The following is a 72,089-nucleotide window of genomic DNA, read 5'->3' on the forward strand; positions in this document are numbered from 1 at the left end:
GTGCAAGAGATGCAAGAGATTCGGGTTTGATCCCTGGTTTAGGAACATCCCTGGAGTAGGAAATGGTAACCCACTTCAGTATTCTTGCCTGGAAAAAATTCCACAGGCAAAGGAGTCTGGCGAGCTACATGCAGTCCATGGGTTCACAAGAGTCTGAAGCAATGGAGTGACTGAACACAAACAAGTGCCTGGAATGGAGAGTTAGAAGAGCTCTGAGAATCTGTGGAAGGTGCATTATCTGGTTTCTACAAACTTTTGAAGGAGTAGTCAAAGTGAAATAAAGACAAATATTTAATAAAAAAAATAAGCAGAGATTAAACAAATGCTAGTGAAAGAAAAGAAAAAGGCACTATTTTTAATTAGGTATGTAAACCAGCCTTGAGAGCAAAAATTAAACAAAATAGAGAAGAAAGATATAGGAAAGATATTAGCTGTCATATTTCCTAAATCCAATGAAACTCACCAGCAATTTAAAAATAACATTTGGGTCACAAAATCCATTGGATGAAATAAAACATTAGTTTAATATTAATTTTCAAGTGGCTTAGACAAATCAGCTATATTTAGAATGTCTAGCTTTGTGATAGATTGTCTTTTGAGGTTGTCTTTTTTAAAATTTATACTCAAATTTATGAGTATAGGAAGATATAGGGATCTTGAGTGTCTCAGTTTTGCCTATGATCTGACATCACTGCTGAGCCATATAAAATCTATTTCTTGAGTTATGGGACTAGAGACAACCTTATCGGAAATGATAGAGAAAAGTCCTGGTATGGTAGGGTCTAAGAGGTGTAGGTCACCAATTGTGCATGCATGTGTGTTGAGTCGCTCAGTTGTGTCCTATTCTTTGTGACTTCATGGACTATATAGCCAACCCGACTCTGTCCACATAATTTTCCACTCAAGGATACTGGAGTGGGTTGCCATTTCCTCCACCAGAGGATCTTCCCAACCCAGGGATTGAACCTGCATCTCTTGCATCTCCTACATTGGCAGGTGGATTCTTTACCACTATCCCTTGAGAAGTAATTGGTCACCAATTAGAGAAATACAATTCTTTTCTATTAGCATTTTCTCATGAAATATAATCACACTGAAATACTACCTTAAATATTACCTATATTACAGGTAATATAGGGACAGAATAAATGTCTTTATTTATGGACATTTCTATGTTAGAATCTTTAGTAGTGTTAGTTACATTTTTCTCAACTTCCTTTCTCATCTCACCTGCTGCTGCCTTCTAGTATAGCTCTCTGATATGTACATTTTCATTGGACAATTTCCCATAGGTTTAAGATCACTAGTTTGTCACAAATTGGAACATGATTATGAATAAATGGAGTATCTTAGTACTAAGACGTTGAACATAGATTCTCTTTTAGACAAATGGAAAATTTCCGGGAGTCTGGATCAAGATTCCAGTCACAGACATGTAAGTCAAGGATCTCTGTCTTCTGCTTTGGCATGTCTTTGATAAAGACATAGACTGTATTATCCTTATTATTTGTTCAGTGTTATTATTCCACAAGCAATGAGGTGGGATTGATAATTAGGGCTCCCTGGGTTGAGAAGAACACTATCTGAAAAAAATTAACTAAGGTTTATTTTGACAATAGATTTACTGAGTCAGAAACAAAAGTAAATATTAAAGTATCATGTGGAATTAACAATAAAGGCACAGATGTAAACTGTTAGAGGGGTCATTCTTAGTGTCACATTGTGAACATGTGATGCAAAGTGTAATTTAAAATTTTCTCACTTCTGCTGCTAGTTTTAGGACTGAAATAATCAGTTATGGTACTAGGCTAGGTTAATCTTTTATGAATTTATAATGTTCAAGAGGACCTAAAAGTGTTATAGAAGGATTTCACTTAAAATAACTCCCAAATCTTTTGATTTCATATTATCTCTAAATGTTGAAATTATAATTCAAACTAAAAAGTTTAATAATGCTACTGTGCTATTTAAATAAAAGTTTAAATGGTTATCTTTTAAAAATTTTAGACATGTAGCAATCGTGAGTAAGAAAGAAACACAGAGAAAGGTTCTAAAAGAGACCCTTTGCTTCCTCTTCCAGCTTTGGAAAGGAATAGTTAACCAAGTGTCTTACATCCTTATTTCCCTTAATATTTTTCTTTCTAGGACTGATTCAGATTCTGACAAACAGAAGCCATGTTTCTAGAGAGAGAAATAAAAGTGGGGCCGTGTTCACTCTCCTGGGCTTCTCCAATTACCCAGAGTTGCAAGTCCCCCTATTCTTGACATCCTTCACCATCTACAGTGTCACTGTGGCAGGAAATCTTGGGGTGATTCTAACCATCAAAATTAACCCCAAACTGCACAGCCCCATGTACTTTTTCCTCAGCCACCTCCCCTTTGTGGATTTCTGTTATTCTTCCATCGTTGTTCCCAAGACCATGGTGAACCTCATGGTAGAAGACAGAACCATTTCAGTTGTAGGCTGTGTAATACAATTCTTTTTCTTTTGTACCATTGTGGTGACTGAGTCCTTTTTATTAGCTGTGATGGCCTAAGACTGCTTCATGGCCATCTGCAACCCTCTGCTCTACATGGTGGCCATGTCCCCAAGACTCTGTGTGATGTTAGTAGTTGGATCTTATGCCTGGGGTGTAGCTTGCTCCTTGACATTCACATGATCTGTTACCAAATTATCATTTTGAGGTTTCAACACAATCATCACTTCTTCTGTGAGTTCTCCTCTCTGCTTTTCCTCTCTTGCTCTGATACTTATTTCAACCAGTTGCTGCTTTTCATTTTTTCCACCTTTAATGAGGTCAGCACACTCTTCATCATTCTCCTGTCTTAGGTGTTTATTGTTGTCACCATCCTCAAGATGCCTTCAGCCTGTGGTCGCTGCAAAGCCTTCTCCACCTGTGCTTCCCACCTTACCACCATCAGCATCTTCCCTGGCACCATCCTATTCCTGTACTCTGTGACCAACTCCACACCCTCCAGGCACACAGTCAAAGTGGCATCTGTGTTTACACGGTGGTCATCCCCATGTTGAATCCCCTGATCTACAGTCTGAGAAATAAGGGTGTCAAGGACACAGTCTCCAAGATCATGAACTGTAAAGTGCTTCTTATTGAGCATTGTATAATAGTAGAGTTATATAGTGTGTCTGCAGAGGTTGGTTTGTAAAGATACATTTAGATTAATGAAGAGTGAATGCTGTAAAATTTGTGAATGCTGGGCTTGGGGAAGGATGGGGAAAAGGGATAGTTAGGGTGTTTGGGATGGATATGAGCACTCTTATACTTAAAATGGATAACCAACAAGGATTTACTGTATAGCACATGGAACTCTTCTCACTGTTATGTGGCAGCCTGGATTGGAGGAGGGTCTGTGGGTGAAAGGATACATGTATATATATGTCTGAGTCCCTTCACTTTCCACCTGAAAGTATCACAACATTGTTAAAAGGCTATATCTGAATATAAAATAAAAAGTTTTTTAAATAGTGTTAAATGCTGTAAATTTGAAGAACATGAATTTTGAGTCAAAGACACTAAACTTGACTCTGTCTCTTACTGGGAAAAAAATAATAGTCTCTCAATTTTTAAATTTTTCATCTAAAATTTTAGGCAAAATAATTGTATTACATAGATGAAAATACAATATATGTGTCATGTGGCATACCTTGTGTAATCTTAATAAATTTAATTTCATCTTCCTTTTTTATACCAAGAAAAGCTAAGCTCTCAATTATCACACGCATTTGTCTTCCAAAAATACAAATAGCAGTTAAAATAAGACATGGTGTTCATCCTTTAAGGAATGAAAATCCAGTGTTGACAGGAGGGTACTTAAGAAAGTGACAACTGTATAAGTTAGATAAATAGTATCACAATGGATTTGAGAGAAAAAAAAAGCTCAAGTCCTTCATAAAACAGGTGTTGTATTGACTTCTCTTGGATAACTGAAGAGACAGGGTTTTAGGAGACATATTTCAATGCAGGAGTCTCATCCAGGAGACTAAATCATGACAAACAGGGAGATCAGAATGTAACAATGTGCTAATGATACAACAAAATTTTTATTGAGTGAATGCTGTATAACTCATGTGTATATCTGCCTGTGTGTTGGAGTATTTGGGTTGTATTGTATATACAGGTTACTTGGCATGAATGAAAGTCGATAAGACACTATCTATATTCTGAATATGTTTTCAAAAGAACTCCAATATGGCAGCATGAACAGCTATGATAAACTCCACCAGAGGCTTAAAAATGGAGAACTCATTCTCAGAACATCTTACATGCAAAAGGGAAGCATGACAAGTGACTACCCAATTGGCATTTCATTCTGTTATCCTGGGCTTCTCTTGTGGCTCAGCTGGTAAAAAAATCTGCCTGGAATGCAGAAGACCTAGGTTTGATCCTTGGGTTGGGAAGATCCCCTGGAGAAGGGAAAGGCTACCCACTCCAGCATTCTGGCCTGGAGAATTTCATGGACTATATAGTCAATGAGGTCACAAAGAGTCAAACACGATGGAGCCACTTTCACTTTCTATTATTTTGCCTATGAAGACATCAAAAATATTATCAATTCTTCATGTTTTTTCCCCCTAAATATAACATCTGTATCCTTCTCAACTGAACTCACATCTTTTAAAAAAAAAAAAAGTGCTTGCAGTTGCCCAGAGATTGGAAAAGTAATTACCTGTGTAACCATATTCAAAATAAAATGTAAACCAGATAGCCATCAGTTTTGTTATGGTTGTTGTGATTTACTGACTAAGTCATCTCAGACTTTTTGCACCCCCCACCCCCACCCCCAGACTGTAGCTCACCAGGCTCCTCTCTCCATAGGATCTCCCAGATAAGAATACTGGAGTGGATAGCCATTTCCTTCTCTAGGAGATCTTCCAGACCCAAGGGTTGAACCCATGTCTCCTGCAATGGCAGGCAGATTCTTCACTGCTGAGCCCCCAGGGAAGCCTGGACATTGGTATTAGGGTTTATTTAAAAAGGCAAATTAGAAATATCAGATTTCTCTAACATCAATAGCTCACTTTTGCTTGAATAACTTAAACACCCTTCTCCTTCTCTAATCAATATGTCTAAACAAATTTCTCAATGCTCACTTTTTAATAGATGAAAATACTGAGAATATTTGGGAGTATTAACGGTAAATGGGAATAGAAACTCTGTCAGAAATTCTGCTGGAATAGTACTGACATGCCGATCTTTCATTCAATTTTTTAAAATGATCTTTCACCAAACTCTTCAAAGTAATACTTTAAACAAAATTAGATCGTCTTCCAGTTTGCTTAAGGCTAAATTTTTGGAGATTCTCTCTTTCAAAAGGATTTTTTTTTTTTTTTACCCTGTGTGATATATTGCAAGCATGATCCCAATTCTCCACTTAATTAGGCATGCCCACATATTTCTTTTCTTCTGATCAAATGGTCAAATCAATTCCTCAATTTTTTTTTAAATTTAGGCTACTTTTGTGAGTGATTTTGGCTAATATAATGTCCTTGAAGTGAAATATTGTGTCAGTTACAAGAAAGGCCCTGTAGCAATATCAAAATCCCTTGGAATTTGCACAAACTCTTAGAATAACTGTCATGTGAACAAGCACAAATTAGCATATTGGTAAATGGGCAATATAGGTCACAACACTATCCCATGAAACAGCATCTAGCCAACCTCTAGACTGAAGTATGAGCTCTCTTAGATCACCAAGCCTGACAAGCTAATAACACACATAAACATACCAGCTTCCCTGATAGCTCAGTTGGTAAACAATCTTCTTGCAATGCAGGAGACCCGGCTTTGATTCCTGGGTCATGAAGATTCGCTGGAGAAAGGACAGGCTACCCACTTCAGTATTCTTGGGTTTCCCTTGTGGCTAAGCTCGTAAAGAATCGCTGCAGTGCTGGAGACCTGTGTTCGATCCCTGGGTTGGGAAGATCCCCTGGAGGAGGGAAAGGCTACCCTTCTCCAGTATTCTGGCCTGGAGAATTCCATGAGATCGCAAACATGGAGAAGTCCATGGGATCGCAGAGTCAGACATGACTGAAAGACTTTCACAAACATACTAGCAAAGATCAGTCACCTCTCAATCAGATCATCAGAACTGCCTGAGTGACCTATGTAACTGTGATCCATACAATAAACAGCTGTTTTTAACTCATGTTTTGGAGTAGTTTGTTGTGCTGTCTTAAAATACAACTGATTTTCTTAATTTCTGATGCTGCCACAATCACCTTCCCAACCAAGTCTTATCATATAGGGATTCAGCATTTCTTCTTTCCTTCTGCTTGGAGGCAGCTCAGTTAAAATGTACAATTAAAAAGTTTAGAAAATTTAACATATTGTTGATGTCATTGAATCTTTTGATGAAATGATTCACTCAAACAATATGATCTTATATGATATAAATACAGGTTATCAAAAACTTAGATCTTAGTATTTGTGTACTAAAATTATGCATAATGCCTATAAAATAAATTTCAGTTAAATATTTATATTTAAATCAATTTTAAGAAAAGTTTCTGCTTTGTTTTTAAGATAGATATGCAAAGCAGTTTTCTATGAGTGGGTTGTGTAGATAATATAAACATCACTGCAAATAATGCTGTCTTTTTAGTCTTTCTGCCATGAGACACACTCCAGGGAGGTGCATTTTGTGGCAATGCTTTCAGAGTATACTAAGAACATCGACAAAAAAAAATGATGCTAATGAGATATCATCATGAATTTACTATGTATAATAGTAATGAGTTTTATATATAATACCAAAACATCACTGTTTTGGCTAAAATACATGTCCAATGCCCATATTTTCTGAGAAAAGAAAGTTATATAATCTAGAGGGAAACAAGAAGTCATACCATGGGCTTGAAATGTCTTAATTTAAACAAATTTCAGGCTTCATGGAACACAGCATTTCACAGCGTTCTTATGTTTTAGATTTTGGAAGTTTGCTATTACTTTTCTAACTTGGGTAATTCTCACAGTAATATGTGAATGGATAACGAATCTTTGCTTTTGAAAAATGAAACAAAAGGAATAGTGAAAGTACTGGGTGGAATGGAGAGGCAGAAACACTCCACCATCTAGGGAAATTGTCAGATGAATCAATCTTAGGGAAACACATGAAAGCTGTTGAGAATTTGGAAACCAATTTACTTGGTACTACTTAGAGTCATGGAGTTTGTGAATGTTTGGTATATCCAGGAGCACAAACCACATCTTATCGTTCGAACCCTGTCGGTTTAGGAAAAGATTACACAGGCAGAGAAGCAGCAGACCTGGGAGAGACCCTGCAGGCAGACACATAAACAGTCTCTGCAGTGAGTAGGGTCTGCATCCAGCACCGTCCATCAGCTCTGCTCTTCCTCACAGAGCCACATGGGTGCAGAAACCAAAATGCAACACATATGCTCAATCTATCAGTGATTCCATCTGTGACTTTGTGCAAGTGACAACTGCCTGTGCCTCAACGCACGTTAACAAAGCTGCATAACTGTACTTAAAATGAAATGTGTTAATAGTTGTATTCAGAACAGTACCTAACACATAGAAAGTGGTGAATAAGTGTGAGCCGTTGCTATCATTCTCAGCAAAGGAGGTTCATTGTTTCCACCCCTTTCTGGTATTTGGCAGGATGCTGTTGTGACTTTAGACCCTATGTCCTCCAGAAAGGAGCTTTGAGTATAAGACCAGCAGAGTTTATAAGACTCATTCACATATGTCATAATGGCAACATTATCTGGTTCATAGTGCAATGTCTGCATGCAGCATACAAAACTCTAATTTATCATAAACTCTGAAAGGAATCATGTTGTCTTACAATAACATTTACCAACTCAGGAGAGTTTCCCCCCTATTTTTACATCTTATGAAAGCCATTCATTGTTTGAGTCCCAAAACGACCTTGTTTTCTTGATATCTGGTTGAGATCCCACAGAGACCAACGGTTGGTTCTGGCATCTCAAGGGATGTGGGCTCCCTGGATACACACACATGAAAACATAAAGCCTGTGACATTTTCCCTCATTGCATCCTCAGAAACACAGGGAGCAATACTGATCAACAGGTTGGTCGGACTATATTTTGGGGAGGAATGGATTAAATGATATTTCCTGATGTCTGGAAACTTCTTTGTTTTCTAATGAGGGTGATTTATTATTAGCCACATGTCAGAGAAGGAGGAATTGTAAAAGAGGGAAATGACATTAGAAATAATTTTTAAAAGTCTATATTTGGAGAGTGTTTTAACAAATGCCAAGTTTGGAGAACTCTATGAAAGTGTTTTCCCTTTACCTACTGAAAAATGATCTCAACAGGAAATGGGAGCAATTAGATCTGTAGAATCAAATACCTTGTAATGGCTATTAGTGTAACAGGGGAAAAAGTGTGAGCCAATTGGGGAATATGCTTGATTCCTCTCCCCTTCCCTCTTCTTCTTCTCTCACATTAACTCCATCCACAGAACCTGGAAAAGAGAGCAGGGAAATTCTCCTGAGAGTCACCCTGATGGTGAGAGTGGTGGTGAGGGGTCCTCAGGACTGCAGACTGAGGAGCAGAGGCATGTGAACCACCTCTGAAGCAGACAGGAGAGCTAGTAGTTTGACCTTGTGCCAAGGCCATGTATCTCTACAACAGTTTTCTCAAATGTGATACTATTAACACTTGGGGCCAGATTATATTTTGTATTTTGCTTATGTTGTGGATGTGTGAGGAGGATGGGAATGGGGAAGGAGATGCCGTCCTGTGCCTGCGCACTGTTTAGCAGCATCTGTAGTCTGCCCTCTAGATGTCAGGAGCACCCCTTCCTGTTGTGACAGCCCACTATATCTCCAGACACTGACAAATGTCCAACAGGGATCAACATCACTCCTGCTCTATAAGCAATCAGCAGCCAACTTTTCATCTTTAGAACTTAAAAAACAGGAAAAGGTTTTCAAAATTATTTACTACTTCGAAATCAGAAAAGACAACTCACTTATTACTGGCCATTGAAGAAAGCAATGCATGTCATCAGAATTACTATTTGTATTCAACCAGGATTCCTTAATTCACATATCATTTACCTCTTTCAAGTTATTTGAAGAATAAGGAAAAATCTGGCTGTGTTGACTTTTAGTCCAGATTCCTTTCCTCCAGGAATAAGCAGTAGGTGCTACTAAGTCATTTTATTGTTACTTAGGATCAGGAGAGAGAATAAATAAGCATGGTCTTACCCTTTGTTGGCATTTTCTACATATCAAAGGCTTTTAATATATCTCTCCTTTATTAAAAAAAAAAAGTAGACAAATTTCTGAATGCACTTTTAAAGCAATTGGAGTAAAATATTGATAAAAATATTTATGTTTCTTGGATGGTTTGAGAATTAAATATGCACTATGACTTATGTATAGATATATTGTATCTATCTTTGTGATCTGGCTTTCTATTTTTAACTTGCCATTTCCTTCGTCATTTTTCAGGTCTTTGAAAGCTCTTCTGAAAGCTGTATAGTTTCCCATAATCTACATGTAGCTCAACTTTTACCCTGCTCTTTGACATTTTATTTCTAAGCTCCTATCATAAATAATAGTGCAATGTGGCAATAAGAACTTGTGTTAATTTAATATTCACAAATTTTATTTCTTGAATATATTAAAGTAGTGATTTCACTTGTCAAATAGGTATTAGAAGGCTTCAGTCACAGTTCAGAAAGTTTAGACCTAAATAACAATTCCCTGAACAATGACTAACATTGTATATCATAATTTAAAAATCACTAGGCTAATTGTATAGAAAAAACATGCTAAAATAGAGTATAAAATTCACTTTTCCATTTAAAGGTTAATAATAAAAACATGATGCTTGTGTGTTAATAATCTTAAATAAGCATACTTTTATTCATTTCATCAAAAGAAAGAAAGAAATTTCCTGTGTAGTATTAAAAAAAATCCCCAGGGATCCCAGTATTTCAATAACTGATTAAAAAGTCTACAAATAAAAAAATATTTAAATTTCAAATATGGCTAACTAAATAACATTTGATGTCTTTCTAATGATTTGGTTCCAAGCTGCAAATTGTGTATAACTAGTTTAAATAAACACACAGGTTTTCATGGATGTGAATTATTTCATGTGATCTGTGAATATAAATGTGAGCTCTATGCATTTGTGGGCTACAATATCTGAACTTTTCCTAATCTTCAAAATGTCAATGTTTTATTTCTTTGCTGAAAAAAGTTGACTATCTTATTTATTCTTATGTCCTTTTTAGTAGCTAATTGGGAGTGATCCAATGAAGAATAACTATTAATATTTTTCTGCAACCACAGTAAAGTGAGGACATGGACAAGGAAAACTGCACTGCTGTGACAGACTTCATCCTTGGATTCTCAGATGCTCCTGAGCTCAGAGTCTTCCTCTTCCTGCTGTTTCTTTCCATCTATGGAGTCACAGTTTGGGGAAACCTGGGCATGATTGCTCTCATTCAGGTCAGCTCTGGACTCCACACCCCCATGTACTTTTTCCTCAGCCACTTGTCCTTTGTGGATTCCTGTTACTCCACGATCAGCACACCAAAGATGATAGTTAACATCTTAAAAGAAGACAAAGTAATTTCCTTCCTGGAATGTGCTGTACAGTTCCACCAGTTTTGCACATTTGTGGTAACTGAGGTCATTCTGCTGGCAGTGATGGCCTATGACCACTTTGTGGCCATCTCTGACCCATTGCTCTACATGGTCGCTGTGTTTTGAAATCTCTGCGTGGAGTTGGTGTCTTGTTGCTATCTCAGTGTTACTGTATGTTCTGTGATTCACTTGTGTTTAGTTCTTCAGATCCCATCCTACAGATCAAATGTGATCAACCACTTCTTTTGTGATCTTCCCCCTCTGTTGTCTCTTGCTTGCTCTGATGTCACTGTGAATCAATTGGTGCTATACATTGTGGCCACTTTCAGTGAGATCATCAGAAGCATGATCATCCTTATCTCTTACCTGTTTATTCCCATCACCATCCTGAGGATGCACTCAGCAGAGGGAAGGTGGAAAGCCTTTTCCACCTGTGCCTCCCACCTCGCTGCCATTGCTGTCTTACAGGGAACAATCCTTTTCATTTATTGCCGGCCCCACTCTGGCACCAGCATGGGCATTGACAGAGTGGCCACAGTGTTCTACACCCAGTGATCCCCATGCTGAACCCCCTGATCTATAGTCTGAGGAACAAGGATGTGAAAGAAGCTCTCAGAAAAGTGGTGAGCTCCAAAATATTGTCCTAGTGGGACTCTAAGTCCCAAATCAGAGGCTGGCAGAAGGGTGAAATGGTGGACTCAGTGTTGGAAATGGAAGAACAGTCAAGAAGAGGGTACCTTGGAGTGAGTCTTTTTGACTCACTTATCCCTGACTCAATGGACATGAGTCTGAGCAAACTTCAGGAGATAGGGAAGGACAGGGAAGCCTGACGAGCTGCAACCCATGGGGTCACAAGTATCAAATGTGACTTAGTGACTGAACAACAATCTTTGTGCCTTGTCAACTTATAAGAATAGAATTGAACATATTTCAAAATTTGCAGCCTACTTCTTTGGTTTGATCCACCTAAAATGTTTTAAGTGGGTTTGGGCATTTAGTTTGCTGCAAAACTTTTATTATCAGACCCGCCTTAGATTGTCAGACATTAAATCCTGGAATTTGAGGACCCTTACTTTATCAGATACATGCATTGCAAATATTTCCTCCCACTCTGCTGCCTCTTCTTTCTGTTGATCATTTCCTTTGCTGTGCAGAGGCTTTGACAAACAAGTGGTGGCAATGGTGTGAGGTGTTAACAATGTGGCACATCTCAGATCACCTGGAGCTGTCCTTGCTTTAGAGCTGTGAGTCATGGATCCTCTATACATGGAATTTCCCAGGCAAGAATACTGGAGTGGGCTGCCATTTCCTTCTCCAGTGATAGAGTCCACCAGAGACTTAAAAATTGTAGACCAGATCTTAGAAAATTTTACATACAAAAAGGAAGCATGGTGAGTACCTGCCTAACATGCATTTCAAGCAATTATTCTGCCTATGAAGACATCAAAAACATTATCAGTTCTTTTTTTTTCCCCCTGAATAAAATGTCTGTATCCTTCTCAACTAAAGAAAGTGAAAGTGAAAGTTGCTCAGTCGTGTCCGATTCTTTGTGACCCCATGGACTTGTCCATAGAATTCTCCAGGCCAGAATACTGGAGTGGGTAGCCTTTCCCTTCTCCAGGGAATCATCCCAACCCAGGGATCAAACCCATGTATCCCGCATTGCATGCAGATTCTTTACCAGTTGAGCCACAAGGGAAACCCTCTCAACTAAACTCCTAGCTTTAAAATAACAGTAGTTGGAGTTGCCCTAAGAGCTTAAAACCAGTTGCCTATATGACCATATTCAACATACGAAAAGAAGGTAGTTACTAGCATCCAGACCTATTCAATTTTGCAAATTAGAAATACCAGATCATGGGACTTTCCTGGTGGTCCAGGGACTAAGAGTCTGCACTCCCAATTCAGGGATCCTGGCTTTGATCTCTGGTCAGGGAACTAGATTCCTCGTGCTGCAACTGAAAGGTTCTATGTGCTGCAACTAAGGTCTGGTGTAGTCAAATGAATAAATATTGAAAAACAGAAATAACAGGTCTTCCAATGTTCTGGTCTGGAGAATTCCATGGGGTCACAAAGAGTTGGACATGACTGAGTGACTTTTACTTCACCTAACATTAATAGCTCACTTTTGCTTGAATAATTTGTACACTATTCTCTCTATTCAATATGTCTAGATAAATTCTGCAATGTCTACTTTTCAAAAGATCTAAACACTCATAATATTTGAGAGCATTAAATGTAAATGGGAATAGAATATGTCAGGATTTGTGCTGGAATAGGAATGACACAAATATTTCAGCCAATTTCTCACAATGATCTTTCCTCAAATTTTTTAAAGTAATGCATTAAAGTTAGATTGCCTTCTAATTTTGCTGAAGACTAAAATTTTGGAAGTTTTATCTTTTAAGGTGATTTGCTAGCCAATATGGTAGTTTTCAACATGATCCCAGGTCTTCAGTTATCCAGGTATCCAAGCCCCTTTCTACTCTTCTGATTAATGGTAGAATCAATCTCTCCATGTTCTGAATGTAGACTACTTTGTGACTGGCTTTGGCTGATATAAAAGGTAGCTGAAGAGACATTGTGCCATCTTCAAGCATCTGATGGCCCTGTGGCTTTCTCAAAATCTCTTGGAATTTGCATAGTCTCTTAGAAAACTTCCATGTTGAATAAGCACAGGCTAGCCTATTGGATAATGAGCAATATGCCTTACACCCCTATTCCATGAAATAGCATTTAGCAACCTCCTGACTAGAGTGTGAGGCCTTCTTAAATCACCTAGACTGCAAAGCTGATAAAATACACATAAGTACACCAGCCAAGATCAGCCATGTCAAGATCAGATGAGGGTACTGACCTTACTGACTCATGTAATAGTGATCCATGCAATAAGCAGATGTTTTCTGTTTTTGTTTTTTAAGCTAGTGTTTTGGAGTAGCTTGTTATGCTGTCTTTAAAACCACTGACCTTCTTAATTTCTGATGTTACCACAAAGACCTTCTCAAGTCTTATCATATAGCAACTAAGCATATCAGCTTTTCTTAAATGCAACTTGATTAAAATGTGCAATTAAAAAGTTTAGACAATTTAACTTGTTGATACCATTGAATCTTTTGATATAATACTTTAATAAAACTATAGTATCTTATTTGCATAAATATAGTTCATCAAAAACTTACAACTTCGTAATTTTATTATACATTTTATTAAAATGATCATTAAATAGAATTCAATTATAAGTTTATATTTAAATTACTTAAAAAAATACCTGCCCTGCCTTTAAGATTTAGGTAAATAGATAAGCAGAGAGTTCATTTTGCCCAGATGATATAAAACATCACTGCCCATGCTGTTCTTTATAGATGTCTTATTATTCTTCCTGTAATGGAACTCTCTCCCTCAGGGAGATGCATTTTAAAACTGGCAATACTTTAAGGGTATACGAAGAACAACAACAAAAAAAAATAGATACTAAATAGATATAATCATCAATCCACTAATATCTAATTTCAAAACATCACTGTATAGTCTAAAATGCCTGTGTAAAGTCCTTATTTTTTGAGAAAAAAAAAAGATATATAAACCAGAGAGAAACAAGAAGTCATGTCAAGGGTTGGAAAAATCTTGATTAACTGATGCTTATGTCAGAAACTTTCTCTATCTCCTTTATATTTTAATAAAACTTTATTACACACACACACACACAAAGATAATGTCAGGATTTCTGGAAAGCAGTACTTCATAGCACTCTTATGTTTTAAGTTTTGGGAGTTTGTTTTTGCTTTTCTAATTGAGATAATTCACGGGGTAATACATGAATGAATAAGAGGAATCCTTGTTTCTGAAAAACGAAATTACATGGAATTCTTGAATGTTTGGTATATTCATGGGCACACACAACAGACTCTCCTTTGAGCACTGTTGGTTGAAGGAGAGGTTATGCAGTCAGATAAGAAGTGACTTGGGAGAGATCCTTCAGGCAGACTCATTAAACGGTCTCTGCGTTGAGCAGGGAGCACGGTTTCCAGCACCATCAGTAGCTTTGCTCTTCCTAACACAGGGCCAGATGGCAAAAACCAAAGAGCAACATATGAGCTCATTCTATCAGTGATTGCACTTATGACTTTGTGCAAGTTACAGCTGCCAGTGTCTAAGTCATCTTAGATGCTGCATAGCAGTAATCATCTCACTTATTTTTATAGCTATAATCATCTCACTTATTTTTATAAAGATGAAAGGTGTGGGTGGTTGCATTCAGAAGAGTACACAGCACACACAAAGTGATCAGCAAATGTGAGCAATTGCTGTTATTCTCAGCAAAGGCGGATCATTATTTCCACCCCTTCCTGGTATTCGGTAGAATGCTATTGTGACTTCAAACCCTATGTCCTCCAGAAAGGAGTTCTAAGTGTAAGACTGGCACAGTTTATAAGACTTATCCACATATTTCATAATGGCAACATAATCCCTGGTTCAGAGGGCAATGTTTGAAAGCAGCAAAAAATGCTCTGCAGTTCATCATGACATCTGAAAGGAATTGTGTTGAACTGTAATAACATGTATCAACTTGGGGCTTTCCAGGTGGCTCAGTGGATAAAGAATCCACCTGCAATTCAGGAGACACAGGTTCAAATCCCTGGGTCAGGAAGATGCCCTGGAGGAGAGCATGGCAACCCACTCCTGTATTCTTGCCTGGAGAATCCCATGGACATAGGAGCCTGGTGGGCTATGGTCCATAGAGTAACAAAGAGTCAGACATTATTGAAGAGACTTGGTACATGAACCAGCTTTAAATAGCTTTTCCCATCTGACTGCATCTCATAAGACTCCTTAATTATTTGAGTCCCAAGATGAAGTTGTTTGCTTGATGTCTTGTTGTTGTCCCTCAGAGATCAATGATTGGTTTGGAAGCTTAAGAAATATGAGCTCCAGGGATATACACACATAAAAATGTAAAACATGTAACATTTTCCCTCATAGCCTCTTCACAAACAGGAAGCAAGATCTATCTCACAGGTTGGTTGGACTACACTCTGTTTCTGGGGGAATGGACTGAACTGTATTTCCTGAGGTGTGGAAGCTTGTTTGTTTGTCTTCTCATAAGGGTAGCATTGTTAGCCATGTATGAGAGGGGGAACAATTGTAAAAGAGGGTAGTGACGTTAGACATATTTTTAAAAGTCTGTAGTTAGCCTGTATTTATAGAGTATTTTAAGAAATGCCCAAATTTTGAGGACTCCTTTTTGAAAGTATTTTCACTTCTTGTGCTGAGAAACAATCTCGACAGGAAATGGGAACAACTCCATCTGCAGAGCCAAATATCTTGAAACAGCTGTCAGTGTAAGAGGGAAAGTGTGAGCCAACAAGGAGGAATGCTTGATTCCTCTCCCCTTCCCTCCTCCTCCCCCCTCACTTTAACTCCATCCACAGAACCTGGGAAAGACAGCAGGGAGAGTGTCCTGACAGTCACTCTGAGGCTGGGAGTTGGTGCTGAGGGGTCCTCGGAACTGTTCCAGGAGGAACACAGACATGTGAACTACCTCTGGATCAGACAGGAAAGGGATTACCTTGTCCTTGTGCCAAAGGGATTTGTAGATGTCTCTCTATAGTAATTTTCTCACATTTGATACTATTCACATTTTGGGCCAAATTATATTTTAGTCTCTTCATGTGGGGTGTGTGGAGGATGGGGGTGGGGAGGGACATGCTGCTCTGTACCTTGTAGACTATTTAGCAGCATCTCATCTGTCCAGGGGGCTTCCCTGGTGGCTCAGAGAGTAAAGAATCTGCCTGTAATGCAGAGACCCAGGTTCAGGGTCTCCCCTGGAGACAGGGATGGCTACCCACTCTAGTATTCTTGTCTGAGAAATCTCATGTATGTAGTGGCTTAGCAGGCTACAGTCCCTAGAGTTGTAAATAGTTGGACACAACTGAACACACATGCACACAGTAACCTTTTTGAAGTTATTTGAAGAATGTGGAAAATACCTGGATGTGTTGGGGTTTATGCCAGATTTCTTTCCCCCTGAAAATAACCAACTGGTGCCTCCAAATCATTTTATTGTTACTAAGGTTGAGGAGAGAAAATCCCTTCATTGGCATTTTCAATATGTCAAAAGCTTTGAATATATATCTCCTTTATTTAAAAAAAATAATAAACACAACCCTTAAAACTTTTATGTTTTGCGAGAACTCGGGCAAGATTCTTTTGTAAAGTTTATTTTTAAAGTTATCAGAGTAAAATACTTATATTTAATGTATGTTGTGAAGATCAGATATACAATGCAGCTTATGTATGCATGTATAAAATTCTGTCTGTGTAATCTGGCTTACTATGTTTTCACTTGCCATCTTATCATAATCATTTTTGGATCATTAAAACTTCTTCATGTATGGCAAAACCACTAAAATATTGTAAAGTAATTAGCCTCCAATTAAAATAAATAAATTTATATTTAAAAAAAGCAAACTTCTTCAAAAAGCTGAGTGATTTTCCATAATATGTATGCAGTATATCTTTGAACTTTTTTCCTGTTGCTGGACACTTTATTTCTAAATTTTACCTTCATAAATAATGGTGCAATGCAGCAGCAAGCATTTCTGTTAATTACGTGTTCACATAATTGTTTAGCTCTTCAAATAGAGCTAAAACAGAGGATATATTTGTCAAATAGGTCTTCATAAGGCTTGAGAGTCACAGTTACAGAATGTTAGATTTTGAATATCAGTTCCCTGAAGAATGACAGACAGTGTGTACCATAATTAACAATGCTGCTGCTGCTACTGCTAAGTCGCTTCAGTTGTGTCTGACTCTGTGCGACCCCATAGACAGCAGCCCACCACGTTCTGCCTTCCCTGGAATTCTCCAGGCAAGAATACAGGAGTGGGTTGCCATTTCCTTCTCCAATGCATCAAAGTGAAAAGTGAAAGTGAAGTCTGACTCTTTGCCACCCCATGGACTGCAGCCCACCCGGCTCCACTATACAAATTTTATAGGAAAATATATAGATTATAAAATCTGCTTTCCCAACTAAATCATATTTAAATAAACAAACACTTGTGAATTAGCAATCTTAAATAAGCATACTTCACATATTTCATTACAAAAGTAGATGACTACTATGTAATATTTTCTAAAAAAGTATCCACTGAATCCCAATACTTTGAAAAATGATTAAAGAGTAAGTCAGTAAAAAGGTATTGGAATACTTTTAATAACCATTTTATTGACCTATAGTGAATTTTCAATGCTGTGTTCCTTTCAGGTATACAGTAAATGACTGAGATATGTCTATATCTATGTAACTGTATCTATTCTGTATAGATATAGATATATTCTTTTTCAGAGTCTTCTCCATTATAAATTATTATAAGATATGGAATATAGTCCCCTTTGCAGTACAATAGGTCCTTGTTATTTATTTTATACATAGTGACTGAAATTTTCTCAGTAGTGTTCTACTCTTTGCAACCCCTTGGACTATACAGTCCGTGGGATTCTGCAGGCCAGAATACTGGAGTGGGTAGCCGTTCCCTTCTCCAGGGGATCTTCCCAACCTAGGGATCGATCCCAGGTCTCCCGCACTGCAGGCAGGTTCTTTACCAACTGAGCCACCAGGGAAGCCCTTATATATAGTGCTGAGTACATACTAATTTAATAAAAAACAATATGGATAATTAAATAATATTTGATATCTTTCTGATGATTAAGTTCTAAGCTCCAAATTGTGTATAACTAGTTTAAGGAATCATACAGGCTCATACGGAAGCAAGTCTTTCCTGTGATCTGTGTAGTAAACTACGGACTCGATGTATTTGAGTGATGCAAATTCTGAACTTTTCCTAAACTTCCCAAAAGCAATGCCTTATTTCTTTGCTATAAAATAATTCCTATATATTGTCATGTCTCTTTTAGGAGACTGCTGCTGCTGCTGCTGCTGCTTCAGTCGTGTCCAACTCTGTGCGACCCCATAGATGGCAGGCTGCCAGGCTCCCCCGTCCCTGGGATTCTTCAGGCAAGGACACTGGAGTGGGTTGCCATTTCCTTCTCTAATGCATGAAAGTGAAAAGTGAAAGTGAAGCTGCTCAGTCGTGTCCTACTCTTAGAGACCCCATGGACTGCAACATTTTCCAGGCAAGAGTACTGGAGTGGGTTGCCATTGCCTTCTCCCCTTTTAGGAGACAGTCAAAACTAAATTGGGGAAGATCTCATGGAGAATAACTATTAATATTTTTCTGCAACCACAGTAAAGTGAGGACATGGATGAGAAAAACTGCACTGCTGTGACAGACTTCATCCTCCTTGGATTCTCAGATGCCCCTGAGCTTAGAGTCTTCCTCTTCCTGCTGTTTCTTTCCATCTATGGAGTCACAGTTTGGGGAAACCTGGGCATGATTGCTCTCATTCAGGTCAGCTCTAGACTCCACACCCCCATGTACTTTTTCCTCAGCCACTTGTCCTTTGTGGATTTCTGTTACTCCACGACCATCACACCAAAGATACTAGCTAACATCTTAAATGAAGACAAAGCCATTTCCTTCCTGGAATGTGCAGTGCAGTTCTACCTGTTTTGCACATTTGTGGTAACTGAGGTCATTCTGCTGGCAGTGATGGCCTATGATCGCTTTGTGGCCATCTCTGACCCACTGCTCTATATGATCACCATGTCCCGGAATCTCTGTGTGGAGTTGGTGTCTTGTTGCTATCTCAACGGTGTTGTGTGTTCTCTGATTCACTTGTGTTTAGCTCTTCAGATCCCATCCTACAGATCAAATGTGATCAACCACTTCTTTTGTGACCTCCCCCCTCTCTTGTCTCTTGCTTGCTCTGATGTCATCGTGAATCAATTGGTGCTATACATTGTGGCCACATTCTATGAGATCATCACCATCACGGTCATCCTCATGTCCTACTTGTTTATTCTCATCACCATCCTGAGGATGCACTCTGCAGACAAAAGGCGCAAAGCTTTTTCCACCTGTGCTTCCCACCTCACTGTCATCATTGTCTTTCACGGAACAATCCTTTTCATTTATTGCCAGCCCCACTCTGGCAACAGCATGGATACTGACAAAGTGGCCACGGTGTTCTACACTGTAGTGATCCCCATGCTGAACCCCCTGATCTATAGTCTGAGGAACAAGGATGTGAAAGAAGCTCTCAGAAAAGTGATGAGCTCCAAAATATTATCCTAGAGAATATTTTCCTAGCAGGACTCAGGGTTAGAAATTGGAGGCTGATGAAAGGGTAATGATGCGTTTCAGTGTTGGAGTGAAAAGAACCGTCAAGATGTGAATAGCTATGAGTGAGTCTTTTTAATTCTCTTATCTTTGTGCCTTTTCAATTTACAAGTTTAGGATTGATTGAGAATATTTCAAAATGTGCAGCCTACTTCTTTGCTTTGATGCTATCTAAAATGTTTTAAATTGGACCATGTACTGGACTGTTAAAACACACAAATTTTATTTTCTTTAGACTTTCATGAGTTTAATGACCTAAGTATCACATTTTATTTTAACATCCATTATGAGGACTATGATTCATTTTACAATTGAACACCTGTTATTTTACAATAAGGAACACACCTTTGTCAGTTTTTACATAGAATAAGATTCCATATGTGTATATAAATATAAATATATATATATATTATCTTTACTGTTTTGTTCTTACTTCCTTTATTATTTTTTGTTTTTGTCATTGCAGTGTACAGTGGTTTTGGGGTTTCATATATTATCACATCTGAATAATAGAGACATTGATAATAATTATGTTACAGAAATTTTAGGGAAATTAAACTACATGTCAAGTGAAAATAGCTTAAGAATAGTCCTAACACATAATTGGTCATCTCTTTACGTATGTGTATATGTGTGTTTGTGTGTGTGTATGTGTGTGTGCATAGAAGTATATTGTCTATTGCACTTGATAGTTTTGTGCTTTGCAGATACTGCATTTTTACAGATTAAAGATTTCTGGCAACCCTGCATCAAGCAAGTCTATTAGCACTGTTTTTCCAACAACATTTGCTCACTCATGTGTCTGTTACATGTCACATTTTGGTAATTCTTGCACTGTTTTAAACTTTTTCATTACTGTATAAGTTATGGTGATCTGCCATCTCTGATGTTACTATTGAAAAAGATTATAACTCACTGAAAGTTTAGATGGTGGTTAGCATTTTAAAGTATTTTTCAACTAGAATATGCATATTTTTTAGTTTTTATTGATTTGCATAAAATTTTTAAATTATTCTATTTTATTTTGGCTGGTTCTTCTATGTGGCATGTGGACTTCTCTAGTTGCAGTGCTTGGGTTTAGTTCCCTGTGACATGTGGTATCTTAGTTGCCCCACAAGGGATCAAGCACAAGTCCCCTGAAAAGGACAGTGGATTCTTAACCACTGGACCACTAAGGAAGTCCCAATATATGTATATTTATTAGAAGTAATATTTCAGTGTGCACACTTAGACATATGCACACTGAAAATGTGTTGACCTGCTTTATTAATGATATTTGCCTTATTGGAAAGTGAAAGTGAAGTTGCTCATTCGTGTCCAACTCTTTGCAACCCCATGGACTGTAGCCTGCCAGGTTCTCCATCCAGGGATTTTTTTAAGGCAATATTTCCTTCTGCAGGGCATCTTCTTGACCCAGGGATCGAACCAGGGTCTCCTGCACTGCAGGCAGACTCTTTACTGTCTGAGCCACCAGGGAAGCCTAATTTGCCTTATCACAATAAAGTGAATATACCAAACCTATAATATCTCCCAGTTATGTCTATATGCTTATAAATGTATATACCTACACACTATGTAGATATATTGATAGATTATATATGTGTATGTATTGGTTGGTTGTTGTTTAGTCACTAAATCAGGTTCAGATCTTTTGCGACCCCACGGACTATAGACCATCAGATACATCTATGTATGCAATTATCTAATAGCCATTGTTATGGATAGCAGCATTTCTGACTTTTGCCTCTTTTCTCACTTTTAATTATTTCTTCAGGCTTACTTTAAAAATATGCATTTAATGTTTACTGTGACTCAAAAGTGGACTTCTGACCTCTGTGTATATTTCTTTTTGTGTCTTGATAAAATGACCTTTGTTCATCCTTCCTTTATGTGTTTAAACTTCATGTCTTCCTTCAACCTTGGTTCATATGTGCCACTATACTCTATTTGTGCTTCTATTATGTTTTATGTAAATTTCTACATTGCATTCACTTTCTCAATGAAGCATCTCTCTGTGTGTCTATACTAATGTTAGAAAGAACTACACTGGAGTTTATGAAAACCAGGATAGGTAATTTGACTCTCATTTTTTAATTTGACAAGCAATACAAACTTCTTAATTTCTGTTTCCTCAAGTTTGAACAATGGTTATTAGTGTTAATCTCTCAACATTGTACCGAGATTACATTTTGACAACATGTAGGTACTCACTGGCACTAGGAAGATACTTTACATGTGTTTCAGTAAAATCTTTGAGACCTGGAACTATTTATTCCTTTCTCTCTCACTATCACTTACATATTATAAGTTATCTTTATTTTTTATTAGATAGTTAGATGAATAAAAACTAGTATATAAACTGTATGTATATTGAGTTTAATATTAGAACTTAAAGTACCATGTTGACTTTTAAGATTGTAAATTGGTTCAAAATTATTCCATGTTGAATATGTTGTACATGGTGTGTTATATGAGGCAGGTCCACTTAGGAAAAGAAATCCCTAGTGAGGTTGAATATGTGGAATGTTAGATTTTGGAAGCCTGGAGAGATGAAGAATGTGTTCTTTTAATGGTATTTTATTTATTTAATTATTTTGGTTGTGTTGGGTCTTCGTTGCTTCATGCAGGCTTCTCTAGTTGCAGTCCGTGGACTCCTCTTGTAGCACATAGGCTGTCTCGTTATAGTGTGTGGGCTTAGTTGCCCCGTGGCATATGAGATCTTAGCTCCCCGCCCAGGGATTGAACCTGTGGTGCCTACATTGGAGGTATGCTCTTAACCACTGGACCACCAAGGCAGTCTCTGATTTAATGATTACTAACTTCAGAAAGCAGCTATCACTCCTTGTGTGTGCGGACAATAGGGAAGAAGCATCCTTGTCAGAATCTCAGAGGTTGGAGGACATGCTCTGCTCATCTGATATGAGGCTTATGAGGAAGAGACAGAGCTTTAAGGGTGTCTACACGTTTCAGCTTCTAGGCACAGGCCCCGTTGGTCTTTGGTCCCTGGGACAAGCCAGACTGCTGCTTTTGCTTCTGAGTAGAGTATGGTAAGAAACTGGAAAGCAAGAAGACATTTCTTTCTTTTCTCCTTCCCATTTCCTTTGAACTTTTCCTCCTTTTCCTCCCCCTCCCCTTTCTCTTTTTTTCTGCCTTTGGCTGAACCTAAAGGTAAGCCTTTTCTGAGGCTCCAAAATCACTGCAGATGGTGATTGCAGCCATGAAATTAAAAGAGGCTTACTCCTTGGAAGGAAAGTTATGACCAACCTAGATAGCATATTAAAAAGCAGAGACATTACTTTGTCAAAAAAGGTCTGTCTAGTCAAGGCTATGGTTTTTCCAGTGGTCATGTATGGATGTAAGAGTTGGACTATAAAGAAAGCTGAGCACCAAAGAATTGATGCTTTTGAACCATGATGTTGGAGAAGACTCTTGAGAGTCCCTTGGACTGCAAGGAGATCCAACCAGTCCATCCTAAAGGAGATCAGTCCTGGGTGTTCATTGGAAGGACTGATGCTGAAGCTGAAACTGCAATACTTTGGCCACCTGATGCGAAGAGCTGACTCATTGGAAAAGACTCTGATGCTGGGAAAAATTGAGGGCAGGATGAGAAGGGGATGGCAGAGGATAAGATGGTTGGATGGCATCACCGACTCAATGGACGTGAGAGTGGGTGGACTCTGGCAGTTGTTGGTGGACAGGGAGGCCTGGCATGCTGCAGTTCATAGGGTTGCAAAGAGTTGGACACAACTGAGCAACTGATCTGAATTGAACTGAAAGGTAAGCCAGTTAACAAGTGCATCTGGGGATTCAGATAGCAAGTCCCAGCAGCAATATTGTGGCCCAAAGAATCAAAGAGTAGACATGAAAATATGACAAAAGGCTACAACCATAACTTTTTAGGGATTGCAGTACACAACGCAGAGTTTCTTTTTCTAACCTGTTCTCATTTCACTTAGTGTGTGTGTGTGTGCGCACGTGCATGCGCGCGCGCGCACGCACACTCAGTCACTTATATGTGTCCCACTCTTTGTGACCCCCACGGACTGTAGCCTGCCAGGCTCCTCTGTCCATGGGCCTTTTCAGGTAACAATACTGCAGTGGGTTGCCATTTCCTCCTCCAGAGGATGTTCCTGACCCAGGGGCCGAACTCACATCTCTTGGATTGGCAGGCAGATTCTTTACCACTGTGCCAGTTGGGAAGCTCCACTTACTGTATAAATCTCTCAGTAACTGAATATTCAAGTAGTCCTCAAGCCTTTTATCTTCATTTTATTATTTTAATTATAGATACATTATACTTTATTCTTTGTAATATTTATAAACCAAAGATGACAGAGTGTGGTGGTCATCTTTTAAGACCTAAGTAAAGTTCCATAGTTCCATATTGTACAAAAAATGTCATAATTTCCTTATAATTTCTAAAGTAAGAATTGCTATATTTTCTTGGGTTGCTTTGCTTTGTTGTTGTTGTTGTTGTTATGGGTTTTGTTTTTTAGGCTTTGCTATAAGGCATACAGGATCTCAGTTCCTGGACCAGGGTTGGAAACTGTGCCCTCTGCAGTGGAAACTCAGAGTCTCCTTAGTTGATTTTAGACTTAGTAACTAAATGAAGTTTTCCTGGGCAACTTGTTCCAAAAGGAATTTTAGCCATCAAAAATAAATATTCTTTGAAGCTGGTGACTTTGTTGATCAGATAGAATGGAAAGAGTGATTCAGAATTGTGGAAGGGAGCGAAAGAAATATATAAATCACAGGACCATGGAAATATAGATAAAGCATTCAACTTTATTTCTATATTTATACCTTGTGTCAAGTAAAATCATGTGTTCAAAGTACACAGATCAGCAAGAAAAAGTGTATAAAGAAACATTTCTCGCTAATAATATATTTTAGATAAAATAAGACTTCAGAAAACATCCTCACATGGATTTATGGGTTATTTCCTATGTGAACCTAAAAATTAGAAGCAATGGAGAAAAACAACAGCAAGAGAAATTTAAAAGATGGAAGCATTTTAATGTTCAATGATGTCCTTTCTTACCTGTTCACTTTGCTTACATTTCCATTGGGTGTTCAAGTTTTTCAAAATAATTTATAAAACATTTTACACCTTAAAATTGCCAACCTCTATGAAGAATATTTACAAAATATCATAGTTTGGTAACATTTAATTTTATGTATCAGGCATGCTTTTCGATATGTAGTTTACTTTGTAGTTGGTTTTTGTTTTGTTTTCAATATGCAGTCTAGATTTTTATGTACTTACATTTACTTTTAGTGATTTAAAGAACAAATGCAGTGAAAATAAATCCAGCTCCATTCTATATTTTATCTCAAATTTGGATGATATTTGAACTCAAATTTTGGTAAGTATTAAGCTTATGGGTTTTTTGTTGTTGTTTTATACTTTGTTAAGTTAAACAGTACTTGTAAACAAATTGTGTAGCTCTCATCGCCAAACTATATAGAAATGTTCACAACATCATTTACTGAGAATGATTTCTTTCCCTGTTGGTATGTAACATATCCGGTAACATTTATTAAATTATGATCTTAGTGTTGATACTTCTATCAGACCCTGGGTAATATCCAACAGTCCCTATTCCATCTTCTTTTCTTTTTCTTTACTAAAGAATGAAGGATATATTATTTAACAATTGGCTTCCATGGTGGCTCAGATGGTAAGGAATCTGCCTGCAATGAAGGAGACTTGAGTAGTATTATATAACATTCAAAGTACAAAGTCTTCTCTGCAGCACCCAGTGGTGTTATACAAGGTTATAACATATACTATTTTCTATCAGAAACTGTCATATTAATACATGAACAGAACTATATTATTCCTCTAGCTGGATACAGTAATCCTCAGTGAGGGTGAGGAGATAACATTTATAAACCACACACAAAATTAAATATTACAATGAATGTAAATAAGTTGCAGAGTTCCTTGTAAATGTTTTGCCATCAATGTTGATCATATTCAATATTCAAGCTACAAAAAAGAAAATTAACTTAATTGTATGTGCACTTGCTCATGCCAGATTAAATATGTATTTATTTATCAGAACATTAAAGTGTACACCTGAAATATATACAATTTTTGCTTGTCAATTGTACTTCAGTAAGTCTAGAAAAAATTTAAAAGAATAAAACAATATACTAAAAGTGTATTTACTTATTAGTAAGCATAACTTTTGCTGTCTCTTGTTACTATACAAAATGTTTGGATTCTACCTCAGTGATCATGGAGCATGGGGAGAAGACATTGACAATTTTGATCAATTTTCATATAAAATATTTCTAAAGCTGCTGTTTGTTTTTCAAGAAATCAGAATTTCATCAGAAAACAATCATTAATTCTAATTGCTTGTTCTGAGGCTTCCAAAGAACAAGGCAGGGAGTTTTCTCTAGGGTCTTGTTGACACCAGGAATAGAAGAGACATGAGAGTCCTCTCCCCTAAATCAGTGACTGTCCAGAGGCTGGAGGGGAGGCTGCCCTTCCCACCTGCAGGTTCTTTCCCGTGTAAGGTGATCTAGAAGATATCTTAGGCTTGTCAGTTCTTTATAAGGAAAATTATTTTAGGGAAAGTTTGAGCCCCTGCAAATGTTATGTTTTTAGAACAGGAAGGCCATACTTTCTACGGAGCTCTGAAGAGGGTCCTTGGTGTAACTGAGCTTCTTCATAGTCTCCTGGACAAGTGTTTCCTGGGAGGAGAGGGACAGAGGGGCCTGAGAGTTTTTAGTTATGTGGCTCTGTGCTTCTGTGACTTTTCAGACAATAGGGAGGTATTTACATAAAACTGAACTGAAAGAATGAAATGAACCTTCTGGAGAAATATAATCAATAGGACTAGCTCTAAACAAGATTTTAGAGCAGGGGGAAAAATATGTCAGCTCAAAAAAGCAAAATGAAAAAAAAATTAGGAAGAAATCATAAGAAAGAAGTTTTATTTTTTTTAATTTACATATATATATATTTTTTATTTTATTTTTAATTTTACAATATTGTATTGGTTTTGCCATATATCAACATGAATCTGCCACAGGTATACATGTGTTCCCCATCCTGAACCCTCCTCCTTCCTCTCTCCCCATACCATCCCTCTGGGTCGTCCCAGTGCACCAGCCCCAAGCATCCAGTATCGTGCATCGAACCTGGACTGGCAACTCATTTCATATATGATATTATACATGTTTCAATGCCATTCTCCCAAATCATCCCACCCTCTCCCTTTCCCACAGAGTCCAAAAGACTGTTCTATACATCAGTGTCTCTTTTGCTGTCTCGTATACAGGGTTATCGTTACCATCTTTCTAAATTCCATATATATGCGTTAGTATACTGTATTGGTGTTTTTCTTTCTGGCTTACTTCACTCTGTATAATAGGCTCCAGTTTCATCCACCCCATTAGAACTGATCCAAATGTTTTTTTTTTTAATGGCTGAGTAATACTCCATTGTGTATATGTACCACCGCTTTCTTATCCATTCATCTGCTGATGGACATCTAGGTTGCTTCCATGTCCTGGCTATTATAAACAGTGCTGCGATGAACATTGGGGTACAAGTGTCTCTTTCCCTTCTGGTTTCCTCAATGTGTATGCCCAGCAGTGGGATTGCTGGATCATAAGGCAGTTCTATTTCCAGTTTTTTAAGGAATCTCCACATTATTCTCCATAGTGGCTGTACTAGTTTGCATTCCCACCAACAGTGTAAGAGGGTTCCCTTTTCTCCACACCCTCTTCAGCATTTATTGCTTGTAGACTTTTGGATCACAGCCATTCTGGCTTGCATGAAATGGTACCTCATAGTGGTTTTGATTTACATTTCTCTGATAATGAGTGATGTTGAGCATCTTTTCATGTGTTTGTTAGCCATCCGTATGTCTTCTTTGGAAAAAATGTCTATTTAGTTCTTTGGCCCATTTTTTGATTGCATCATTTATTTTTCTGGAACGGGGCTGTAGGAGTTGCCTGTATATTTTTGAGATTAGTTGTTTGTCAGTTGCTTCATTTGCTATTATTTTCTCCCATTCTGAAGGCTGTCTTTTCACCTTGCTTATAGTTTTCTTTGTTGTGCAGAAGGTTTTAATTTTAATTAGGTCCCATTTGTTTATTTTTGCTTTTATTTCCAATATTCTGGGAGGTGGGTCATAGAGGATCCTGCTGTGATGTATGTTGGAGAGTGTTTTGCCTATGTTCTCCTCTAGGAGTTTTATAGTTTTTGGTCTTACATTTAGATCTTTAATCCATTTTGAGTTTATTTTTGTGTATGGTGTTAGAAAGTGTTCTAGTTTCATTCTTTTACAAGTGGTTGACCAGTTTTCCCAGCACCACTTGTTAAAGAGATTGTTTTTAATCCATTGTATATTCTTGCCTCCTTTGTCAAAGATAAGGTGTCCACAGGTGCGTGGATTTATCTCTGGGCTTTCTATTTTGTTCCATTGATCTATATTTCCGTCTTTGTGCCAGTACCATACTGTCTTGATGACTGTGGCTTTGTAAAAGAGCCTGAAGTCAGGCAGGTTGATTTCTCCAATTCCATTCTAGAAAGAAGATTTTAGACCATTCTTCCCAGATCCAAAGATAAACTAAATTGTTTAATCCATATGATAACATCATTTGGGAGATAAGAAATAGTTTTAAGTCAAACAGAAGAAAAATGAATAGCTACCAGAATAAAAGAAACAAGACAGTAGTTCTCAATTACAGGCAATTATGCACCTTCTCTCCCCTCCCAAGTGTACACATGACAATATCTGGAGATCTTTTTTATTGCCACAATGGAGAGACCAGGGGGAGGGTGATGCTGTCATAGAGGCCAGAGATGCTGCTAGATGTGGTACCTGGAACAGTGTAGGTACCCATAAAAAAGAATAAATCAGCACAAAATATCAATAGTGCTGAGTTTGAGAAATTCTGAGAAAGGTCACTAGTAAAGAATTTTATAATAGTGAGAATTAATTTGGAAAGATCACCTTCTGACTGATCCTTAAATCCTTGGATATCTGAACATGCAGGACCATCAAGAGTCCTGCTACATGGGACCTCTAACCTTTAATGCTGAAACATCTAGAGTCACTTGGTTCTAGGGATGTGGAAATAGAGATGACCTTTTACCAGATATATTAGTCTGAGCAAGAAGTCTTCATTATTTGATGGGGGGAATTTCTGGCAGGCAAGACCCTATTGTTCTAAAACAAGGAAGTTCCAAGTGGAATGTATTGTTCACTATAACATTCTAAATTCTTCTAGATATAAGGTTGACAGATTTAGCAATCAAAAATACAGAATGGTAAATTTACTTTGAACTTCTAATAAGCAATGAATGTTTAGTATGAAAACCTCCATAGAATAGTTGGGATGCATTTATAGCATTAATTCAGTATCTCCCTGAGATTCAAATGTAACTGGGCTTCCTGTCTATGTGCCAGTTTAAGAAATCCATCCTTTTTTTTTTTTTCTATATTAAGAACTCCTTTATTTTAAGTGTCATCAGAGTGTGGAGAATCTCAATTTTCATCCATGCTTCTGACAATATGAGTATTCTAGGTGCCTAAGGAAGAGAGACCCCACTCCAGTACTCTTGCCTGGAAAATCCATGGATGGAGGAGCCTGGTAGGCTGCAGTCCATGGGGTCGCTAAGAGTCAGACACGACTGAGCAACTTCACTTTCACTTTTATCTTTCATGCATTGGAGAAGGAAATGGCAACCCACTCCAATATTCTTGCCTGGAGAATCCCAGGGACGGGGGAGCCTGGTGGGCTGCCGTCTATGGGCTCGCACAGAGTCGGACACGACTGAAGCAACTTAGCAGCAGCAGCAGCAGCAGCAGCAAGGAAGAGAGAATCATCTAGACAAGTGTCAATATTTAGGACTTTTAACCATATTTATTTCTAAAAAGGGCTTTCCCTAACATCCATTCTTTATGTTCCATCTTTACACAGATCTTCAGAAGATCTCTGCAGCCCTCACATAAATATTGGACTAACTTTTATATCTTTATAGAGTGAAGTTTGTCTTTAAAGTGGCCAAAAGAATTAGCAAAATGAGCAGTAAAATGTGATCTTAACAAAGTAGAAATGCTCATCTCAATCTGTGATGTGAATCACAGCCTGTTTGGAGATGGGTGTGTCACTGGGAAATAAGGAACGTGGGCTCTAGCTACAGTTGAGCTTCAATGCCTGTATGTCACTAGGCAAGTCATAGCTTCTTCAAGTTTCTGTTGCTCACATGTAAAAAAGGCCACTCAATAGGTATTATTTCCCGAAAGCTGTAAATCATTATTTAATTTGCTAGCTGAACTTTTCAGTCAAAAAAGAGGAATGATGATTAAAGTCCTAATCACATATTTAAAATATGAGCTTAAGTAAGTATAGGTTTCCTGGTGGCTCAATGGTAAAGGATCCACCTGCCAATGCAGGAGACCCAGATTCGATCCCTGGGTGAGGAAGATCCCCTGGAGAAGGAAATGGCAACCCACTCTAGTATTCTTGCCTGGGAAATCCAGTGGATAGAGGAGTCTGGTGGGCTGCAGTCCATGGGGTTGCAGAGTCAGACAGGACTTACCATTAAACGGCAAAAAATAAGTTGTTGTTACTTACCACACAGACTAATCTTTGTTTACATCACAAATATGCACATATTTTATGTAAAACTTAATTCTGATTATAGAAGTTATTTCAAGTGTTTTCACTTTTTATTAATAATGGTATCAGTTAAAAGTATTTCATTTTGCAGAATTCATGGAAATCAGTATTAGAATGTCTCACGTGAGGATTTGATTACATGTTACAAACAAAATTGCTTGATTTATAATTATTACATTTGTATGTCATTAAAATTTTATTTCTGAACTTGAACAGAATAAAGTTTCATAATTTTTGAGGAAAAAAAAGTAACTAGTAATTCTTTTCTGAAGCTGCAGCTATTTTTTCCTTGGCTCATGAACCGTTATCAGGATTCATTTCATATCCCCTCTGCACAGGGCACAGCTAAGCATGCTTTATGTGTCACTCACTCTTCTAATATATTATTTCCAAGACAGATTTTCAGATCTGTCCATCAGGAAGCATGTCTTTGACCAAGAGAAATACAACTGTTGGGCCACATTCCCCCTCTTGGGTTTCTCAGACTACCCAGAACTGCAAGCCCCCCTCTTCCTGGTATTTCTGGCCATCTACAACTTCAGCATAGCAGGGAACCTTGGGATGATGGTCATCATCAAAGTTAACCCCAAACTGCACACCCCCATGTACTTTTTTCTCAGCCACCTCTCATTTGTGGATTTCTGCTATTCTTCCATCATTGCCCCCAAGATGCCAGTGAACCTACTTGCAGAAGACAGAACCATTTCATTTTGGGGATGTATGGTGCAGTTCTTTCTCGTTTGCACCTTTGTGGTGACTGAATTAATTCTGTTTGCTGTGATGGCCTATAACGGCTTCGTGGCTATTTGCAACCCTCTTCTCTACACAGTCGTCATGTCCCAGAGACTCTGTGCCATGTTAGTGGTCGTGTCATATGCATGGGGAGTGGCTTGCTCCTTGACTCTCACGTTTGCTGTTGTCAAATTATCTTTTCATGGTTTCAACACAATCACTTCTGTGAGCTTTCTTCCTTGATTTCCCTCTCTTATTCTGATTCTTATCTCAGCCAGCTGCTTCTTTTCACTGTTGCCACCTTTAATGAGGTGATCACATTGCTCGTCATTCTCATGTCTTGCATGTTCATTGTTGTCACCACCTTGAAGATGCAATCGGCTGGTGGTCGTCGCAAAGCCTTCTCCACTGGCGCCTCCCGCCTGACCGCCATCAGCATCTTCCCAAGCACCATCCTCTTCCTCTACTGTGTGCCCAACTCCACACCCTCGAGGCACACAGTCAAAGTGGTGTCTGTGTTCTACACAGCGGTCATCCCCATGTTGAATCCCCTGATATACAGTCTGAGAAATAAAGATGTCAAGGACACAGTCAGCAAACTACTGAAAACAAAATTGTTTTCACATTGAAGGCATGTAACTGCTAAATATTTACTTTGGTTATTAAAGAACACTTTTCTGATTTTGAATGGATTATGTGTCAAAAATTCACTTAAAAAATCACTTTATATTAGAAAAACAAAAACACAATGGAAAAAATATGAGTTTTACATCAGGAGACTATACCTGGCTCTGACTAAATTTGTCAGAGAATATGGATTGACCTGACTCAGTCATTATCTACAAAACCAATTTAATATGATTTTGTTCATAAAGTGGTATATAGAACAAAAATATAGATAATATATCAAACATATTGTATATGTGCAGTAAACTCTAGTTCTGTTATTCCTCATGACTAACAAGTAGTCTTAAATAAATGACTAATTTAGTACTTTAAATTTGGTGAATAGATGATAGGGAAAGATATAGTTTTACTTTCAAGAACCTCCCAAGCCAGTGGTGTTAGTTAATATCATAATACAGTTGGTGGGAAGAGACTGTAAAAAATCATTAGTGGCTATCATGCATCTTTTACTTGGCCTTGAAGGATAGACAGATTTTTAAAGAGAAACAAAAGAGAATGACGTTAAGTTTTATTTGGAACTGAGAGTTGGACTGTGAAGAAAGCTGAGCTCCGAAGAATTGATGCTTTTTAACTGTGATGTTGCAGAAGACTGTTGAGAGTCCCTTGGACTGCAAAGAGATCCGACCAGTCCATTCTAAAGGAGATCAGTCCTGGGTGTTGGAGGGACTGATGCTGAAGCTGAAACTGCAATACTTTGGCCACCTCACACGAAGAGTTGACTCATTGGAAAAGACTCAGATTCTGGGAGGGATTGGGGGCAGGAGGAGCAGGGGATGACAGAGGATGAGATGGCTGGATGGCATCACTGACTTGATGGACATGAGTCTGAGTAAACTCCGGGAGTTGGTGATGGACAGGGAGGCCTGGTGTGCTGCGTTTTATGGAGTTGCAAAGAGTCAGACACGACTGAGCGGCTGAACTGAACTGAACTGAAAGAACATAATGGTCAAGTGTCAATGAGTTAAACATATTTTAAGCTATTATTTTATGTCATATGCCTACCAGGTATCTTGCTAGGTGCTTGAAGAAATGAAATTTTACATACATTGTAGCTACAATTCTAACTTATTTTGGAAGAAAGTCTCAGTATAGAGAATGAAAGAATTTACAAGAGGCTTAAGAAAATTAGCTTGCTTCTTAAATACTGAGAACAAAAACAGATACTTTATACATGTTGTATGTTTTGTGTTGCCTGCCTATCACTTCCCAATCATTATACATATATTATTACTTCACATGGCAGTTTGATCAAGCCTGTATCTTAGTTCTCCTTAACAGGACTCTCTAGAAAGTCTCCATAAAACAATTGAGTAGATTTTCTGTAAAAATTGGGAGCTAATAGCTTTCCTGGGACTTGAACATTGCTTTAAAATAGCTCTAATTTTTAAGTATAATCTAAACATTGAAATAATCTAATCTATACGGTTGTGTATATCAGGGAGGATTACATTTTCCTCTAAGCAATGTGATATTTAGGGGCTTCCCTGATAGCTCAGTTGGTAAAGAATCCACCTGCAAAGCAGGAAATCCAAGTTCAATTCCTGGGTCAGCAAGATCCACTGGAGAAGGGAAAGGCTACCCACTCTAGTATTCTGGCCTGGAGAATTTCATGAATTGTGCTCCATGGGGTCGCAAAGAGTTGGACATTACTGAGCAACTTTCACTTTCACCCTCATAGGCACATATATCTAATTTGAAATTAACAATCATTTCTATATTTTCTTTCATCTGTTGACTTATCAGTTTTGCTAGAATTACTTACACATCTGTTTTGTGTTCTATAATCTTTGTATTTGAATGAAATTTCAAACCTTTTGAGAAAAATATTAAGAGAAATAATTCTATTTCCATGAGGATGAAGTAAAAACTTGAAAACAGTTCAATGAGGTAATTTCAAATGCTTATATGATTTCAAACTTACAAGGGTGAATTATGTAAATCACTTTTTTCTGGTTAACATTTTGATATGTAGTGATAACCAACATTATTTTATATATTCATAAATAAAATATATTCTTCTACAAATCATTGCTTACTTGATATTTACATTAACTAGAATATCAGTGGAAAGTAGCAGAAATGTTATATTAACCTTGACTCAAATCAATAATAAATAATCCATTTTCAGGGCATAAATTTTCATGTTTCTTATCTATCTTGACAAAGGATGACTAATTTTTTTGATTAATTCAGAGACACAATTCCTTTATTCTTATTCTGAAAAAATGGAAATACATATTACTTAAGTCCTCTGATCGTGATTTAAAAATCAGTGTGTGGTATAATCAAGATGATTATTTAATATGGAAACACTACAGGCATTGATGCTCTTCAGTACATACTGATGTAAAATTCCATACTCTTCTATTATTTAACTTTAGATTTCAATTAGTTTTTGGTAACTCCTATAGCTGTGTAGAGTGTAATTTACATTGATGTTACTCATTTTTTTAACTCATGTGCCTCTAAAATGAGTGACTTAAACTGCTTTCTAAAGAAATCTCAATTATGAAGATGTATTGAGTTAAATATACAATGGCAGAAAGCATCTCATGCATGATTTATATTGATATAAAACAAAGTAGAAAGTAGACTTTAGAACAAGAAATATTACTAAGAATAAAGAGGGCATAAAATGATGAAGCTATGGCTTTATCATGGATTAGCTTCTTATTATTAGTCTAAAACTTAAGGAAGGAAATTTTCCAAGTTGATTTTTCTGTTTTAACTCTGAAGTAGGCAAAACACTCAATTTTTGTTGCTATTATTGCTACAATTTGTTTTTGTTTTGTTTTGCTTCGATTTGTTGTTTGGTCAGGCAATAAAAAAGAGTATGACTTCAGGAAAGTGATATGTTTTCAATTTAAAGAACTGGAGAATTTTCTATTTTAAAGAAATTAGCTCAAGGTATGGAGAATATGCACTTCCCAGCTGGCGCTAGTGGTAAAGAACCCACCTGCCAGTGCAAGAGAAGTAAAAGACTTGAGTTCAATCACAGAGTCTGGAAGATCCCCTGGAGGAGGGCATAGCAACCCTCTCCAGTATTCTTGTCTGGAGAATCCCATGGACAGAGGAGCCTGATGGGCCACAGCCCATGGGGGTCTCAAAGAGTCGGGCATGACTGAGTGACTTGGCATGCATGCATAGAGAATATACCAGGTATACTGGATACCAAGATTTCCAGTACTTGAATCAATCTCATTACTGTATATATGAAAGCATGTTATAATTCTCCTGCTGCTAGGAAGGAGGGCAGAGAATAAAATTGCCTGATTTTCATTTGTTTTTGTTTTTTTTTTCCTCAGGAAAATGTCTGAATGGTAGATCCTACTTACATAGAAACTGCACTGTAGTACTTGAGAGACCTTGGGGAAGTTTTTAGTTGCCTTTCTTAATATGGATAAAGGAGTTATCTTTTTAGGGTTGTAGCCAAATGCGAGTGATAACATATGATATCTCTGTCATTCATATCTCTACATATACATCTTCACTTACATCTGCGTATATACACTACATGTGCAATTTGATATCTTTATTTTTTAAATTAACCATATTTTTAAAAATGCAAAACCATAATTTTAAATAACATGATCATTTTCTACCCAAGATATGATGCCCTATAGTTTTAAAAAAAAAGTTCTATTTTTCTACTGTTAACTTTCCCTATAGTTAGAATTCTAAACAATGTTACATTGTAGCTTTGGAGATATTTTTTTCTCAATTTTATCAAAATGTAATTAAATTATTTCTTTTAATAACTAACAAAGAATAAGTCCACCTGCAATTTGGGAGACCTGAGTTTGATCCCCGGGTTGGGAAGATATCCTGGAAAAAAGAATGGCTATCCACTCCTATATTCTTGCCTGGAAAATTTAATGTACAGAGGAGCCTGGCAGGCTACAGCCCATGGGGTCACAAAGAGTTGGACATGATGGGGAGACCCACTTTCACTGTCAAGAAAAAAAATCTCATTTAAAAATCATATAGCTTTTATGGTTTTCAAGGCTAAGACTTGGGAAATATGTTACCAGTGGCTTTCCAGAAAAATGTGTACCAGAGTTACATCTTTCTCAGTCCTTATTGACACTGACCACTACTATTATAATTAATTAAATCCCTTTTTTAATTTGATAGGTAAAAGTGATGATGATCTTCAGCATATATTGAAATTCTCTTTTGTATATTCTGCACAATTCCAAATGTAACTGTCCTTATGAGCCACTAATTTCAAAGAGATGGGTTATACTCCCCAACAAGGGAATTGTACAAACCAACTGCGAATTTATGTGACTGATAACTGAATAGAACAATTAGCTTGGATTATATAGGATCATAAAAGCTGTCACCCTACTTTGGCAGACTTACGACATTTCCCAAAGTAAGAGTTGATCTCTTTCAGGCTCTAAATTAGATCACTGATTATGTTTCAAGGTCCAACAAAATACCTAACTGAATTCATCAGGTCAATTTATTTTGATAGATTAAAGTTTGGAATTACATTGATTTCTTCTCATACTCGAATTTTAATCTTTTAGTCAGTGGGATCCACTGGGACATTAGACATTGTGAGTTATTTGATGATTGTGTTTCAAAGAGTGTTCAATAAAAATAAAAAATAAAACAAAAAAAAGTGATGCCTATAATTTTCTGAAGTTAATATAAACATATTTTCTCCCTTATTCTTTTTTTTTTTTTCAGAAGAAAAAAAAAAAATTGTCATTTGGTTTCCCAGACCTGACATATAGTAGAAAGCACTCCTGTGGGAGAGTCCATTGTCACTGAATCATCCGAAGCTCCTAAACTCAGAATCTTTATCTTCCTGCTCTTCCTCAAAGATGCCATCACAGCTTTGGCCTGAGCATCACTGCACCAATTTAAGGCTATACCAGTTTATTCCACCATCCTAGTATAGCTTATTAATTGTTTGATAAATTGCTTTGAGCAGGTTAAATAAAATTAGATGGCAAATATATAATACAATTTTACATATAATAACATAGCATTTTGTGAGCCACAATATAATAATATGTTTCCCTGAGACATTCTTAACGTGTAGAAAAACATGACATCACTTAATTTTGTGTTTAAAAAGTTTCTCAGTCTCAGTAAAACTGTAATTATGCAGTAAATATTCCCAGTGGGAGTGAGGTATCAGTGTGTGTTCCTGGGATCTGATGTGAAATCAGAAAACTAGTCTCAAAAGCCTCAGAGAAATATAAAAGGTCTTGAATTATCCTAGGGAACAGCAGTCTTCCTGAGGGAAGCACAAATTTCTTCTATGAACACAGAAGGCCATTCAAATCAGATTATAAAAAAATATTGCAGTAGGTCAATTTTTCTCTCTAAGTATCAAAATTGACTTTTCCTGTGAAAAATGAACCACTGCTGACACAGTATAGACAGAAGGTAAATGAAAAAGATAGTGATCTGGTAAGTATTCTTACCTTAATCCCAGGGTATTAGAACTTGATGGGATTTTAAGTTCTTCTAAATTCATAGTCACTTATTCTACATGTAGAAACTGATAGTTTGAGAATAAATATTCCCAGAGTAGCACAAGTTTTAAATGATCAAGATACATATAACAAAAACAATAGCAGCAAAAAAGCCCAAACATTTGACACATGATACTAAAACAATTCTCACTATATTGGACTCTGATTAAGAATCAGTTAACACTGTTCTAATCACCTATTATTTCTTTTCAAAACATGTACATATCCATTAAGGCTGACTCAATCTGTTTATTATCCATCTTCTCTTACAGTATTGCATTGATGCCATCAATTATCAACACCCAAGTAACAGTACTGGGGTGGGGTTAGAAGAATGTTTTTAAGGGAGTAGAAAAAAAAAAAAATCAAGTAGTGACTAGTATCAATAAAGAGGAATTTCTGCAGGAATAGATGATTTTGCTAAACTCTTCCAAAATCCTGTTTTCATGCTCACCTGCCAAGTACATAGAAAGATAGTAGTTGGCTCCTAAATGGAGTCTGTTTTTTATTTCCTGTATTATTTTCCCTTTCCATTTGTTCTATTTAGCTTTTATGTTTCTTTTTTGAATCTTGAAGTTTTCTTTCAGACTTGAAGTGTGTAATAAACTTGAAATATTATTACACTTGCTGCTGCTGCTGCTAAGTCACTTCAGTTGTGTCCGACTCTGTGCGACCCCACAGATGGCAGCCCACCAGGCTCCTCTGTCCCTGGGATTCTCCAGGCAATAACACTGGAGTGGGTTGCCATTTCCTTCTCCAATGCAGGAAAGTGAAAAGTGAAAGTGAAGTCGCTCAGTCGTGTCTGACTCTTAGCAACCCCATGGACTGTAGCCTACCAGGATCCTCTGTCCATGGGATTCTCCAGGCAAGAATACTGGAGTGGGTTGCCATTTCCTCCTCCAATTACTGTTCTCTATATAAATTGTTCTCTTCAGGTCCTGTACATCTGTGAATAGAAATACAAGGTTTGGTAGAAAAACAACCTCAGCAAAGAAGTGTTTGTTTCTCATGGTCAAGGCCTCAAGCTTATTTAAACATTGTCCCTAAAGATGAGTCTCTCTATTTGATTTCTCCACCTACAAGGCAGGGGACCCTGAGTTGATCCTTGGTTCGGGAAGATCCCCTGGAGAAGGAAATGGCAGCCCACTCCGGTACTCTTGCCTAGAGAATCCTATGGACAGAGGAGCCTGGTAGGCTACAGTCGATAGGGTCTCAAAGAGTCAGACACGACTTCACTTTCACTTTCACCTTTGAATAGTCATTTTTCATTGTTACAAAGAAAAGGATAGCTCAGAAAAGATATAATTGTATCTTTTTATTGCCTTCAGAAAGTGGCAATTGCTCCACTCCTTAGTCAATAGACAGTCTTTTCTCTATGTTTGCAGAACAAAACAGATGGGATATCATTCAAGGAGAGTTAATATTTTCTAAGGAGGAAGCCATCTGTATTTCATAATAGGATAATTCCAATGAATTAACTAGTAGATCAGTGATGCTTTCCTTCTTTGCTTAACCCTTTGCTTAGAGGAAAAGGGAATCCTGGCTGATAATAAAATAATAAGTATTAATTTCTCAAGAAGTTCAAATTTGTCTCAATAGCTTAATAATATTAACTTCCAAGGTGGCACAGTGGTAAAGCATATGCCTGTCAATGCAGGGGGCAGAAGAAATTTGAGTTTGATCCCTGGGTTGGGAAGATCCCCTGGAGGAGGAAATGGCAACCCACTCCAGCATTATTGCCTGGAAAATTCCATGGACAGAGGAGCTTCATGGGCTACAATCCATGGGGTTGCAAAGAGTTGGACACACTAAGCACACACACATCACACATTGAATATTCACTGTGTGAAAAACACTATTGAAAATACACATATTAGTTCATTTAATCCTCATCATTACCCTGTAGACAAGTGTCACTATAATACATAATTTACATATCATAAAATGAAATCTTGTAGTTGTTGAAATTTTGCTGAAGTCATACAAATATGAAGTGGAAGAGCCCGGCACATTGGATTTATCATCCATGCTTTCAACCACCACAGCACATCTTCTCAGATACTGTGTCAAAAGATGTAAACCTGCCTATTGGAGCACAAACTCTGAATCAAGATTTATGCTAGCTTTAAGCTAATATCCCTATATCCAATTCAGCACATTGAGTTTTGGGGAATAACTGTCTTGGTTATGCTAATCTTTTAAGTACCACTGTCTCTAACATTTCCATTTCTGAGGAAGTAGTATTTATTGAAGCGTGCCCAGTGATCCAGAATGTCCAAACTCTGGCCCTGACTCTTTGATTGCAAAGTTACGCAATCCTGGATTGTTAACTGGGTTGAAATAATCAGTTCCTTTTCAGTAGAGGTGATCAACATATTTTAAAGAGCTGTGAGAATTAAGTTAGATGAGAAAGTACTTTGAAAATTATAAGATGGCAATGTATCCATGCCAGATTTTCACACTCTAATTTGTCTCTTTCATCTCCTGCATTAGCAGACAGATTCTTTACTACTTGAGTGACCTGGGAAGCTGTTAATTTAGCTAACAGAACAAATGTAGAAAAATAGACATTAAGTAACCAGAATCCACAATCATTATTGTATCCATAGTTCATTTTCTATACCCAAAGAACAGCTTGGTAAATAGTTGCATTATGCCTATTAATTCTAAATGTATGAAAAGTTTTAAAAGACATTAAATTTTATTAAAAATCTGGAACAAATTGAGAAAAAACAGGAGGATAAGATTTTGGTAATGTGGTTAGATCATAATCTGAGATAGAGCATATAAAATGAAAATGAAAATATATTCATATCAGACATTATGCAAATGCTGAACTTGTAGGAGCTGTGTGTGATGTAGATTGTTAAGGAAGAATTATATATGCATTATATATATATACAACATTATATATGACATAAAATGTGTATATATATGTATGTATGTATATATATATATATATATATATGGGCTTCCCTGCTGGCTCAGCTGATAAAGAATCTGCCTATAATGCAGGAGATCTGGGTTTAATCCCTGGGTTGGGAATATCCCTTGGAGAAGGGAAAGACTACCCACTGCAGTATTCTGGCCTGGAGAATTCCATGGATTGTATAGTCCGTGGGGTCACAAAAAGTCGGACATGACTGAGCGACTTTCACTTTCACTATATATATACATATGAACTTTATACTTATATAAAATGTGCACATGTAAGAGATTTTATGTATTTTGCTCATTAGGATGCTATAAATGTTACAAAAGATAATTCAAAGAATCACTGCGGGGAGCTGGCGGGAGGACCTCCGCCCATGGAAAAGGTCATGAGGAAGGAGGCTCGGCATACGCAAAGGAGTCCCCCTGGAAATTCTCGAGCATCTACCCCCAAAACCAGAGTCTGCCTACTTTACTACTTTGTGCTGTCACCTACACCTCTGACTTTACGGGGGTCTGTCCCCCACCACCTCTTTCGGAGAAGGAGTTAACTTAGAGCTCCAGTTAATAATAATTCCTGGGCGTGATAGGAGTGTTTCAACCTACAAACTCCTCTGAAGTTTCTCTAGCCTGCCTGACAGGCTTGTCCGGCCACATGTGATTGCTCACAGCCTCCCAACCGTGAGAGGCACGAGATGCTTTAAACCTTCTAAAAACATGTTCTTTAGAGAAGTTAGAAAACTATTAGTATAAGTATAGTGGGCTGATTAGAAATTGTATTGGTGAAGGGTTTTTCATTTGTTGAGCCAATGTTTACTGCTAAGTCTCCACATCCCCTGTCCTTATACACATTAATGAATATATAGAAGAAATAAGCATTAACCTTTGATATTAATCACGTTGGACCTTAGGCTAAGTAAATTCTTTCCTTAATTAAAACTCACTACACCCTAACCCTATAGGAATGTAACTTTATCTGTTACCTTCGGAAGGTGGTGTCTGTTTCAAAAATAATCACCCCTGGAGAAATAAGTGTTCTGGTTGACTGACCGCTGTCACAAGGAGAGGGTCATAAATTGTCAGCAGGCCCCCCTGGCCAGAAGATGATGTAACACCCCTAAGACCTCTGTATACATATGTATGAAGCACCTGACTTTAATAAAAGTCAGGACTGCTGACCCTGCGTGACTTTTGTATAACATCTCAGTGTATAAAAACAGACTCTGGAAAATAAAGAATTGGGATCAGTTCCTCAAAATACCGGTCTCCCCATGTCTCTCTCTCCCTCTCAAACTCTGGCTGAATCTCAATCTGGAGCGCAGAGCCTGCCATGCTTACTAATTATGCCTGGGCTTCTAAGATCTGACCGGGGAGGCCTCAGTGTCTCCTCTCCTTTAGGAGAACAGAAGGACGCCTGCGGCCTACGTAAGTGGTGCAAGTTTCTTGTCTTGAAGTTTTATTGGTTTCCCGTGTAAACCAAGCTACTCGGCCTCTTTTCTCCACTGAATTTTCCTGCTGAGCTATCCTCATTCTATTACTCTTTATATCTCTAATTAATATCTAATTGAAGCTATTGTATCCTGATCCTCGCCGACGCTGTCCCCGCTTCGAATACTCTGGATCAGCCGGGGCTGGACCTCGGCACACAATATTATAAATCAGGAATTCACAAATAAACTGATAATAGATACAAAACTGCCTTTCCGCTACAGAGCAAATCAGTTGTCTGTATGCTGGAAAGAAAATGTACCTGTCTATAAACAAGTATCATGTGTGTTTCTCCGGGTTATTTACAATTTACAGAACTGTAGACTAGTGCAGTAACAAGAGAATGCAGACATCATTAAGAGAAGTGGGTAGGTGACCCTTTTTAAATATCTGTTACAATTTATCATTAAACATTGAAATATTCCTGAATACTCATTATATTGCCTGGATTAATTCAGTAATTGTCCAAGCATGAAAATTTCTCTAGTTAGATTCCATAGCTTGGCTTATAATCTAAAAAATAAAAAAATGGATGTACTAACTACTATTAATATGTTGCCAACTTTAGAACAGTGAATCAATGAGATGCTAAAGATATTTAACTGTAGAAGAAAACTCATTTAACATATAATTTGATGAGACAGGCACTGTCATTCTCATACTAATGATGATGAAACTTAAACTAAGTGATTTCTTGGCCTGCCTAAAGAATTGCAACTGCTGAGCAATAGAGTTAGGATTCAGTTACTAATTCTGTTACTGATTCAGTAACTAATTCTGAATATTTTCTCTTTCTATTTTACAAGCAACTCTTAGAAGTTCCTTTGTTCCTCAGAGGCAAAGTTGCTTCTCAATGTATGAGAGATAAAGTACTTTGACTCCTCTAACTAGGCAAGGTTTCAAGTGAAATAGAAATACTTTAATTTGTTGTGCAAGTAAAAAAATACTGCAAAGTGGAACAGAAGTGAATTACTCAGAGTTTGCTATATGCAATGTGATTAACCATGATCATTCACACTGGTGAAAGATGAGAGAGTAAATGAAAGTAAGAGGTTCAGAGGTTAGAGTTCACCCACTGGTTTGATGTGTCATTTAATGTGGAAAATGATAGCTTTAAGGAATAGAAGTTGTAAGTTATCAGTTCAACTGGAAATATGTACATTTTCTGTGCTTACTGTTCATATGCCTAGGGGTTACCAGGATGCCCAAGTGGATTTAGAATTTATGTTCTAATTACTTTAGCTGTTTTCATATTTATTTTTTATGACTCTCCAGGTTATTATAAACATCCCAATCAGTACCCTGTCAAAATTCCAACCTCCAGGAACCCTGAAGAGAATGGAGGTGGAGAACAGCACTGTGAAGATACAGTTCTTTCTCTTGGGATTCAGTGACCACCCCGAACTGCAGAGTGTTCTTTTTCCTGTTTTTCTGTCCATTTACTCTGTTACCCTCATGGGGAAACTTGGGATGATTTTATTAATCACAACCAGTCCCCATTTGCACACCCCTATGTACTTTTTTTCTTCACATCTTGTTTTTCATAGATGCCTGCTGCTCTTCAGTCATTGCCTCCAAATTACTTGTGGACTTAATTTCTTATAAGAAGACCATTTCTTACAATGGCTGTGCTGCACAGTTTTATTTCTTCTGCTGTTTGGTGAACACAGAGTCTTTTCTCTTGACTGTCACGGCTTATGACCGGTACATAGCCATCTGTAATCCCTGCTTTACACCGTTATTATGTCCAAGAGGATTTGCTGCCAGCTTGCAATTGGAGCGTTTCTGGGAGGCACCATGAGCTCAATTGTCCACACCACAAATATTTTCACCTGTCTTTCTGCTCCAGTGAAATTAACCATTTCTTTTGTGACATCTCGCCACTCTTCTCTCTGTCCTGCACTGACTCTTACATCCATGACGTTGTACTGGTTGTCTTCACTAGTTTAGTGGAAGCGCTCTGCTTTCTAACAGTTCTCCTCTCTTATATCCTCATCATAGCAGCCATTCTTAAAACAGGTTCTGCCGAGGGAAGAAGAAAAGGATTCTCCACTTGTGCATCCCATCTGACCATGGTCTGTATCTACCATGGTACCCTGATCTTCATTTATTTGCGCCCTGGCACTGGCCATTCAATGACTATTGATAAAGTGACCTCTGTGTTCTATACATTGATTATACCTCTGTTAAATCCCTTAGTTTACAGCCTTAGGAACAAATATGTAAGAAATGCCTTCAGGAAAATGATTAGCAGAAAATTTCTTTCTTAAGAAATGATGAAACCGAGGCTGACAGCTTTTCTACCCTGTTTCTTGACCTTTGTTCTTTAAATCTCTAAAGATTCGGAGAGCTGAAGCTCTAGTACTTTGACATAAGTTCCTATAACCCACCAGTACAACCTTCTGAAAGTTTCCCATTATTTTCAGTTGTGCCTAAATTGAGTGTAGGGAGCAGGCCTTAATGATCTTAATCTTCTCTCCAAACTAAGGAAGAGTAGCAATAGAGTCTCTTTGCTGTTTTGCACAAAAGATCTTTTTTACATCTATTTTCTCTGTTCCTGAGAGGCCCTAGTGAGGTATCATGAGAAGAGCAACTGCTCTATCCATGTCAATTAAACTTACTTCCCTAAAGGCTCCATTTTTTTTAAAACAATAGGCTTAATAGACTTGCTCAGTCAGGAGAGAGTGTAACTGTATCAAATTAGTTTTGTTTGTACCCTTTTTATGCACTTGTATCACCCTGTAAATATTCCATCATAACACATGGAAGTAAGTAGTGAATAAATAAATAAGAATAAATAAGAAATCTCCCTCCATGTCTAAATATTCCATAAAAGCATGACACTTGCTATCCTGTTCACCATTTTTCTACTGTGCCACTTACAGTGTTTGACCTGAGAATTCAATTTAAAAATACTTATTGAACAACAAATGCATGAGTATAGCCAGAACAATTAATATAAAATTGAACCTTTGTAAATTGATCCAAAAACTTTCTCTTTTCTTTGATTTTATCCTACCATGTTCACTTTAGGTGAAATCTATTTGCATATGTTTTCTTTTGCCCTATACGGAAATGAGAGTCAGAGACAGGAATTAACTAGTGTAATGCTATGAACCCAGTAGGGAGACAGGAGTCCCCTTTGGTGTCTTTTGGAGGATCAGGGGATGTGCTGACCTAATTAAGGCAGAATGAAGAGTTTTACAACAAATTACACTAGTTAATAATGCAAATAAGTAAACAAATAAACTGAAGGGCCCCATAATATAGTTTAAATCATAAACCATATATGTTAAATCATATATTAACACAAATATAGTTCCCTTTGCAGGGGAGGAACAAAGTATTAGTTATATTAGCATGCTATATATAGTGATTATGTTATCTGTGAAAGTATGAAATAAATTGGAATAATATTCTAAACAAAATTTTAACAGTGGTTATCACAATTATGTAGTGCTAAATTATTGTATGCTAGTTAATCCCTGAAATATTTTCCAAAAGCTTAATTAATTGCATATTCTGTTCTGCCTGTATTCAATTAGCAATTAATCCAGTTGTGAAAACAACACAATTTAAAGTTCTCAGAAGCATTCATTTTATCTTAGGTTGTGGCCATGAAAGGAACATGGAGGCACTCTTTATAATTTTAGGAGGAGAGAGCAATTGCTTATACAGATTTTTATTTAGGTTAGGTCCTGTTCACTTATGTTCAATATCCCATTGGTGCTGATGATTTTATAATCAAGATATCATTTGAAGGAAACAATATATTAAAAAACTTGAAATTTTCAGCAGATTATTTGTTTTTTTTAATTTATTTTATTTATTTTTTTTAACTTTACAATATTGTATTGGTTTTGCCATATATCAACATGATCCACCACAGGTATACACGTGTTCCCCATCCTGAACCCTCCTCCCTCCTCCCTCGAATTCTAATATGAATTGGAATTTTAGACAAATGTATTTTATTGTTTCTTCAATATTTTCTCTCATGATTTCAAATTATTTATAGTTCATAGAATATAGCACATATCAGGAACTCTCAATCACTGTCTAAAGATCTTGACAACCCAATGTTATTTATTAAGAACATGTGAAAGTATTTATATCTGCAAACATTAGGCTTCTCAGGTGGTGCTGAGGTAGAAATTTCTAGACAGTGTAAGACTTTGAAACCTCAATTTCTGTTTTTTTTTTTTTTTTTTTTATTTCAATTTGTTTCTTCTTAAGTAAGCATCTCACTCCTTTTTCCAATTTCCAAGCATTCAGAGGAATGCCTTCCTGGTCTGGTAAGTCATAAAACATTCAGATCCAGGAAATACAATCATGAACTGCTATCTAGTCTACCAAGGAGAAAAGGTAGACAATTATCTCCTAAACATACATATCTAGCCCATAAATAGTGGCCTGGGGTCTTAAGAAAGTGTCAAGGAACAGTGTTACAATGTCTGGAAAAACTGAGAAACTTGGGGATCCAAGAGAGCCATAAAAATGACAAACTGGATGTTGTGAAGTTTAAACTAATTGGTCAAAAATTATGCATATTAAAGTTACAAGTCAACCAAAAATGTACATATCAATACTAATAAATATATAAAGCTGTTATAATCCCCAACTTTTGGGGGCTCTTCACCCCCTGTCAGTATCTATGCTAAGGGCTTTGCATCTCTATCTTTTAAAATAAACTTTGCCTGTGTGAGTGTTTGCTAGTTTGTGGAGTTCATTCCTCGGATCCAAGAACAGAACCTGGTTTCCTGTTTCAGTGTCAGTGATAAGGAATCAGCCTGCCAGTGCAGGAGATGCAAGAGTTGTGAATTCAATCCCTGGGTTGGGAAGGTTCCCTGGGATGTGGAATGGCACCCCACCCCAGTATTCTTGCCTGGAAAATTCCATCGACAGAAGAGCCTATGGCTCTTGGGGTTGCAATGAGTTGGACATGTCTGATCATTATAATAACGAAGTCCATTCACACCATGTAAAATTAGCTTCACTGACCATTTTTCAAATATATATGTAATGGAAAAAAAATCCCTTTTATATCGTTATCTTTTCAAAGTTTTGACTTAATAGTGTTTACAGAGGATCAGGAAATCAGGGTTGTTTTTTTTTGTTTGTTTGTTTTCTTTTCAATTTATGCTCATTTCAAGAAAATGATGAAGATGGAAGAGAGTTTAAGGTAATAAGATTTGAAGTGAGTAGACCTGAGTTCAAATCTTTATACTATCTTTTACTTGTTAGAACTGTGACCTTAGCCAACTAACTCCTCATCAGGCACTAAATTCTGGTACTGAAAGAAACGATGGTGTAGTTTATCACATAAGGTCACGAGATGGACTCTGCAGGATTCATCTTTCACTTTATAGCCAGCTCACTGGGCTCGGACGATCCCCTGGAGAAGTGAATGCCAACCCACAGAAGTATTCTTGCCTGGAGAATCCCATGGACAGAGGAGCCTGGAGGCTACAGTCCACAGGGTTGCAGAGTCAGATACGACTGAGGTGACTTAGCATGCACGCATGCCAGTCTTAGAGATTCTAGTTGCGCATCTCAGCTGCAGTTCATTTCTGGAGTTCTCTGCCCAGAACCCTAAGGACTAGCTTCTCCTGACCCTGCCTTCCCTCCTGCTAGAGCTTAGCAGAGATTTCTTCACAGTGACCCATGCTGGCCACACCATTTTCAATCTTGGCCAGATACCCAAAAAGAACCTTAATGGTCTAATTTCCAGATGTCACAAGTCCCACCTCACTACTGATTTCTGTGGACAAAACCCTTCTTGTAAAGTTAGTTTCTTTACTGCCATGAGTGGAATTGGATTTATAACCCAGTACACCTTTTTACTGTCAGAAGACTTTGCTCTCTAATTCATCCTCTCACACACTATTCAACTACCTTAGGGTTTATCATTTACTTTAGACTCTCCACCCACACTCTCTTTACTGGTCACGCCTCAGCAGTCAGTCAGACTATCATCTCACCATCCATCTGCTTTAGTTCCCATCTCTGGCCCTCAGAGGATGCCCTTTTTTAGAAATGTTAACTGCTTACCAATCAAGGGATTTCAGACTGTATATATTTTTGAGATAGTATTTTACAAGCCAGACTTTGATAAAGTTGATATTTGCAGGCTGCATTTTTTTTAATCCACCATATTTCACAATATCTTTATTTTTTTAAATATAAATTTATTTATTTTAATTGGAGGCTAATTACTTTACAATATTGTAGTGGTTTTGCCATACATTGACATGAATCTGCCACAGGTGTACATGTGTTTCCCATCCTGAACCCCCGTTCCATCTCCCTTCCCATCCCATTTCTCTGGGTCATCCCAGTGCACCAGCCCCGGGCACCCTGTATCATGCATCGAACCTGGACTGGAGATTCATTTCACATATGATAATATACATGTTTATTCTCCCAAATCATCCCACCCTCGCCCTCTTCCACAGAGTTCAAAAGACTTTTCTATATACCTGTGTCTCTTTTGCTGTCTTGCATATAGGGTCATTGTTACCATCTTTCTAAATTCCATATATATGTGTTAGTATACTGTACTGGTGTTTTTCTTTCTGGCTTACTTCACTCTGTATAATAGGCTCCAGTTTCATCCACCTCATTAGAACTGATTCAAATGTATTCTTTTTAATGGCTGAGTAATATTCCACTGTGTATATGTACCACAGCTTTCTTATCCATTCATCTGCTGATGAACATCTAGGTTGCTTCCATGTCCTGGCTATTATAAACAGTGCTGAGATGGACATTGGGGTACACGTATCTCTTTCAATTCTGGTTTCCTCGGTGTGTATGCCCAGCAGTGGGATTACTGGATCATATGGCAGTTATCTTTAAATAAGCTTGTGCATAATATGGTACCCTTCTGAAGAATAAGCCAAAAACTTCAAGAGAAAGAAACAGTTGCTACCTATTATGAACACATAATCTGAATTTAAAACAGTCAATATAAAAAGAAAACTTTTTTGACTGTGTCTCATGGCTTTTGGGATCTTAGTTTTGCAACCAAGGATTGAACCTGCACCCCCTGCAGTGAAAAAGTAGTCTTAACCACTGGACAGCCAGGAAAGTCTCACTAGTAAAATTGCTTTTATTTCATAAAATTTTATTCATTATATGCACTGGGGAAGATAACATGATAAAGAGGCAAGGGTTCCAATAAAAAAAAAAATGAATAAATTCAATAGTAGGCCACCTTAACTGCCTACTAAGAAATCTCTATGCAAGTTATAAAGCAACAGTAAGAATCAGACATGGAACAACAGACTGGTTCCAAACAGGGAAAGGAGTACATCAAGGCTGTATATTGACACCCTGCTTATTTAACTTATATGCAGAGTACATCATGGAAAATGCTGAGCTGGATGAAGCACACACTGGGATCAAGAGTGCTGGAAGAAATACCAATAACCTCAGATATGCAGATGATACCACCCTTATGGCAGAAAGTGAAGAAAAACTAAAGAGCCTCTTGATGAAAGTGAAAGAGGAAAGTGAAAAAGTTCGCTTAAAACTCAACATTCAGAAAACTAAGATCATGGCATCTGGTCCCATCACTTCATGGCAAATAGATGGAGAAACAGGGGAAACAGTGGCTGACTTTATGTTTGAGGGCTCCAAAATCACTGCAGATGATGACTGCAGCCATGAAATTAAAAGATACTTGTTCCTTGGAAGAAAAGCTATGACTAGCCTAGACAGCATATTAAAAAGCAGAAAAATTATTTTGCCAACAAAGCTATGGTTTTTCCAGTAGTCAGGTATGGATGTGAGAGTTGGACAGTAAAGAAAACTGAACTCTGAAGATTTGATGCTTTTGAATTGTAGTGTTAGAGAAGACGCTTGAGAGTCCCTTGGACTCCAAGGAGACCCAACCAGTCAATCCTAAAGGAAATCAGTCCTGAATATTCTTTGAAAGGACTGATGCTGAAGCTGAAACTCCAATACTTCGGACACCTGACATGAAGAACTGACTCATTAGAAAAGACCCTGATACTGGGAAAGATTAAAGGCAGGAGGAGATGGAGACGACAGAAGATGAGATGGTTGGATGGCATCACCTATGCGATGGTCATGAGTTTGAGTAAGCTCTAGGAGTTGGTGATGGACAGGGAGGCCTGGCGTGCTGCAGTCCATGGGGTCACAAAGAGTCAGACAGGACTGAGCAACTGAACTGAAGTGAAATTCAATACAGTGGTATAACTACAGACACAGATGACATTATTATAAAATTTAGTGAGGTTTAAATATGAGTTACCATCATAATTGAAATGGATGGCAGGGGGGGGAAAAGTCATGTAGGACTTAATATTTGAGGGAGTCTAACCCTAACCCTAACCCTGCATGTGGTTGCTGTTGTTTAGTCACTAAGTCTTCTCTGACTCTTCTGTGGCCTCATAGGCTGTAACCATGCTCCTCTGTCCATGCAATTTCACAGGTAAGAATACTGGAATAGCTTGCCATTTCCTCCTCCAAGGGATCTTTCTGACCCAGGGATCAAACCTGTGTCTCCTGCATTTGCCAAGCAGTTTCTTTATCACTGAGCCTCAGAGAAGACTCTACCATCTACACATATTGCCATGGAAATCAAATTAATTAACAAAGAATCTCAGTGAATTTCATTTATAAATTTTCACAAAAGAGTGCTGAAATATATATCAAAAGCTTAACCAATATTGAGTAAAATAGTAATAACAAAATGAGAGACAAAGAGTAAGAATATGAAATATAGAATATTATATGAAGGGTAAATTTACTCCTGAAAAAAATATATAAAAGTTCAAATTATTTCATTTAGCCTATTTCCTATTGGCAGATATTTTCAATAGCTTGCCCTGATGCTGGGAAAGATTGTAGGTGGGAGGAGAAGGGAACGACAGAGGATGAGATGGTAGGATGGCGTCACCGACTTGATGGACATGAGTTTGAGTAAGCTCCGGGAGTTGGTGATGGACAGGGAAGCCTGGCATGCTGAGGTCCATGGGGTTGCAAAGAGTAGTACGCAACTAAACAAATGAACTGAACTGAACTGATTATAAGCTCTGATGCAATGAATACTTTGAAAGCGGTAAACTTTTGCAGGTTCAATTGTTAGAATTATTGGTTTAAATGATACTTGCATGTTTAATTTTCAAATTCCAGGTGAATTATATATTACATTCAAATAATAGCAAATTACCTTCCATAAAGAAGACTAATTTAAACTTCTATCAACAATGAATGAGTGTGAAAAAAAAATCAACCTTAAAATGATAAAGAATTAGACATATGTAACAGGACCTGGCTCTAACATTAGCCTCTGGCCCAATTTTGCGGTTGAGGCTTCATTGCCTGTAGAATTAGGGAACACCCATACTAAACTGACTTTTCCATTAGTTAAAACTAAAGGTCAATAAACAGGGTAGAAAAGTTGTCAGCCTCAGTTTCATCCTTTCTTAAGAAAGAAATTTCCTGCTAATCATTTTCCTAAAAGCATTTTTCACATCTTTGTTCCTCAGACTGTAAATCAGGGGGTTCAACATAGGTATATTCAATGTATAGAACACAGAGGTCACTTTATCAATATCCAGTAAATGGCCAGCACTGGGACACAAATAAATGAAGATCAGGGTACCATCGTAGATAGAGACCACAGTCAAATGGGACGCACAAGTGGAGAATCCTTTTCTTCTTCCGTCAGCAGATTCTGTTTTAAGAATGGCTGCTATGATAAGGATATAAGAGAGGAGAACTGTTAGAAGGCAGAAGGCTTCCACTAAACTAGCAAAGACCACCAGTACAACGTCATGGATGTAAGTGTCAGTGCAGGACAGAGAGAAGAGAGGGGAGATGTCACAAAAGAAATGGTTAATTTCGTTGGAGAAGAAAGACAGGTGAAAGATATTGAGAGGGTAACAGGCAGGAAGGCCAGGGATCTGCAAACTGAGGAAATAGCCTGAAAGTGTCAGACATTTTTATCTCTCTTAAGCAGCAAGAGGAAACAAACTAGCGATGTTTTTTCTTCTCTATACAAATTTAAAAGGAGGTTTCTCTTAAAATACTGTGTTGCCATAATAACACCTGTTTTCACCTGAAGTTAACTATTTTCAAACCTTGAGATAACCAATTCATTTTTTCTTATGGGACTGTTTGTCTTAAGCTATGCTAATGTATTATGCACTTACTCCAAACTGTCTTCAAATCGGTTCTGCCAAATGGCTCAGAACCTACTTGACAAACCAGTATGTTATACTCAGATATTGTTCCCCTAATCTATGTAAACGAAACTATTTGTATGGTGATCTGCCCTTCTTCAAGATTCAAGTTAATCATTTTATGGCCCAGGATGAACCATTTGGTGCCAAGATTATCCCAAAATGCATCTTATGGGTGAGGGGCCTGGTGCCATTCTGAGTTTTAAGACATTCCTTTCTTTTATTAACAGACTGCTAGTGACTATATAACACCCAGCTGAAGACTAGCAGGGGGGCACTCTTTCTGCCCCCTTCTGATGCCTATGTCAAAAGCTTTCTCTATCTCCTTTATACTTTAATAAAACTTTATTACACAAAAGCTCTGAACAATCAAGCCTCGTCTTTGGCCCCAGATTGAATTCTTCTCCTCTGAAGGCCAAAAATCCTGGCCGTCTTTTTTTCATTCAACAACAACCTTTCATCTTGGGGGCTCATCCAGGATCCTTCAGGACAAGGTAAGGATGCTTGGAGCTCTAGTTTTGTTCTCTTAGTGAACATGTTTTCTGCTGTGCTTTACTAACTCTATGGTGTGCTTGTGTAAATGAACGACATGCCCTGCGCAAAACAAGTGAAGAGCCCTGCTCTGCGGTTCCACAGTGATCTCATATGGCTTATGGCAAAAACCTGTCAGGGGTTTATACTGACCTGCCAATGCCAAGAGACACCCAGTGTCTCCTTCAAGAACCGGCCAAAAATGGGCAAAACATATGGACCGAACTCTCCTTTCTCGGTCAAAATTTTTGGTCTCTGTTACCACTTCATAACTCCTTGGGAATTAGAAGTACTAACCTAATCTATCAGATCATAGGCTTTCAAGGGACTTGTGATCTATACTGTTACTGTGTACTGACGCTTAGGTCCCAAACTTAGATTGGTGGTCAAGAAAGCGCCTAGCCTCACTAGAAATCAAAAGTTTGGAAGCTAGAAGGAGCTCTAGCTCCAAGAACATCTCTGAGGTAAAGGTTACTCAGATTGGGACTACAATGGTTTTTTCCCCTTGGTAACGCTGGCTGAGTGGACCAGAGAGGCTCTTATACTGGTGTGGTGATGCTTGGAAGGAACATCTCAGTTTTATGTTCGTATCAGTCTTATTGTGGTCAGGAATATACTCAGGGTCTTGCACAGGCACACAGGTGATGAATGTTTCCCCCAGCGGTCTTAGCTTGGGAGGCATTCTGGAAGGTTACTCTGATTGCACCCCAGATGGCATCAGAGGCAAGCAAGGTTAATGGTGTAGAGCTGGACGTCAGGTAGGGATGCTATCAGATTTACCCCTGCTGCATCCCCACCCCATCTTGGTGGTAGAACAGGGAGGGATGAGTATGGTGCTTGAGTCAGTAAGGGACAGACTAAGTCCGACCAGGAAACAAAAGCTTTTGGTGTAAAGTCTGTCTACACACCCATCTAGAGCAGGGAGGGATGCCTCTGGTAAAAAGATGGCACTGGCCGCTTTTTTTTCTCTCTTTCAGATGGAAGCTAACAATTCCAGCCTCACTCCTTTAAACTGTATCCTAAAAAACTGGGGTAAATTTGATCCCCAGGAAGACACACCTGGTCTTCCTATGTGATACTACATGGCCATGGTATCCATTAAAAGATGACAAATGGTGGCCAGTTGGAGGGTCTCTTAAGTATAACACTGTCTTACAATTAGACCGGTTCTGTAAAAAAAAAAAAAAACAAGAGGAAAGTGATCTTAAAAGATAGATTTCTCACTCAGTCAGCTCCAGATATCTGTTATAAATTATTAAAATGGGTGTATGGACCAAATCAGTCTTTAGATACTTTGTTACAACTAGCTCAGACAGTCTATTATGATAGGGAATATGATGGGGGGGGGGAGGCAAAAAGAGACAAAAAAATAATAAAAAGGGCAGAAGGCTTCACAATGGCTATAAAAACCGTTCTTAAACAGCCTGAAAAAAATGCCCAGAGGGACCCAGGTGAAAAGGGACGGGCTTGCTATTACTGTAAAAAGGAGAGACACCTCAGGCGAGATTGCCCTCAGACATCTAAGCCGCCCCTGGCTCCATGTTCCGTCTACAAAAGACCACACTGGAAGAGACACTTCCCCCAATGGTGTAGGTCTCCGGGGTCTGACTCTCAAGACAATCAAGACTAAAAGTGCCCTGGGGTCCCCACACAAACTCTTGTCCTAATTACACCTGAGGAATCCCGGGCATTAATAATTGTGGGGGGGTCAATCCATCGATTTCCTTTTAGATACTGGGGCAACTTACTCTGTGCTTACTGAAGCCCGTGGCCCACTTTCTTCCTGATCCTCTTCCTTAATGGGACTGTCTGGACGAACCAAAAGGTATCATTTCAGTTATTCTTTATCTTACAATGGGGATTCTGTGCTATTTTCACAGGAGTTTCTGATCACGCCAAAATCTCCCTCACCCCTTTTGGGGAGGGATATACTAAACAAGGTCCATGCCTATGTTTTCATAAATATAGAGCCCTCCTGTTCTCTCCCTTTAGTTAAACAAAATGTAAATCCTAAAATATGGGCTGATGGAAAATCTGTGAGTCAAGCAACAATGCTATTCCTGTAGCTGTCAAGCTCAAAGACCCACACTTATTTCCACATAAAAAACAGTATCCACTGAAACCTGAGGTTAAAGAAGGGTTAAAACCCATCATCAAAAATGTGAAAGAGCAGGGGCTATTAATTCCCTGTAACAGTCCCTGAAACACTCCTATTTTGAATATAAAAAAATCAAATAGTAAATAGAGACTGCTGCTGCTGCTGCTGCTAAGTCGCTTCAGTCATGTCCGACTCTGTATGACCCCAGAGACAGCAGCCCACCAGGCTCCCCCGTCCCTGGGATTCTCCAGGCAAGAACACTGGAGTGGGTTGCCATTTCCTTCTCCAATGCATGAAAGTGAAAGTGAAGTCGCTCGGTCCTGTCTGACTCTTAGCGACCACATGGACTGCACCCCACTAGGCTCCTCCATCCATGGGATTTTCCAGGCAAGAGTACTGGAGTGGGGTGCCATTGCCTTCTCCAAATAGAGACTAGTTCAAGATTTACAAATAATAAATGAGGCTGTAGTTCCTTTACACCCCATGGTGCCTAATCCTTATACTCTATTGTCTAAAATTCCTGAACAAGCCAAATATTTCTCAATAACTGATTTTAAAAATGTCTTCTATTCAGTGCCTTTGGCAGAAAAAAGTCAATTTCTATTTGCCTTTAAAGACCCTACACAGCCAGCTTCTCAGTTAACCTGGACAGTTTTGCCCCAGGAATTTCGTGACAGTCCTCACTTATTTGGACAAAGTTTGTCACGGGATCTACAAAACTTTAATAGCTCTAAAGTGGTGGTGTTACAATATGTAGATGATATTTTGCTCTGTGCTGAGACAGAGAAAGCTTGTTCGCGAGCCTCAGAAGATTTCTTAAACTTTCTGGCAGGCTGTGGTTACAAGGCATCAAGAGAAAAGGCTCAGCTTTGTCAACAATCGGTTAGATATCTGGGCCTAATCATATCAAAAGGGACTAGAGCCATAGGCCCTGAGAGAATTTAAACCTATACTAAATCATCCCCTACCTATTAAGACAATTGAAAAGATTTTTGGAAATCACAGGTTACCGTCACATTTAGATTCTGGGTTATGGAAAAGTTGCCCAGCCTTGATATAAACTTATAGCTAAAACTCAACTGCCCCAAACCAACAAACTAGTTTGGTCTTCAGTTACTCAAAAGGCTTCTAAGGTTCTTCAGACTGTTCTCCTACAAGCTCCAGCTCTGAACTTGCCCACAGGGTCAAAATTTAATTTCTTTGTCACTAAAAAAAAGTGTAGCCTTGGGAGTTTTGACACAACACCGAGGGCCTCACCAGCAACCTATTGCTTATCTAAACAGAAAATTAGATGTAATTTCACATGGGTGGCCCCACTGCCTAAGAGTAATTGGGACAGTGGCTTTATTAACACCTGAAGCTTTAAAAATAAGTAATAGATGAAACCTTACTGTACTGACTTCTCATGATGTGAGTGAAATCTTAAATTCTAAGGTTAATATTTAGATGACAGACAGTAGGCTTCTTAAATAACAGTCATTGTTGTTAGAAAGACCAGTAACTAAGCTTAAAGTTTGTAAAAATTTAAATCCTGCCACTTTTATTCCTGAAAAGAAAAATAAAACACCTGATGACGATTGTTCCCAATTCCTAACTTTAAACTATACAGCTCAGGAGGATCTAATGGATACCCCATTAGAAAATCCTGACATAGAAATATTTACGGATGGCAGTTCTTTTGCTCGAGATGGAAAGCTAAAGCAGGTTACACCATGGTGACTGCTGAACAGGTTTTGGAAACAAAATCTCTCCCCCAGAGAACCAGTGCTCAGTTAGCAGAGCTTGTGGCTCTGATCCGAGCTCTAGAGTTAAACAAAAAACAGCAAGTAAATATCTACACAGATTCTAATATACTTATCTGACTTTACACGCTCATGCTACAATATGAAAAAAAGGACAGTTTAAAACAACAACAAGAAAACCTATTAAACATTTCAGAAAGATCGAGAGACTTTTAACTGCTATATATTGTCCTAAAAAAAGTAGTCGTTATACATTACAAAAGACACAACACAAATAGGAGTAAAATAGCCAAAACTAATCAGTTGGCTGACTGTCAAGCCACAAAAGTGGCGCTTTATAAAACCCCTTCACTACAGATGCCTTTGATCTGGAAAGGTCCTGTAGAACAAGAAAAACCACAATCTACTGAGAAAAAATTAAAAAGATATGAAAAAAGAGAAACAAAGATTACTGATAAAAGATGGTTACAGTCTGAAGATAGATGATTAATAATTCCTAAAAATGCTCAGTAAAAAATTCTTAACAGTTTACTTCAGAGTTTTCATTTAGGTGCAGAGAGTACTTACCAAATGGCTTCTCGTTTGTTTAAAGATAAAAATGTAATAAAAACTTTAAAAAACATTATTAAAAGGTGTGAAGTTTGTAAAAAAAAATAATAATAACCCAAAGACTAAAAAACTAACAAAATATGGATTACAACGAAGTAGAAAGTATCCTGGAAAAGACTAAGAAATTAATTTTACTCATATGCCAAAAGCTAATAGATATTCTTACTTACAAGTTTGAGTAGATACTTTTACTAGATGGATTGAGGCTTTTCCCTGTAGTGAACAGGCTAAAGAGGTTATAAAGATTTTAATCCATGAAATTATCCCCAGGTTTGGGCTGCCACAGAGCCTTCAGAGTGACAATGGCTCCGCCTTTAAAGCTGCTGTAACTCAGGGGGTATCTAAAGCTCTAAAAATAAAATATCACTTACACTGTTCCTGGAGACCTCAATCCTCAAACAACGGCTGAGAAAGCTAACTGACATTATAAAAAGACATCTACACAAATTAACTCAAGAGACACAAGACAATTAGATTAAAGTTCTACCCATAGCTTTAATAAAGACTCAAACTGCCCCCAAAAAGAAGAGACTGTCCCCCTTTAAATGTATTTATAGAAGGCCTTTAGTACACACACACATTGTTATAGACCCTGAAGCCTTAGAATTAACTAGTTATGTAACTCAGCTCTCAGCTTTTCAACAGACATTAACAAAACTCTGGGAGACGACTCCTGACCCAGCCTCTGAGACAAACAAGCCTCTATTTGAGCCAAAAACTGAAGTCTTCATAAAAACATTGAGATCTGGGGGCCCATCCCTCGAGCCCTTCTGGGAAGGCCCTTACCAGGTTATTCTTCTCCCACAGCTGTCAAAGTGCCAAAAATTGATTCGTAGATACATCACACTCAAGTTAAGAGGTGGCACCCTGACCAAAACTAAGTGACTTTATTTTATGTCTTTACTTTCTATGCTCTGACTTTATACTTTTCAGATGGGCCTCATAACCTATGTGAACTTACTTCTGCTGACTCCAAAAATACTGAGTCTGCCCTTTTATCCTCAAGACAATGCCTTCCTGTGCTCGGCTCACTCTCACACTACATTCCACAATCAGTCTAACTGCTGGGTCTGCAGAACACTCCCCTCTTCATCAGTGAAAGGCTTCCTGGGGTGGACATCTCCAAAAAAAAAAAAAAAAGACTTTCCCCAAGTCTGTAAATACCTTCGACAACAATCATATGTGATGCCTCTTCTTTATCTGATGACATCTAACAACCCTAAAATAGACTGGTGCAACATGTTACACTTTAACTATAGACATAATGTGACTTTTAATTTTGATTTTAACTTGTTTTAATGACTATGTTGCCTTACATCTGTAACTGTGTAACTAGATTTGTTTCTAGCCACATAAAAGCTTTTAAGTTACAAATGGTTGCTCAAACTCCTCCTACTGCTGCAGCTTCCTCCAAATACTATTTGGGGCTCCTAGTGGAGAAGGCAATGGCAACCCACTCCAGTACTCTCACCTGGAAAACCCCATGGACAGAGGAGCCTGGTAGGCTGCAGTCCATGGGGTCGCAAAGAGTCGAACGCGACTGAGTGACTTCCCTTTCACTTTTCACTTTCATGCATTGGAGAAGGAAATGGCAACCGACTCCAGTATTCGTGCCTGGAGAATCCCAGGGATGGTGGAGCCTGGTGGCTGCCATCTCTGGGGTCGTTCAGAGTCAGACACGACTGAAGTGGCTTAGCAGCAGATCAGATATCCTCAATATAAAGATTTAAAAAATATGTTGCCTCACCAATTTAGGGACAACGCCCCTTGTCAGCTCAGAAACAGTTATAAAACGAAAATGATGCCCCTTTTCCCTAGACAACATAATTCTCCTAAAAGAAAAGGGGGGAATGAGAGGGTAACAGGCAGGAAGGCCAGGGGTCTCCAAACTGAGGAAATAGACTGCAATTTATCTCTCTTAAGCAGCAAGAGGAAACAAACTAGCGATATGTTTTTTCCTTCTCTATACAAATTTAAAAGGAGGTTTCTCTTAAAATACTGTGTTGCCATAATGATACCTGGTTTCACCTGAAGTTAACTATTTTCAAACCTTGAGATAACCAATTCATTTTTTCTTATGAGACTGTTTGTCTTAAGCTATGCTAATGTATTATGCACTTACCTCAAACTCTGTCTTCAAGTCGGTTCTGCCAAATGGCTCAGAACCTACTTGACAAACCAGTATGTTATACTCAGATATTGTTCCCCTAATCTACGTAAACGAAACTATTTGTATGGTGATCTGCCCTTCTTCAAGATTCAAGTTAATCATTTTATGGCCCAGGATGAACCATTTGGTGCCAAGATTATCCCAAAATGCATCTTATGGGTGAGGGGCCTGGTGCCATTCTGAGTTTTAAGACATTCCTTTCTTTTATTAACAGACTGCTAGTGACTACATAACACCCAGCTGAAGACTAGCAGGGGGGCACTCTTTTTGCCCCCTTCTGATGCCTATGTCAAAAGTTTTCTCTATCTCCTTTATACTTTAATAAAACTTTATTACACAAAAGCTCTGAGCTATCAAGCCTCGTCTTTGGCCCCAGATTAAATTCTTCTCCTCCGGAGGCCAAAAATCTCGGCCATCTTTTTTCATTCAACAACAACCTTTCAGTATTAGTGGTGTGAATCACTGAGCTCATGGTGCCCCCTAAAAACGCTCCAATTGCAAGCTGCCAGCAAATCCTCTTGGACATAATAACAGTGTAAAGCAGGGGGTTGGAGATGGCTGTGTACCGGTCATAAGCCATGACAGTCAAGAGAAAACACTCTGTGTCCACCAAACAGCAGAAGAAAGATAACTGTGCAGCACAGCCATTGTAAGAAATGGTCTTCTTATCAGAAATTACATTTACAAGCAACTGGGGGGGCAATGACTGAAGAGTAGCAAGCACCCATGAAAGATAAGATGCAGAGAAAAAAGTACATAGGGGTATGCAAGTGGGGACTGATTGTGATTAATAAAATCATCCCAAGGTTCCCCATAAGGGGACCAGAGTAGATAGACAAAAACACAGCAAAAAGAACACTCTGCAGTTCTGGGTGGTCACTGAATCCCAAGAGAAAGAACTGTGTCTTTGTTGCAGGAAGAGGGACCCCTTCCAGGGCCCGAAACTGGGCTCTTGTCTAACTCTCAGAAATGAGTTGTCTGAGGAGACACATGTGCTGACAAACAAGAGATTTTATTGGGAAAGGGCACCCAGGTGGAGGGCAGTAAGGTAAGGGAACCCAGGAGAACTGCTCTGCCGCATGGCTTGCAGTCTCAGGTTTTACGGTGATGGGATTAGTTTCCGGGTGGTCTTTGGCCAATCATTCTAATTCAGAGTCTTTCCTGGTGACACACGCATCACTCAGCCAAGATGGATGTTAGTGAGAGGGGTTCTGGGAAGTGGACAGACACGTGGTGTCTCCTTTAGACCTTTCCCAAACTCTTCTGGTTGGTGATGACTTATTAGTTCCATATTACCTATCAGGATCTCCTGTCATAAAACAACTCATGCAAATGGTTACCATGGTGCCTGGCCAGGGTGGGCAGTTTCAATCAGTGTGCTTCCCCTAACAACTCCCCCCTAAGAAACTTCATACTCAAGATACTTCTTGGGAATTGGGGGAGAGGCCTCTTTCTTCTGTAACTTCTTCCTGCTGTGCATGGGCGTAGGCTTGTCTAGCAGAGCAGAAGTCTCTCTCTACCTGATCTAAGTTGGGGTGTTCCACATCTGAAACCAGCTTCCATGTGGTAACTACTACTTCCTTGTAGTAACAGCAATTTCGTTTGAAACTGTTGGCCCCTCTCAGAGATTAAATAGACAAGGGCCAAACAGGAGACCTAACAGGATGGTCATCTCTGGTCCCCGGAAACAGAAGGCAACATTTGGGGTGAGGGTTGCAGGGTTTGTGATCCTTTTTGATTGGTTAGTGGTGAGGCAACAGAGCTGTCTTCCAGGAATCTTGTGTTCAGTCTGAAGTTACCATCCTCCACCTGGGTGGGGGCTCCAGCTCTGTAGAACTCAAAAACATTGTTATGCATATTTCTTTGAGTAGGAACCCAGACCCTCTAGGCTGTACCACCATTTAATTGTTTCTCCTCTGTTTCTGTATCCTCTCCCTTCCATTATTAGCAATTGTTTGAATCTACCCTTCAGAACTCAGGGAAGGTGAAGGAGGCTGAATGAAGCCTATATCCTACAGATAAGAAATGGAGAACACAGAACATATTCATACTCCAGAGCCCCACAGAGTTCTACTAAGAAACTGGGCAACTATGACTGTGATAACTTCCTGTCAAAACGAGGCATAGGACTGCCTCAGCTTGGAGAATAGACACTGAATTGGAAGTATTCCTGAGTTCCAAGTTCTATTTCTGAGTGTTATATGATTAAAATCTCAATCCCTTGGTCTGCCATTTTGTTGTAACAGATCCAATTAGAAGTAGCTGGAGGAGGGATAACTGGAATTTTAATAGACAAAATAAATCTCTTTGTTTTTAGAAGAATAGGCCTGAAACCCAGTCTGGACCTGGCACTTCATGGAGACTTGTAGCCAGGTAGCCAGTTGCCTAGTTTTTTAAAATGTAAGGTTGCAGTTACTAGCTTCCAGCAGACATTGTCTTGAGAATGGTGGCATGCAAGCCTGACACGACTCAGAAAACTCAAGTGTTTAGCAATACAAGGTCTAATCTGAAAGTACACCCATAGCATCACCTAGTTATTTCCCAGGATATCTGAACCATAGCTACTCTATTTTGACTTTTAATCGTAAACTTTTCCTTAATAGCCAAAGCAGATTTCACCGTTAATGATGTCAGTGTTTCTCTAGGTATGAGAAGATGCAAGAATTGGGACCCATAAAATCTTCTCCTGAAAAGGGATAACTATATGAAGGCTTGTTCTGCCAGTTTTTCCCAGAGCACCGAGTACCTCATTCCTGATTTTCACCCTGAATTCCTTTCAGGAGCGTTGAAAGTCAGCAGTTGCAGCGGCCATGTTTTAATCTTTGTAGATGTAGATGGCAAGTGTTAGTCTTCAGTTGGCAGAGCCCCTTTTTGCTCATAAACTTGACCATTATTTTGAGGGGAGCATTTCATGACCATTTTATCCCATGGTGCTGAGAATGTCCATTCTCAGGTTTGGCAAAGATTTTGTTGACAGGCCACTCAATGTGCTGTTACTGGACTAGGCCATAAAACAGTATCCAAAATTCTCTGGACCATCTGTCTTACTAGCCTCATGGTCTAGGAAAATATTCCCTCTTGTTACTTCTTCCCATATCTAGAGTTACACTGTTACCCTCATCGATCTCATATGAGACTATATATTATTCTATAAGAGGCCTCAGACACACATTTGATGGTGTAAGAAACAGCAATTTTGTAAAACAGTTGAAATACAAATAACACAGCCAGCAGTATTAGTAAAGTCACAAATAAAACTTAAGTTAAGAGCTTCCATTAGATGTAGCCCAGTATATCTCAGGTCATCTGACTTAGTCTGCTCTGTAGAATCTATCTTCCAGGGAAATTATATATTGGCACTGTCTATAAGGCACATAGCCCAGTTTTCTAGTGTTACTAGATTGATTGTCCTTGGTATGATTTAATTGTTTCCAACACAGAGGAGACTTTAAGCCTAAATTACCATAGCCTGGTGTTATCTATATAAATCCATCCCATAATTGTTGGAGATTTTTTCCTCCTTTGCTGAAACTTTTCTTGTTGCTCTGATTGAGCTTGAGTAATAGAAAAAAGCTGAAATTTATGGCCTGAGTCAGAGCAGGCATTATTAATTGGCCCGGTGTGTGGATCCTATCTAGTAATATCACAGTGACCTGAATATGACTATAATATTTTTTTAAGTAAATTTTCTCAGGGCCAACCAGTTAGAGTCTTGTAGTAGAGAAATTTACCATGGTAACCCAGAACTAGACACAGATAATTGGCCATAAACCCAACAACTGAATTGATTTCTAAAACTAGAATAGAATCAGGCCTATGATAGAAAAGTATTTGATTTATATGCAAAGGTCTAAGAAGTCAAGAAAACATAAATGATCATACGAATCAGGTCCAGCATCTTGGGGAAGCTGTCTACCTCTGATGTCGTCGTCTTCTCATCCTGGTGTAGTGTAGTTTCTCCTGATAAAAAAAGCCCTTCCATCCAGGTTGGAGACAGTCCCTTAAATTATGTCTTTTTCTAGTCCTGGTTGCAGGTCATGAGACATCTGATTTTCATCCAAGGATAGATTACTGAGATGAGCTTCAGAAACAAAGTATTCTTTAATAATGCAATTAAATTTTACATTAAATATCACATAACAGCAAAGAACTATCTAAGAGATAAGTCTTACTAGATGCAGACCTCCATTAACAAACTGGGATTTAATATTTTTTGAAATATCTTTTTCTCCCTAAAGTTACCCTCATTTTAATCAAATATAACCAAATTAAGGCAGTTTGTTTACAAAATAGGTCTGTTCTCACTAATTTTTGTCTGATGATTTATATAACTGTAATTGATTATAGACTTTTTATTTTGCTGAAACATTTATAGAGTCTCAGACTGAACTTTTAAAATAAAACAGGGCTGGGAAACTCACACCAAAGGCTTATCACAGATTTTACCTAACAAATCTAGGTGAATTCTTCCCTTTTTAAGGTCTCAAAAATTTCTTGAGATTTTTGAACCCGTGAGATAACCTTCCTAACTCATTTGATAAACTTACTGGAAACCTAAGAATTTCCAATTTTTGGAGGAGTCAGAGAGAAAATGTAATTGTTTTGTTTATAACATTTAATTTTACCAAAGTATTGTCATAATCAGTTTGAGAGGAAGGTTTTCCCTACTCCCTGAAAACCCATAATTTTTCAGATAGAAACCATAAAAATTATAAGCACATTCGCTGGTTCATTAGTCCTTTTGTTAACTATTGTGAAGTTATCAGGTTTTCCATTAGAATACCAGGACATATCATAATGTTAAGAACTCCATATAATTTCTGTATTAGTAATTTTACCATACATCATAACATGAGCTGATTTATTACTCATTTGATAATCTTTTTCATGTAATTTAACCAATCAAATAAACACAGTTTAATAGCTCTCTTTGGGATGTTTCAGGGGCCCTCTGAAGCACCCCAAAGTTAGCTAGAGGTCAAAAGAACTTCAAAAAGAATTCTATTTAGGAAGTTTTATCGAAAAGATCAATTAAAAGGGTTTAGAACATTTGGTCAGATTTAGTCAATGTTGATGGGTGTATCATTTAGTTTGTTGATATGTCACAATTTGCCTAAATACCAAGGCTCAAGGTCTAGTGAAAGTCAGCTCTGCCATCTTGGACCTAGTTGACTCTAACCAGTTTTCTTATGGCTGTGTCATTTCTAACAAAATCCATTTGTCTAACTAATTGTAATCCAATTTGAGAAAATCCTGATGATGCATAACTCTTTTTAGTATTTTTTCATACCTTTTTCTTTTTTTTTTTTTTTTACTGAAAACACTTCTTACTTTCCTTTAGCAACCAAGAACTAACTTTTATATTAGCATTTTATAGATTGGTGAGCATAAATACCAGTAATAATTTCTAAAACCCTTGATTTCTAGAACATTTTAGGATGGCACCAAACACCATTCATTTATAGTCCCAAATCTCTTTAGTTTCTCTGTAAAAGGAAATTAGTATTTGGTAGTAAATGTTTCAAAATCTTATTTTATTTGGAAATGACATAACTATTCAACAGACTTCCAACACTTAGCACACGTGGCACAACCCTTAGGAATTTAAGTTACGTCAATCTGGAGAGACTATTTTAGACAGATATTTCTAAAGAATAATTATTCTTAATAGAGTTTATATAAAAACTCATATCTCATTTACATTTTTTAGAAGTTTCTTCACTCAAGGTAATTTCCTTGTTGACAAACTTGTAACAGATATAATATTTAACTTATATTAAACCTAGGTACAATGAAAATATTCTACTTAATGTTAATTACTCTAAGACATGTCTATGTTAGATAGATCAACGAACAAACATTAATATCAGGTATTTAATACTGAATATTTCCCAGTTCACATGAACCTGGAATTTATTGCTTAATTTAGAATTATTTGATTTGTAAGTGCTTACCTTTTTTTAAGCCAAATAAATAGAGCTCATTTACAAATTAACCTCAAAAATATTACCCAGAGACAAAGACATACCAAGACATATTTAGACAGACACAGTGCAAGATCTAGCTTCATTTTCTAAGTTTAGTCATGAATTAGATATTACAATATAAAATTTACTAGTTTATTTTTTTTAAAAAGTTGAAATAAATAAAAATTTTTAAGTCTTTTTCCCCTTTTCCCTCAGTCTCAGAAGTTAGAGATGTTCTAGATAAGTGTTCTGAGAGCCTTGGTCTCAAGGCACAGGGAAAGAAAATCAAGTTCTAACAAAATGGTGGCAGGTCTAAACCAAATGGTGGCCAGACAAAGCAAAATGCTCATCAAAAATCACAACACAGAACACAGAGTTAAAATACACACATATAAGCCTGGCAGATGGGACTTTACCCTTGGCCTCCAGAGAAGGGAGGACTGGAACTCAGCCCTGCCAGAAATCAGACCAGACAGGAAACAGAATTCGAGTTCTCTGCCAAGAGGAGGTGATCAGTCTCCAATCCTCAGCTCAGGCTGAGGGCCCTTCAACCAGGTTCCTGCATCCAGGACTGGGGGACTAGAAAAATGGGGAAGGATAGGAAGGATTAAGGAGAGGAAAGAGAGAGGGAAGGGGAGAGAGGTCAATAAAGTCTCTTGTTCATTACCATTCGGGGCACTCTGGTGAGTTGTCCGCATCAGGAGACCAGGGACAAAAGGGTCCCCATTGCGGCCGCTGGGTCTGGTCCATTGTCAGGCAAGCTAGCCCATGAGTACCCCGAGTAGTCAGGATGTCAGTCTCAGCGAAGAAGAATCCCACCAGAGTTTCCATTTGTTGCAGGAAGAGGGACCCCTTCCAGGGCCCAAAACTGGGCTCTTGTCTAATGCTCAGAAATGAATTGTCTGAGGAGACACACGTGCTGACAAAGCAAGAGATTTTATTGGGAAAGGGCACCCGGGTGGAGAGCAGTAGGGTAAGGGAACCCAGGAGAACTTCTCTGCTGCGTGGCTCTCAGTCTCGGGTTTCACCGTGATGGATTAGTTTCCAGGTGATCTTTGGCCAATCATTCTAATTCAGAGTCTTTCCTGGTGGCCCATGCATCACTCAGCCAAGATGGATGCTAGCGAGAGGGATTCTGGGAAGTGGACGGACACACGGTGTCTCCTGTAGACCTTTCCCAAACTCTTCCAGTTGGTGATGGCTTATTACTCCTGTATTCCTTATCAGGATCTCCTGTCATAAAACAACTCATGCAAATGGTTACCATGGTGCCTGGCCAGGGTGGGCGGTTTCAATCAGTGGGCTTCCCCTAACATCTTCACAGTGCTATTCTCCACCTCTATTCTCTGCAGGGTTCCTGGAGGTTGGAATTTCAGCAGGGAACCAATGGGGATGTTGATAATAACCTGAAGAGTGGCTACAAAGGAAAATAATAGTAATTCTAAATCCACTTGGGCACCCTCATAACACTTAGGCATAAATAAAGTAAGTTTAGTATAAGCATAGCTCTTGAACTGAAATACTTTTTTTTTTATTAGTTAATTGCTTTTTTTTTTAATGTTTGGCAGAGACATGTAGCTTTCAGGACCTTAGTTCTCTATGAGCAATGAAACGCATCTACTTTATACTGAAAGCACAGTGTCCTAACCACTGGATGGCCAGGGAATTCTGTGAGATAGTTTATTTAATTGAATTGATTGTTTATATTTCTATTTCTTAAAGATATATATATAACCAGATAGATTTTTTTTTTCCCCATTAAATGAGACACCATCAAACCAGCCGGTGAACTTTGAATTTGTTAATTTCATCAACTCTCTCATCTGTCACCAACTTCAAGTGATTGAGGTTAGTTACACTGATACATAGCAAACTGAGTAACTAGCCTCTCTTTCCCTTTGTGGTATTTTTATTTACACAACAAATAGATACATTTTTATTTCAGTTGAAGCCTATACATGTAGAGGAGTAGAAGTTCTTTATTTCTCACCTTGAGCTGAGAATTTGCCTCTGAGGACTAAAGAAACTAGTTAAAGTTTCTTGAAATCCACTGATGAAATAGAAGGAAGTAAGATTCAGAATTAGTTATGTAAGTAACTAAATCCTAACTCTGCCACTTAGCAATTATAAAGTCTTCGGCAAGCCAAGTAATCACAGAATTTTAGCTTCATCACCTATAAAATGAAGAGGACAGTACCTTCCTCATCAAATAATATTAAATTTCCTTCTAGGCTCAATATCTTCACCATCTGTTCATTCACTGTTCGAAAGTTGGCAACATAGTAAATTTGCAGAATTCCATATATCTACTTTATGTCATCTGAAATCCAAGCTATGAAATACAACTAGAGAAATCCAAATGCTTGCATATTTATTAAATTCATCTAGGCAATGCAATAATAATATTTAGGAATATTGGATGGCCCCTTTGATTAAAATGATAAAAGATGTTATAAATGCTCACCTACCCACCTCTCTGTTATCTCTGCACTTCCTTGTCATTAGTTTAGCCCACAGCTCTGTAAATTGTAGATAACCCATAGCAATGCAAGTGACACTTGTCTATAGACAGGCACATTTTGCCTAGGATAGAGATGATTGATTTCTCTCCCTGCTGATGGTAAAAATCCAGCTTTACATCTATTTGTCAGTTTATTTGTGAATTCCTGATTTACAGTATTGTGGTTCTTTGAAATATGTTGTGTACATTTCATAACATATTAAGTATTGAATAAGGTAAGTAAAATCTTTGATGCCTCTACATGATATATGCATTGTTATTGTTCAGTCGTTAAATAAGTGTTTGATTCTTTAGGACTTCAGGGACTGCAGCATGCCAGGCCTCCCTGTACCTCACTGTTCCTGCCTATAAAAGTTAAAGATAAGTTAAATATGTGTGCATATATGTTATATACACATATATATTTTTCTTTAACAATTTAAATTATTCATGGCTCTTACAAACTCAGTATTTAAATAACTTCAGATTTGAAAACATTTTCATTGTGATCTCATATTCTCTGTCTCAGAGCATAATCTAAACACATTACCAAAATCTTAACCTCCCGTCCTATCCTCAATTTGTTCCAAGTTCTTAACAAAACTAAATGTCCTATTAAAACTTTGTATACATTTAAATTAATAAGCACAACTATCTGTGAAGCTATTTTGGGGGCACAGAAAATGAACTACAGACACAATAATAATTGTAGATTCTGTGTTGCTCAACACCTATTTTTCTGCATCTCTTCTGTTTCTAGGTAGATTAAGCAAATTCTGGGTAAATGTGTGTATCTGACATTAATACATTTGCATCTTATAATTTTCAAATTTTCTCATCTAGTTTAATTCTCATAGTTCTTTAAACAGTACTGATCATCTCTCAGTTTTATTGAGAAGGAACTGATTATTTCAGCCCAATGAATAGTCCAGTACTGCATAGCTTTGCAATCAAAGAACAGGTCCAGAGTTTGGACATTCTGTACACTGGACATCCTTCAATAAACACTACCTTCCCAGAAATGGAAATGTTAGAAATGGTGGAGCTTAGAAGATCACTGTAAATAATATAGTTATTTCCCCAAAACTAAATGTGCTCACCTGCCAGGGAAGTCCTTAGTCACTTTTTCTTTTCTCTTTTTATTTTAATTTCTTTAAGTTTTTTATTTTGTATTGAGGTATATCGATTAACAAACAATGATGTGGTAGTTTTAGGTGAACAGAGAAGGACTCAGCCATACACATGCACGTGTCCATTCCCCCTCAAACTTTCATCCATCCAGGCAGCCACGTAACATTGCACAGAGTTCCCTGTGCTATACAGTAGGTCCTTGCTGATTGTCCATTTTTACTACAGCGGTGTGCGCATGCTTACCCCCAGGTCCCATTCTCCTCCCCCTACTCTTTTCCACTGGTAACCATAAGGTCATTCTCTGAGTCTGTAAGTCTCTTTCTGTTTTTATAAGTTCATCGTATCAACTCTTCTTTGGTTCTGCATATAAGGATGTCATATGATATTTCTCCTTCTCTGTCTGAATTACTTCACTCAGTATGACACTCTCTAAGTCCATCCATGCTGATGCAAATGGCACTATTTCATTATTTTTAATGGCTGAGTAATATCATTATTTTTTAAAACATTTTTTTCCTTCTCCCTTGAAGTCAGCCCTCTTATCTGCCTGAATCCTTTTACTTGTGTATTGACAGTTGTTGGGATCAATGCATTACCATAAGATAGGACAAATAATATAAAAATCAGTTCAGCTGTAATTGATATATAGCTCCATCCATTCTTAAAAATAAATAATACATAATGAGCACAGTGTTTAATTCTGATTCCTAGTCAGAGTTCAGTAATGGTGAGGTTTGTTTTAAGGTTTGCTGTTGTCGTTGTTTAGTTGCAAAGTCTTGTCCTGCTCTTTTGTGACCCCGTGGACTGTAGCCCACCAGGCTTCTCTGTCCTTGCAGTTTCCCAAGCAAGAATACTGGAGTGGGTTGCCATTTCCTTCTCCAGGGGATCTTCCTGATGCAGAGATCAAACTCATGTCTCCTGCATTGGCAGGCAGATTCTTTAACACTATCATGTGTCAAACATTAGGTTTTTGTTTCTGCTGTTGTTTTTGTTAGCTATATTTTCAGAATTTAAAACCTGCATTACCCTAAGTATGTTTATCCTCAAAATATCAATTTCTATGTGTAAAATAAGTGAGCTTCCCTAGTGCCTCAGAGAAAAGTCTGCCTGCAATACAGGAGACTTGGGTTCGATCTCTAGGTTGGGAAGATCCCCTGAAGAAGGAAATAGGAACCCACTCCAGTATTCTTGCCTGACCAAACCCATCGACTGAGGATCCTAGCAAGTTATAATCCATGGGGTCTCAAGGAGTTGGACATGACTGAGCTGTTAGTAAAAAAAACAAAAAAAAAGTAAGATAAAGCACTTAAAACCCCATCAAGTTCTAATAGCCTAGGATTAAGGTAAGAACACTTACCAGATTGTTATCTTTTTCATTCACCTTCTTACTACACTGTTGTCAGTATCAGTTCATTTTTCACTGGAAAAATCAATTTTAGGACTTAAAGATCTAAAAAGAAAAGCTGATCCATTGTCTAATTTTTGCAACCCATTTGGGCAGGTCTTCTGTGTTCATAGAAGAAATCTGTGCTTTCCTTAGGAAGGCTGCAGTTTCTTAGGGTAATGCAAGATCTTTTATATATTGCTTTTAAGCTTTTGAGATTAGCTTTCTAATCTCAGATCTTATGACCACACACTCTGATATCCAAATCCCAATGGGAAAACTTACCTGAGCAATTAGAGCTCTACTGAAGGGTTGAGTACACACAAAGAAAATGATGTAATGTGTTTTTCTATATCTTAAGAACATCTCAAGCAAAAAATATATTATGACTTTCAAAATGGTAGATTGTTATGCATAAAATTGGAGGATGATTGTTGCTATCTGATTTGACTTGTTCAAAGCAACTTATCAATTAATAAAAGTTCTATGTGACAGGACAGTGGTGAACTGAAATGAAGCCAAATATACCCATACACGAATTGAGAATTAGAAGGCCTTTAAATAAACATTGTCAACTAAAAATTAATATAGTCACAACCTGAAAGTAGAGATGTTACTTGATGGGAATGTTAAGGACTCTGAGACCAGGAGGCAGCATCTCAGTAGTCATGAGAAAACCACTCAAGGAGGCAGGAGAGGGAGTCAGGCTATATACAAGTTTACAAGGAGGGGACAGGGAATCGGAACATCAAAGATCATTGTGAGGTAGAGAAAATCAGCTATCAAGTTAAGAAGTTTATTTTTCTTCTACATATGGAAAGATGCAAGCCTCTGGGCTCACTGAATTCATTCCTTTCATATGCACTTCAGCTCAGTTCAGTTCAGTCCCTCAGTCCTGTCCAGACCCCATGGACTGCAGCACGCCAGGCTTCCCTGTCCATCACCAGCTCCAGGAGCTTACTATCTGGGGCCAAATTCTGTCTCCTGATTGTTTGCATCCTTAATTCCTGGCTCACCTTAACGCATGGCCAATGTGGCAGATGGCTGCTGCTTGCATTCCCTGAGCTCTCAGCAAACAGCTATGCAGGTGGCAGCATCTGCTGGCTCTGTTTTGGGAGCCCTCATTCACATTTGGAGACCAGAAATCACCGATGGCTGTGACATTTCTTGTTTATGGATATGACAGCAGACATTTAATTTCATCACGTGAGAAAGTCAATGATGAATGAAATTGACTCCAGTATGTGTTATCTGTGCATCAAGTTCAAGTGGAATTTTGGCCATCCAAGATCAGAATTGACCTGATAATCCTAACTCAGTACAAACATTTACTCTATGTATATGTGCCAGCTGGTGTTCTGAATACAAAACAGAGAAAGGGAGGATAAATGGAACTGTATATGAAGAATTTGGCAAACAGAGAATACTGAATGAGAGACAAAACAGGAAAAAAAATAAGAAATTGATTGGAGATTGAAAATTTCATGGCGTGATCGAAGGATTTACATGAGATTTAGAGGAATGTTGCCTCTGTGTGTGTGTGTGTATGGGCTTCCTTGGTGGCTCAGTGATAAAGAGTCCACTTGCCAATACAGGAGCCACAGGAGACAGGGGTTCTATCTTTAGGTTGGGAAGATCCTCTGGAGGAGGAAATGGCAACCCACTCCAGGATCCTTGCTTGGATAATCCAATGGACAGAGGAGCCTTGTGGGTTACAGTCCATGGGATCACGAAGAATCGGACACAACTGAGTGAGCACACACACACACAGTAAAATGAAACACAATAAAATTATAAACAAATGAGAAATTCACACGAATTCCTACAATTTGCAGGTAAGAGAGTGGCCAGATTATTTATGTGAAACCACGTAAAGAAATACAGAAGAGCCTTTCTGTGTTTGCTTTACA

General features: G+C 38.0%; 2 protein-coding genes and 2 pseudogenes across 2 annotated transcripts; all 4 read left to right on the forward strand.

The window, feature by feature from the left end:
* LOC104998847 overlaps nt 1–3,165 on the forward strand; it is a 122,361-nt pseudogene extending 119,196 nt beyond the window's left edge.
* A 7,162-nt stretch (nt 3,166–10,327) lies between these two features.
* Nucleotides 10,328–11,259, forward strand: LOC104998848 (annotated as a pseudogene).
* Nucleotides 11,260–18,870: 7,611 nt separating this feature from the next.
* On the forward strand, nt 18,871–19,806 carry LOC104998849 (olfactory receptor 5L1-like). The gene has a single exon (XM_010854245.1). It carries the CDS (start codon nt 18,871–18,873, stop codon nt 19,804–19,806), a length of 936 nt encoding a protein of 311 aa, XP_010852547.1.
* An 11,119-nt stretch (nt 19,807–30,925) lies between these two features.
* On the forward strand, nt 30,926–31,862 carry LOC104998774 (olfactory receptor 5D16-like). The gene is given in 3 exon segments (XM_010854111.1): nt 30,926–30,952; nt 30,955–31,450; nt 31,453–31,862. Coding segments are annotated over 3 exon segments (933 nt in total).
* The last annotated feature ends 40,227 nt before the right edge of the window (nt 31,863–72,089 follow it).

This window comes from Bison bison, unplaced genomic scaffold (assembly GCF_000754665.1).
Source record: "Bison bison bison isolate TAMUID 2011002044 unplaced genomic scaffold, Bison_UMD1.0 scf7180017864338, whole genome shotgun sequence".
In the NCBI taxonomy this organism is placed as follows: Eukaryota; Metazoa; Chordata; class Mammalia; order Artiodactyla; family Bovidae; genus Bison; species Bison bison.

Excerpts from the sequence above, each read along its gene's own strand:
- LOC104998849 (XM_010854245.1), top strand. The coding sequence starts at position 18,871 with ATGGATGAGAAAAACTGCACTGCTGTGACAGACTTCATCCTCCTTGGA.